The sequence below is a fragment of the Sus scrofa genome, chromosome X (assembly GCF_054392235.1).
Source record: "Sus scrofa isolate SSC_HxYL_T2T_F1_AM1 chromosome X, Sscrofa_HxYL_maternal_Yorkshire_Landrace_v2.0, whole genome shotgun sequence".
In the NCBI taxonomy this organism is placed as follows: domain Eukaryota; kingdom Metazoa; phylum Chordata; class Mammalia; order Artiodactyla; family Suidae; genus Sus; species Sus scrofa.
This window is the reverse complement of record NC_139401.1, coordinates 113,546,956-113,619,044: the sequence shown is the minus strand read 5'-3', so window position 1 is coordinate 113,619,044 and position 72,089 is coordinate 113,546,956. Positions and strand designations below refer to the sequence as shown.

Genomic DNA, 72,089 nt, shown 5'->3' with positions numbered 1-72,089 from the left:
ACAGGGAAAGTAAATATTTAGCTTGGTCATGTGAAATATCCTATGTCCATTACACTTTCAAGTATACATGTGTGGGCAAAAAATACGTAAATTCAGGGAAGAAATATGCATGTAGATATAAATTTAGAAATCATCCACATACATATGGTGTTTAAATCCTTGGAACTGGATTAAGTCATCTAAGGAATGAATTTAGCAAGAGAAGAGTACAGAGGTTTAAACCCTGAGATAATCCCAATATCAAAGGTTAGGAAGAGGGTGAGACAGAGAAGTAACCAATAAAGTAAGTTAAAATGCAGAAAACAGTATTTTCTCAGAAGCTAAGTCTGAGAAAAATAAAGTCTTTTAAGAAAACTAATTTATTCCCTTCCTTCATCTCCACTCTCTCTCCCTCTCTCTCTTTGTCTAAGATATACTTTCCATGTTTCTTAAGTTTCTCATTAAAAAGACAACTTTTAATCATCTTTTTGCAATTCACTCCAGGAAGATCCTCTGGTCCAGTCTTTCTATATCATAAATTCAGTAGTCATGTTTCCCAATTCTGCCATTTCAGCCCTTCTTCTGATTTGTAAAATATCCATTTTAATGTTTTTAATTTTCCATAATTATGAAGTGTTTTCTGCTTGTTTCATTATCATATATTCCCATTTTAGAACTCAATACTCCCCTGATTTTATGGGCACATAAAGTGGTTCTAAAAGTCCTCATCTGTTTTATCTATTCAATAACTTGGTTTGCTTAGGCATTGGTTTCTCTGATCAATATGTGCCTTCTATTATTTCTGCTGTATTCCTTCAAAAGTGTGATGAATCTTGATTTTTCTGCTCATTTTTGCAAATGAAGGTCTTATTTGACCACCTTTAGTCACTAGAATAGGTTTTCCAAGCACTTGTGATATTAACTTTTTCACAAGAGGTGAATTTGAGCAAGACTTGCTGGAGCTATGACTCAAATGAGTGAGTGAGGCATACTTTTGCACCGGCCTCCCTTTACTATGCCCAAGATATTGATATTGCCTTCTGAAGGTAAGGAACCTTCCTCCCAACCTCTAGCACTTTTAAAACTAATCATCCTCTTGATCATCCTCATAATCTATCCATGACCTCATGCCAAATCATTTGTCTCTAACTTGGAGGTTAGTTCAGATTCTCTTATGAAAACTCATCTTCCCAGAGTTCCCATCGTTGTGCAACAGAAATGAATCCGACTAGGAACCATGAGGTTGTGGGTTCGATCCCTGCCCTTGCTCAGTGGGTTAAGGATCTAGAGTTGCCGTGAGCTGTGGTGTAGGTCACAGATATGGCTCGGATCTGGCATTGCTGTGGCTGTGGCGTAGACTGGCAGCTGTAGCTCCAATTAGACCCCTAGTCTGGGAACCTCCATGTGCCGTGGGTGTGGCCCTAAAAAAAAAAAAAAAAAAAAAAAAAAGAAAGAAAGAAAACTCATTTTCCCTCAGTCTCTGTTTCAAGTGCATTGTGTTGTAGTTCCTAGGCCCTGTTTTTACTGTCAACCTGGTCTCATCTAATTCATAATACATAAACATATATCAGAGCTTCTAGTTCATTAATGCCACCTACCCAGTTTTCCAGCATTGTTATTGATTTAACCTTAAATTATACTTTTGCTGTCATTTTCATAAGATTTGGGGATATAAACTGTTTAGAAGTTGTTTCAGTGATAATATTGACTACCACTCTCCTCTTATTCTTGGTAGCTGGGCTCACCAAACCTCCTACAACTGAACACTATAATAATAATAGCTAATTCTTATATATAATACTTACTATTTTCTAGGCACTCTTATAAGTGTGTAGCATGCATTAACTCATTTGATCTTGATACAATCCTATGAATTAGGTACTACTATTTTCCACATTTTACAAATGAACTTATAACTCAATATGTGGATTTTGTTCATTCATAAGTTATATGCATGCACTAAGTGTACTAATTATTAAGTACATTATAAAATTCCACAAAAATAAGATTTTTTAAAAAGATTAACATTAAATATAAATTCCAGTATTTTCTTCTTACATTCCAACTGATCTTCTTCATCAGGACCTGAAATGCCTGCAAACCACTGTAGAGACACAGGCTGGTATCTGTATGTGTGTGTGTTCTCCTCCCTATCCCCAGCTGCTTGCAACTCCCTCTCCTCCACCTTGCCCCCCACCTGGTGGAAGCATTTCTCCCAAACTCTGGCTTCTCTTCTCTCCTCCAACCCTTCTGCTTGCAGTCTATTTCCTCCTACCCTATTGATAACATACACTTCCCATCCCAATGCTACAAACTCAGCCTCTACATTCTTTCAAGCCAAGTGTGCAACCTTACTTCCTCAGAGCCCAGAGCTCAGAAGTAAGCCTCCCTTCCAAGTTCCTGAGGCCCCTAAGGTTGAGGTTCAAGTCCAGGCTCCTTCCAGGCCTCCCCAGGCCACATCCCCACAGGGGGAAGAGGGAAGGTGCCTCTGCGTTTACTTGAGGCCTGGACTGATGCCTTGTTGACATTATTCAGCATGGGAGACTTGAGGAAGAAGCTGTAGGGCATGCTCTGCTGGGACAAAGTGACAATCAAGGCTAACCCCTCTGTCCCCTTGAGCAATTAGAGAGAGTCACCGCTTCTCAATTCTTTGTAAATCTCTCAGTTTATTCCCAGACAGTGGGCCCAGAAGGACAAAACAACTGACAATTGTGCCTCTCATGATTTTCAGACTAATTTCTATACTGGAATGGCTCTTCATAGGATTTATTTCCTTTCAGCATACTGTGAAAATCTCCAAAAATGTATGCATTTTTAAAAATATGCAGCATCCAGATTAGCCTTCCAAGACAACCATTTTAAATGGGCTAACAATCACTTGTCTTTGAATTCTGGAATGTTCTTTAAGAAAACCACACTCATTACTTTATCTCTATCCACTCTACCTCCAGATCCATAGGCCCTATATATTCTCACAGGAATCAATAGTTGATTTGGTATATTAATTAGTCAAGGACTAATGGCTTAGTGGCTACCAATGGTATTTCATTCATTGGTAACATCAAAAGAATACCTGTCAATCAGAAACTACTCTCAGAAGACAAGCACAGCACCAGAATGACTGCCAAGATGAACAAATATTTCATGGATGTCACTAGCTTGCTGACTGGCTGCCTGCCTGCTTTTCCCTGGATTCCTTATTCACCTAAGAAATTTTTTAAAAGTGCATCAGCCAGAGCTACACAGACTCAAATTGTAACTACCTAAATGTGTGGAACTGCTGAACATGTTTAATGCTGCCACAGCTTACAGCTATGTACAGAGCATTCTTTATTTGCACTCTTTCCCTTAAAACCAGAACTGTGTTAATATAATTATTATTTTTATTATAGAAGTAGTAAATACCTCTAACTCTGGGAAAGAATAATAAATATTTTTAAAAATATTCTGGTGAATATATACACCAATATGAACATGTCAATGGCAAAAACATAGGATGTACAATAACAGCAACAGTACATAGAAAAGAGGGTGAAGATTAAAAACCAAATCAAACCAAATCAATCAATAATTCCCTGTGCTTACTGGCAATCAGTCCTTGAATTCTACTCTTCTTGCATCCTTAAGCCAAAAATAACTCCCAGTGCAGAAAACTAAAGGTTCTACTTTTTTTCTTTATTTTCTAAAGTTGTAATTTTCTTTTTCTGAGCCAGAACTGCTACTAAGAATCATTGACTAAAAACACCGAAGAACAGCTGTCGCAATCCTACTATCCACTAAGCTGCTCTTCCTGCAGATCCCCAACTGTTCTTCAGCGGTTTATTAGTTTCTCGAGGCTGCCATAACAAAGTACCACAAACTGAGTGACTTATACAAACAGAAATTTATTGCCTCACACTCTTGGATGCTAGATGTCTGAAATCAAAGTGTTGACAGGGCCATGCTCCTTCTGAAACCTATAGGTAAAGGATCCCCCCTTTCTTCATAAAGCTTCTCTAAACCCCAGAAGCCTCTTAGCTTTAGAAGCATAATCCAAATCTCTGCCTCCATCTTCACAAGATGACTTCTTCGCATGGTTTTCCCTCTATGTGTGTCTAATTTCCCCTTATTATAAGGACACCAATCACACTGGATTAGGGCCCACCCCAATGACCTCATTTTAACTTTATTACCTCTGAGGTTTGGCTAGACCAAGAAGACTTCAATACAGGCAAACTTCACTTTATTGAGACTCACAGACAATGTATTTTTTTTACAAACTGAAGGTTTGTGGCAACCCTGTGGTCTAGCAAGGCTAACAGCACCATTTTTCCAGTAGCACTTGTTCACTTCGTGTCTGTGTGTCACATTTTGGGAATTCTCACAATATTGTAAACTTTTTCATTATCACCATATTTGCTATGGTGATCTGTGATCAGTGATCTTTGATGTTACTACTACAACTTGCTGAATACTCAGCTTATGTTTAGTATTTTTAAATAGCAAAGTAATTTTTTAATTAAGCTATGTACATTGATTTTTTTTAGACATAATGCTATCTTAATAGACTACAGTACAGTGTAAACATAACTTTTATATGCATTGGGAAACCAAAAAATTCATGTGACTCATTTTATTGTGAAATTTGCTTTATTATAGTGGTATGGAACTGAACCCACAATATATCCAAGGAAAGCCTGTATATCTTTTTTGAAGGGAGACACAGTTCAACAAGAAGTACTACCAGGTTCTCTTCACCATCCTCACTGCCTTTGTTAAATGTCCCTTCCAGTGCATAGGGTCCATGATTGAGTACTTCATTACAGAGAGGTCTAACCCATTCAGTGGACTGATGTTCAACTTCCTTTTGTCTGGAAACTACATATTTATCAGTACAATAAAAAATGGCACTGGCTTATCTTTTTTACTTTAATTTATTTTTTATTGTTATATCCCCCAACACACTTTTTTTTCTACTGTACAGCATGGAGACCCAGTTACACTTACATGTATACACAATTTTTACTCCCATTGTCGTGCTGTACTGTAAGAATGTAGACATACTTCTCAGTGCTACACAGAAGGATCTCATTGCTGCTAATCCATTCCAAAGGCGATAGTTTGCATCCGTTAACCACAAGCTCCCAATCCATCCCACTCCCTCCCCCTCCACCCAAGCAACCAATAAGTCTATTCTCCAAGTCCGTGATTTTCTTTTTTGTGGAATGATTCATTTGTGCCATATATTAGATTCCAGATATAAGTGATATCATATGGTATTTGTCTTTCTCTTTCTGACTTACTTCACTCAGGATGAGAGTCTCTAGTTCCATCCATGTTGCTGCAAATGGCATTACTTTGTTGTTTTTTTATGACTGAGTAGTATTCCATTGAGTATATATACCACATCTTCCTAATTCAATTGTCTGTTGTTGGACATTTAGGTTGTTTCCATGTCTTGGCTATTGTGAATAGTGCTGCAATGAACATGCAGGTGCATGTGTCTTTTTTAAGGAAAGTTTCATCTGGATATATGCCTAATAGTGGGATTGCTGGGTCATATAGTAGTTCTGTGTATAGATTTCTTTGGGAGACTGACCTGAGAAAATATTCATAAGGTTGATATCAGAGAATGTTTTGCCTATGCTCTCTTCCAGGAGTTTGGCATATCTTGTCTTATACGTAGGTTTTTCAGCCATTTTGAGGTTATTTTCATGCATGGTGTGAGGGAGTGTTCTAGTTTCATTGATTTGCATGCAGCTGTCCAGGTTTCCCAGCAATACTTCCTGAAAAGACTGTCTTTTTCCCACTTAATGTTCTTACCTCCTTTTTCAAAGATAAATTGACCATAGGTGTCTGGGTTAATTTCTGGGTTCTCTATTCTGTTCCATTGGTCTGTCTGTCTGTTTTGGTACCCATCCCACACTGTCTTGATGACTGTGGCTTTGCAATATTGTTTGAGGTCTGGGAGTGTTATGCCTCCTGCTTGGTTTTTGTTCCTCAGGATTGCTTTGGCAATTCTGGGTCTTTTGTGGTTGCATATAAATTTTTGGATTGTTTGTCCTAGTACTGTGAAAAATGTCATGGGTAGTTTGAGAGGGACAGCACTGAATCTATAGATTGCTTTGGGTAGTATGGCCATTTTTACAGTATTGATTTTTCCAACCCAGGAGCATGGAATATCTTTCCATTTCTGTACATCTTCTTTAATTTCCTTGATTAATGTTTTATAGTTCTCAGCATATAAGTCTTTAACCTTATTGGTCAAGTGTATTCCTAGGTATTTGATTTTTGGGGTGCAATTTTAAAAGGTATTGTGTTTTTGTATTCCTTTTCTAAAGTTTCATTGTTAGTATGCAGAAGCGTGACTGATTTCTGAATGTTCATCTTATATCCTGCTACTTTGCTGAATTTGTTCACTAGTTCAAGTAGTTTTGGGGTTGAGTCCGTAGGGTTTTCTATATATAGTATCATGTCATCTGCATACAGTGACAGTCTTACCTCTTCTCTTCCTATTTGGATGTCTTTTATTTCTTTTGTTTGTCTGATTGCTGTGGCTAGGACTTCCAATACTATGTTGAATAACAGTGGTGAGAGTGGGCATCCTTGTCTTGTCCCAGATGTTAGTGGGGGGGGGGCTTTCAGCTTTTCTCCACTGAGTATTATATTTGTTGTGGGTTTGTCATAAATGACTTTGATTATGTTCAGGAATGTTCCCTCTATACCTACTTTGGTGAGAGTTTTGATCATGAATGGATGTTGGACTTTGTCAAATGCTTCTGCATCTGTTGAGATGATCATGTGTTTTTTGATTTTTCTTTTGTAAAGATCAAAGGGGAAATTAATAAAATAGAAATTTAAAAAAACAATAGAAAAAAAATCAATAAAACCAAGAGCTGGTTCTTTGAAAAGGTAAACAAAATTGACAAACCTCTGGCTAGACTCCCTAATAAGAGGAGAGGAAGAACCCTAATAAGCAAAATTAGAAATGAAAAAGGAAAAGTCACAACGGATACTGCAGAAATACAAAAAAACCATGCGAGAATACTATCAACAATTATATGCCAACAAATTTGACAATCTGGAAGAAATGGAAAACTTTCTAGAGGCTTACAGCCTGCCAAAACTGAATCAAGAAGAAATAGGCCAAATGAACAGACTGATAACTAGAAATGAAATGGAATATGGCATTAAAACCATTCTCTACAAATAAATGTCCAGGACCAGATGGCTTCACAGGAACCAGCGCCCATCCTCCTTAATCTTTTTCAAAAGGTTGGTGAATAAGGAACACTCCCAAAGACATTCTATGATGTCCCATCACTCTAATTCCAAAATCAGACAAAGTTACCACCAAAAAAGAAAACTATAGTCCAATATCTTTGATGAATATAGACACAAAAATTCTCAACAAAATTTTAGCCAACTGAATCCAACAACATATCAAAAAGATCGTACACCATGACCAGGTGGGATTTAACCCAGGTTCACAAGGATGGTTCAACATATGCATATCAATCAACATCATACACTGCACTGGCTTATCTTTATCAGTTTGTGTTTTTAAACCCTAGGTCTTTTGCAAGACAGGCATCCTCAACCAAAATACACGATATTGATTTTTTTCATCTTATTCATTATTTTTATGTTTTCCTTTGAAATTATCCTTTATTACTATTTTTGTCTTTAATTTTTAGTTCTTTACTCTGGCCCCTGAAGTTACATGCAAATATTATATGTTATAAATGTATCTCTTTTCATCACCGAATCAAAGGTTATTGAGAGTGTCTGAATCCTTGGTCTATCATCTAACATTTAGTTACCACTCTAGGTTTATGTTACCTGCAGATTAGATATTCTGGATTCAGTCTGCTCATTGAAATTATGGATTTAAATGTTGACCAAGGTAAGACCAAATTCAGAACCAGGAAATATGTGAGGAGACTTCCTCATAAAATGACATTGATCAATTTGTCAGTACATATGAAGAGAAGTACAAATTTACCTGTTTCTACTATGATACATCCATCACTCTACCCATTCCCAAAACACATATAAAGCATCCACATGTTCTGGTTGCTGTGTATTAGCTATTCATAAGCAATATTTTATTCTGAAAAAAATAGCTTGGTAAGTATGAAAAAACAGGCAAATACAGTAACATGCAAGCAAGACAACTGATTTTAAGAGGTGGCATAAGAGTAAAAAGAAATGAAAATTAATATTGGGGAGATGATCAAGAGCCATCTTTTAGTACTATAGACACCAATATTAGCAAAAATAATTTACATTTCTTTCCTCATTCTCTTCACCAAATTATCACTTTTTCATTGCTTACAACCAGTCTCCTACCCTTTATAATTCTGATGGGAGTGAGATGTCTTATAAAAGAACTTGAAGTATCTTATCTATCATTGAGACATTTCCAACTAACTTAGCCTTCTTTATCAACTCCCTCCTTCTTTCACCTCTTAAACCTTTGGTTCTATTCCCACTCCTATGACCACATCTTACATGTTTGCTTTATAGCCTGATCTTTCTCTTTAACATGGGCATTGACATATTCCAGCCTCAATTTTTTCTAAAGCTCATAATATTATAAAAGAAAATATGGCAGAAAACCTATAGATAATCTTGTTCAATCTCTTCATGAAGAAGAAATAACTTCCCTAGGCAATATTTCCATTTTTCCAAATGGAAAAATCTGTTTCCTCTCTGGCATATCTTAAACTATTACATGCTACACAACTCTATTCTCCCTTCTTCAAATGAATATTCACACACACACACACACACACATATGGAAATTACTTTCTGATATTTATCTTCAGTCTACGTCTTACCACTCTCCAGTCTCATTTCTGTCCATTGGAACTTCTTATGTGTCATCTCTTAATCTTCAATGTCTTAGTATTTTCAGGCTGCTTTGACAGCACATAAACAACAGAAATGTATTTCCTGTAGTTCTGGAGGCTGGGAGTCTAAGATCAGGGTGCCAGCATGGTCAAGTTCCGGTAAAAGCCCTCTCCTGGTTTCCAGATTGCCAACCTATCTCTGTGTTCTCACAATGGAAGGAGCAAGGGATCTCTCTAGGGTCTCATTTTTAAGGGAACTTATTCCATTCATGAGCGTCCTGCCCTCATGACCTAATCACCTCCCCAAAGTCCACCTCCCAATACCATTATTTAGAGTATCAGAATTTTAACATATGGATTTTGAGGGACACAAACATTCAGACCACAGCACTAAGTTTAGTAGTCCTTTTAAAGAACCTATCTCTGTCTACAGAAAACCAACTAAACAAAGCTTGAAATTATTTTGAATTATTTATTCAATCTCCCTTATCTCCTATATTTAGTCATCATTGTTCCTTTTCTTAACTTGATGATTCTTAGCCTGAATTCAAAGAGCTCATGGATATAGAAAGGGAAATAAAGAAATTATTTTCACTAACTTCCAATTGAGCATTTTTTTTCCCAATAATGAATGTAAGAAGCTTCTCTTTAGTACTTCCAATATCCAGTTACTCAACAAAATCTGCCAATGTTTTCCTCGGGCTATTGGAAGAAGACAACATAGGGTCTTCAGGATATATTGACTAAAAGTCTCTTTAATGCTCCTAACATTGAATAATATTATCCATTTCCCTTGAGATCATCTTAGGAAAGTGTATGTATGTCAGCCCCCAATAACAGCACCAAAAGAAACGACAAGAGAAAAAAATAAATTATCAAATATTCATGTAACAAACATTGTCAATGTGCTAGACATTTTTCTTTCACCCATTTAATACTCAAAAGAGGAAAGTGCTATGATTCTAATTGCACAAATAAATTAATTCAGATAAATAAAGTACCTTGTGCAAGCCAATTGCCTAATAACACATAATTTAACAGGTGACAAAGCCGGGAACTGACCCCTATGCCATTCTGTACCTGTCTGCAGATAATTTTTAAATTTTATTTTTATTGTGGTAAAGTATATATAACATAAAATTTAAAATTTAACCATTTTTAAGTGTACAGTTTTATGGCATTAAGTATATTCATATTGTTGTGCAAATATCTCTACCATCCATCTCCAGAACTTTTCATCTTCTTCAACTGGAACTCCATTAACTATTAAACGCAAACTCCCCATTCTTCCCTACTCCCAGCCCCTGGCAAGCACTATTACACTTTCAGTTTCTATGAATATGAATAATCTAGGTACTCCACATAAATGGAACCATAATACTTGGCCTTGGCGACTGACTTATTTCACTTAACATGTCTTCAATACTTACCCATATTTTAGCATGTGTCAAAATTTCAATACTGAATAATATTCCATTGTATGCATATACAATACTTAGTGTATCTATTCATCAGTTAATGGGCTCTTCAGCTGCTTTCACCATTTGACTGGTGTGAATAATGCTGCCATGAACATGGGTTTACAAATATCTGTTCAAGCCTCTGTTTTCATTTCTTTTGGGTATATATGCAATAGTAGAATTGCAGGATCATATGGTAATCCTATGTTTAATTTTTTAAGGAATAGCCATGTTTTCCACAGGAGCTGCACTATTTTATATTCCCATCAGCCATGTAAAAGAGTTCCAACTTTTCCACATTCCCACAACTATTTGTTATTTTCTGTTTTTGTTCGATTCTTTTAATTTTTTATTATTTATTTATTTATTGCTTTTTTTTTTTTTTTAGGGTCTCACCCACAGCATATGGAGGTTCCCAGGATAGGAGTCAAATCAGAGCTACAGCTGCTGGCCTATGCCACAGCCACAGCCACAGCAACGCAGGACTCTAGCCGAGTCTGTGACCTACACCACAGCTCACGACAACGCCAGATCGTTAACCCACTGAGCAAGGCCAGGGATTGAACCTGTAACCTCATGGTTACTAGAGGGATTCGTTTCCACTGCACCACAATGGGAACTCCGATTTTTTTTTTTTAATAACAGCATTACAATGGGTATAAAGTGGTATCACAATGTGGTTTTGATCTGCTTTTCCCTAATGATTAGTGCTATTGAGTATATTTTCACATGTTTATTAGCCATTTGAATGTCTTCTTTGGAGAAATGTTTATTCAAATCATTTGTTTACTTTTAATATGATTATTTGCAGTGGATTTTTTATTTCTGAATTATAGGACTTTATATATTCTGGATATCAGCCCCTTTTCAGACATATGATTTGCAAATTTTTTTCTCATTTCATGGATTAACTTTTAACTCTGTTGATAGTGTTCCTTGATGCAGAGAAGTTTTTGATGAATTCCAACTTATTTACTTTTTCTTTTGTTGGCTATGCTTTTGGTGTCCTATCTATGAAATCATTGCCAAATCTAATGGCTGAAGCTTTTCTGCTGTTTTCTTCTAAGAGCAATATAGTTCAAGCTCTTACATACATGTCTTTTATCTATTTTCAGTCAATTTTTGTATATGGTGTAAGTGTTCAATTTCACTCTTTTACATGTGGATATCCATTTTCCCAACATCATTTGAAGAAGAGATCATCTTTCCCCACTGAATGGTCATCACTCTTGTTGAAAATAATACTATTAATGAGAGCCATTCTTATTGGTGTGAGGTAGTACATCATTGTAGTTTTAATGTGCATTTCTCTAGTAATCAGTGATGTTGACATGGAAACAACCTAAATTTCTGTCAACAGATGAATGGATTAAGAGATGCACATATACATAATGGAATCCTACTCAGCCATAAAAAAAGAACTAAATAATGCCATTTGTAGCAACATGGATGCAACTAGAAATTCTCATACTATGTGAAGTAAGTCAGAAAGAGAAAGACAAATACCACATGATATCAATTATATGTGGAATCTAAAATATGGCACAAATGAACCTATCTACAGAACAGAAATGGTCTCACAGACATGGAGAACAGACTTGTGGTTGCCAAAGGGGAGGGGGAAGGAGTGGGATGGACTGGGAGTTTGGGGTTAGTAGATGCAAACTAGTACATTTAGAATGGATGAATGAAGTCATACTGTATAACACAGGGAACTATATCCAATCTCTTGAAATAGAACATGGAAGATAGTATGAGAAAAAGAATGTGCATATATATACAACTAGGTCACTTTGCTGTACAACAAAAATTGACAGAACATTGTAAATCGACTATACTTTAATTTAAAAAATTTTAAAAATAAATTAAAAATCATTTCAGCATATATGCAAGAGTTTATTTCTGGGCTCTGTACTCTATTCCATTGGTTCAAATGTTTATTTTTATGACAGTACCACTGTTTTAATTATGGTAGCTCTGTAGAAAATTCTGAAATCATGATGTGAGAGAGCTCCAACTTTGTTCTTCATTTTTAAGATTGATTTGGATATTTGGGGTCCCTCGAGATTACATCTGAGATTTAGGATGGATTTTCCTATTTCTACAGAAACTGTCATTGGGATCTTGAGAGGGATTGCATTAAATCTGTAAATCACTTTAGGTAGTGTTGACATCTTAACAATATTTATCTTCCATGCACACAGGTGTCTTTCCATTTATTTGTGTCATTTACATTTTTTGTCAATATTTTGTAGTTTTAGTTTATAACTCTAGCCTCCTTGGTTAAGTTTATTCTTAAGTACTTTATTCTTTTTGATGCCATTGTAAATGGAATTGTTTCTTGATTTCATTTTTGGATTATTTTTTGTTAGTGTGTAGTAATGGAACATGATTTTTTTGGTGTTGACTTTATATTATGCTACTTTGCTGAATTCATGTATTAGTTCTGGCATTTTTATGGAATTTTTAGAGTTTTCTACATATAAGATCATGTCATCTGTAAACAGAGATAATTTCTCTCTTCAAATTTGGATGCCTTTACAGTAACTTTTAGGGAAAACCTTCATAATTAATCTCTGGATTTCATTCTCAAATACCTTGGATATCTCTCTGTGGGTAATGTGTCTACATTTGTTTCCACACTCTTTTCCACATTTATTTTTGTTATCAATATCTCACTCCATTCATTTATCTAAGAAATATTTGGATTTTAAAGCCTACTATGTGCTGGACACTGAGGCTCTTGGAATACATTAGTGTCCTCTCTACTCTCAGGAATTGTACTCCATAGTTCTTTCTCTAGAGGATAGCAGCACAAAATATGAACAACACTATCTTATGGAACCTCAGGATACTTAAAGCTTTTGATGATTATTGTGTGATTCACTGACACCTGAATGACAAACATTCAATTTTATTTATTAGTTAGAATGGCTTCCTGATTGTATCTAATTTTGGTTCTATTAGCAATAATTTCATTTGTTAAAACACTAACTATACACTTAAAATGGATGCATTTTATTGTATACAATTATGCCTCAATAAAATTGAAGAAAAATTATTCTCAATAAAGAAAAAGACCCCTTTAAGTCAAGGACATACTTGAATTGCACTTAGATTGAATAATTCAAGGTAAAGCTTATTTACATTAGTAAGCAAAACTGAATTATAGCAACTTGAAATGAAGTATATGCACATATAGTCATATGGAGATAGACGTAGTTAGGTACGTAGAGCTTTCAGGTACGTATATCAAAGTGTTTGGATTAAAAAGTTTTACAGGAGTCCTGTTGTGGCTCAGTGGAAACAAATCTGATTGGTATCCATGAGGACTCAGGTCTGATCCCTGGCCTCGCTCAGTGGATTAAGGATCCAGCGTTGCCATGATCTGTGGTGTTGGTCACAGATGCAGCTCGGATCTGGTGTTGCTGTGGCTGTGGTGTAGGCCAGCGGCTACAGCTCTGATTCGACCCCTAGCCTGGGAGCCTCCATATGCCTTAGGCGTGGTCCTAAAAAGACAAAAAATTAAATTTTACATATAAGCCCTATAAAATCTTAGTTCAAGAAACAAGACTCGCTATAATTGACCTATTTACTTACACATTAATAATATGTTTAAAACAACTTACTTTCAGTTCAAGTCAGATGAATATTTTTTATACTTTTATTTCAGGATCTTCATTATTGAAACACAATGGTAAGTTTCAGCTCAAACTGATCTAATAAAACTAAAAGTTCAAGTGTTAATTTTTCCACTTACTAGCTATTTGATCTTGGACAAATTATTTACCTTGCTGTGCCTCCACTGCCTTACTTCTAAAATCAGGATAATGATAGAATCCACTTCACTGAGCCTTTGAGATAATCAAAGGAGGGGACCCATTTGAACCACTTAAAACAATGACCAATACAGTAAAGACTCAATAAATATGAACTGTTATTTGTGATGATTTCCCAGCTTTTTTGAGACTAAATTAAGTCAAATTATTTGAGACAATTTTATTTCTGTCCAGAAAGAGGATACTGAATACAGTTTAAATAATTTGTTGTACAAATAACTTCAAATTTATTTTAGATACTTTTTCAGTCCACGTAATGATGAAAGATGCAAACTACCAACTTTTATCTCTTTTTCCTAAGTGTCTTTTGTCAATATGTGGTACACTAGTTTAGGAAATTAAGATTGTCTTATCTCTTTAATCATTTGAATAATGCCATTAAGACATTCAACCAAATTTCTCCATTTTATTGGCCATCACGTGAATTTTTTTTAACTGATGATCAATCTGGACCAAGTTTTTCATTAGCTCAATTAAAAGACTTAAGTAACTAGACACAAACAGTATACTTAATATCTTTGGCTGTTGGAAAGAACTAAGGTGATGGACAAGTTTCTTTGATAGTTTAATTAATTAAGCCCCAGTTTCTCAAAGATCATATTTACTCCTAGTAAATTTTTAGTCACCTAAATTAGCAAAGTTCAAATCAAAACATCAAATCATATTTCAAAAAGTGTTTCTGCCTTAGGGATTGGGCATTTCTATAAATCTTCAGAATGTTAGAGCTGGAATCAACTTAGAATGATTCTTGGAATGTTAGAGCTGGAAGCAACTGCAGCTCATCAGGACTAACTCTCTCATTTATGTTTTGAAACATCAAGATCTACAGGGAACAAGAGCAAGTTCTAGAGAAAATTTATATCGCCTAAGAGTAAGTTTTTAAAATCTCTACCTTTACAGACCTTTGATTAGAAAGCTGAAAAATATATATGTGTTTGCACGTGTGCCTGTTTTGTCTTCATAATCATTTTTACGTGTTTGTCAAAGGCTTATGACTCTGTGTAGTACCTAGATCAGTTGGCTCCTAAATTGTATTAAATTCCATATTAGGTCCCACATTACAGGCTTCACATTTTTAATCATGATATCACTAGTGGGGGTAGAATATCAAAAAACCAGTGATATAACCTCCAGAATACCACAGGAACACTGAAGCCACACTATGAACCCATTCACTCTAGGTGTGGGTCCGTTGATACACATGAGCTACTATGATTCTTGTGCTTTACATATAACCAAGTCCTGCTGGCCCTTACTTAGACCATATTTACTTTTACTTTAGATACGAGTCTAGTGAATTTTGTTTGGCATTCTTCAGTCATCAGTAGATTGCAAGAACGCTATAACAATTCAGCAATAAGTAACAGTTGACACCTTGCTAGGAAAGGAGGCAAAAAAAAAAAAAAAAACCCAAAACTAAATCAAATGAATCACTTGAAAATTCTTGTCCATTAAGTGAAGGTCAACTCCAACAAACATCTTACATTTTTCAAAATCCTCTTTAGTTCTCATAAATACTGTAACAACTGATGCTAAAGCAGATGACTAAGGAAAGTGTTGACTTTATGTGCATTGTCTCCTCTGTAAAGCAAGCTCAAGAGCATAAAACAAGAGTTTAGGAAGACTCCTGACCAAAATGGTTAAAATAAATTGAAACAAAATATGCTTCAGCTATGATGAAATTCAACTAAGTATAATATTTTAATCTACAGATATTTGTCTGTCTCTAAATCAATCAAGGAAGAGATTGTATATACTATTTCACCACTTTTTTTCTATTTTTAAGTCATCTTTCAAAAGAAGCACACATAAACATAAGGAAAAAATACGGATTATGTATCGCAGCCAGCTTTTTTGAGTCATAGGTTAAGTAATTATGAATCTCAGTCAAAACAAGCAAAATTGAAGTTTAATTCCACTGACTACAGAACTATAGCATAATCAAATGTGTATTTGCTTAAAGCCAACATACCTGGTTCTGTGACAGTAAATCAAAAAGAAAAATAAGAAAAAAGGTTTTGTATTTATGGACGTGTCTTAATGAATCCTAAGTAAATTATAATTCTGTTACACTTATGCACAAGTGGACAAGAACTATGATGAGGAATGATTTTAGATCTAATGTAGCATTTGTTTAGTAAGAGAGATTGATTCATGTCAACTGATTGTCCAGTGTACTACGTAACCAACACTGAAGATATATAGAGATAAGGAATTTCAATATAGTTTAAGAATGTGGCTATAAACTGTATGGGTATGGTTTCCTACCACATCAAAGCAATCAACTCTTGCCAATCCTGCCTTCATAATGTATTTTAAATCTGTTCCTTATTTCTATTACTTGTACCAGTACCTTAGTGTAAGACTTTCACCATTTTAATTTGGAATTTTGCAGCTGCCTCCTAACTGTCCCCTCCATCTACAGGCTTTCCCCATTAAAATTAATCCTGTACTTCTCCACTAAATTAATTTTCTTAAAGCACAAATACAATCAAATCACCCTTGTACCCATAAACCTTCACTAGTTCCCCACCGACTACTAAATAAATCCAAAGTTCTTATTTTGGTGTCCAAGAATGTGGATAATCTAGCCAAACTACATTTGCACTCTTACCTCTTACATTTTCCCCATTTGATATAGCAAAAACTTGTAATACTTTCACACACATTATACTGTTTATGCCTTCACACCTTTGATCTTGCTGTTCCTTTTACTTCAAATACTGCCCTTCCACTTGGTGAATATTTTCTTATCTTTTAAAACTCAAATAAAGAGTAGCTTTTTTTTTTTTCAGACCGAGTCCCTGACCCTCTTAAGATGTATCAGGTGCCCCATATATATGATGATATTAATTCAAACCTTGATGACTGAGCTTTCTGTATTTAATCATAATTTTCTATTACTGCGACTTTCTCTCTTATTAGACAATTAGCTCCCTGGGGCAGAAGACTGTGTAGTATTTATGTTTTTACCTCTAATGTCTGGTATATCTTAGGTGCTTATTAAATGTTAATTGAATGAATGAATGCAGATGCTTCCCATATCTATTTATGCAAACCAGAATTCTCTGGACACCAGTTATACTTTTCCATATGCCTGAAGGGCCATCTCCTGCCAGCACTACAAATTTAAAATAAAACAAATTTGCTTCCTATCCTCTTCTTTAACACCTACTAGTTAATTCTCTACATTTTCCATCACTGTTAATGGTACCACCATCCTCCCAGTTCCCCAGGCTCAACATTTCGGAAACATACAGTTAGTTATTATGTACCTAGAAAAGCATTTTTCACATCTGTGTCATCTTTTTAATTTTCATCACTTCTGTCCTAATTCACGTCCTTAATATCTCTCATATGGGCTATCACAATAGCTTCCTAATGGCCTCCACACCTATCATCTGTTTTCAACTTTAAAATTCATTATTCACGCTTCTTCCAGATTAATCTTTGTAAAACAAAATCCTATCACATCATTCTCTTGCTTGAGAAAAACTTCAATGAGTCTCATTGCTTAGGGAAACAAATTCCATTTCTTTAGGCTTATACTTAAGTCTCTCCATTGTCTGATAATCATCTATCCTTCAGGCCTTACTTCTACTACTTCAATCCAAGTTCTATGTACTTTGGCTAAATAACGTTGCCCACTAGTTTCCAAATCTACCCCACACTTTCCCGTTATAGTCTTATCACAGTTTTCTCTCTCAAATGTTTCATTTGATCTCTAATTGCCCAAATCAATTAAAGACCTGCAGATATGCCACATACACCACAAAATCTTCCTTGATCCTCACAGTTGGAAGCAAACGTTCGTCCTCTGAACTACTGTAGTTTCTTCACTTACTATGTTCTTTTGTGAAAGTCATAATCTTCTTTTTAGTAATGAGTTGTCATCTCCCTTACTAAACTACAAAGTACCTGAAGTCAGAGTTCGTGACTAATACATCTTTTTATTTTATTTCATTTTATTTTGAATGATATTTAATGGAATATTTGAGTAACCAATAAATATTTGTTGTAAGAATGGATTTGAATGTTTATCAAAATGCAAAATACTGTTGGGCTATTAAGACAGTATATTAGAGACAGCAGTCAGAAGCAGAGGAGAATTGCAATCCTGTTGACAATCTTTGGGATACATCCTCTTATCAGCATATGACAGAATAAATACAGTAAGCTAGCAAGTTATAATTGACAGAATACACCTGAAAAATGTGTGACCTTTTAAATGCCAATAGTACAGGCTTTGGATATATCTGCTCTAAGATTTACCAAGCAAATCGGCCATTTGAAATCAATAAGACAAGGGGAAGTAAAGAATATTTTAGATATTTATACTATTTATAATTTTTCATTGTTTACATTTACTACCAAATAATAAAAAGTGACCCATAAAAGTGGAACATGCATTTCTTTATAGAAATAGTATAGGAATATAGTACATCACATATACACACTCATCTTTTTCTAATTTATTTTTAAATTTTTTTTATTATAGTTGATTTACAATGTTCTGTCAATTACTGCTGCACTGCTGCACAGGGAAGTGACCCAGTTTTACATATGTGTTTGTGTGTGTGTGTGTGTGTGTATGTATATATATATATACACACACATACATACTTATACTTTTGTCTTTTGTCTTTTTAGGGCCACACCTGCAGCATATAGAGGTTATCAGGCTAGGGGTAGATGGGAGCTGTAGCTGCCAGCCAACACCACAGCCACAGCAACACAGGATCCTAGTCACATCTGCTACCTACACCATAGCTCATGGCAACACCAGATCCTTAACCCACAGAGCAAGGCCAAGGATTGAATCCAAGTCCTCATGGATACTAGTCGGGTTTGTTAATCAGTGAGCCACAAAGGGAACTCCCATTCTTTTTTCATAATATCTTCCATCATGTTCCATCACAAATGATTGGGTCATTTCCCTGTGCTCTACAGCAGGATCTCACTGCTTATCCACTCCAAATGTAATAGTTTGCATCTACTAACCCCAAACTGCCAGTCCATCCCACTCCCTTCCCCTCCCCCTTGGTAACCACAAGTCTGTTCTCTATGTCCATGAGTTTATCTCTGTTCTGTAGATAGGTTCATTTGTGCCATATTTTAGATTACACAAATAAGTGATATCATATGGTAATTATCTTTCTCTTTCTGACTGGCTTCACTCAGGATGAGAATTTCTAGTTGCATCCATGTTGCTACAAATGGCATTATTTTGTTCTTTTTATGGCTGAGTAGTATTCCATTGTGTCTATGTGCCACATTTTCTTAATCCATTCATCTACACACTCATTGTAATACTTATAAAATAGAGAAACACAGCGTTCCATTGTGGCTGAGTGGATTAAGAACCCAACTAGTATCCATGAAGATGCAGGTTTGATCCCTGGCCTCGATCACTGGGTGAAGGATCCAGTGCTGCTGTGAGCTGCAGTGTAGGTCATAGATGTAGCTTGGATCCAGCATTGCTGTGGCTATGGTGTAGGCTGGCAGCTGTAGCTCCAATTTGATCTCTAGCCTGGGAACTTCCATATGCCACAGGTATGCCCCTAAAAAAGTAAAAAATAAAATAAAGACATTCTTTACAAAAATAAACTCCTACCCCCAAAACAGCTCACTGAAAGCAATTAAAAATGGACTAGTATGCTATTTTAATGGTAAATCATTGCCTTAGGATCATTACCCCCAATATTTATGGATTTATCTGTAGTTGTAACATTCACAGTTGGTTCCCCCAACTAGATTCAAACTCTTCAGTATAAACTATTTTTACATTAACTCTCAAGCAAAAGTGAGTCTAGAGTTTCTCAATAATTGTTAGTTGACCAAATAAATAATGAAGTGTCTTTTATCATCCACATTTTTATCTCTATAATGTGCTTTAGCCATATACCTGGTATGACCCATCACTCACTAGATTGTTCTTAGGATTTTCTTTAATGGGGACATTTGTAGTTAATGTCTTTGCAAGTCTCCAGAGAAATCACATTTCATTCTAAACTTTCAGCTACGTGGCAGCTTGAGTTGTTTAACATTGTGCCACGGTTTTTCTTGGATCATAATGAAATACTTCTGTAGTACTTCCATGATTGCATTAAGTAATGAATGTACTGTAACACTGTAAGGAAACATGAGGATTAATGTTGACATAAAATGCTAATGTTTGTAAAAGGGAAATTGTTATGTATTTCTTATTTATTCCTTGATACTTAGAACTTTGAATGGGCTAGAATTTCATTACATAACCTTAATGTGGCATGGCTAGAGAATTTTAGATTTCACTAGTATGTCTATAAGAATCTTATAGGAAAAATAATGAAGCCTTCTTATAACATATATCAACATAGTGTCTTCTGGGAAATGCATTTTATTAATGACTTAATTTCTTATTTTTCCACAGGATTTGAGGTTCCAATTAAAACCCTGTTTGGGCCATTGCGTTACGGCCTGCTAGTGCTTAATCTTCACCGAAAGCCTCATCACTTATTTTAAAACAAAAGAAGAACGAGGTAAGGAGAAACGTAATGAAATGCAGCATAACACATCTTTCAAAGTAAGGCGAAGTAGCTTTTTAAAAATGATCTAGGATCAGTGACATTCAGAAATTATTTGCTGAACACTAAATGTGCTCAAGTGTGGCACCTCAACTCCAAGGACTCCATCTTCTATTATGAAATGAACCACACAGAGTTATTTTTTTCTCTTTGCTGTTGCAGTAGCCTAAGGTAATAGTTATTAATGTCACTGATATACCACAAATGGTAATGTGGATTGCAGCAAGAATCTTTTACTTTGTCTAATAAAGATTCTATGATGCTCTGAGCTAAGATGATGAGTATAATTGACAATCTTAAATGTTGTTTTTTTTAATATTCACAATTCTAGTATTATTCTCATAACATATCGTGCCCATATTTGCTTGTATCATGAGGTCATACTTAACAGCTTTCTGTCCAATCCATCATGATGTCCTTTAATTCTCATGTTATTAATTCACCATTTAAAAAATACTTATTCTGACAGTTCTTTGCAGTGTTATATTGCACTGAGTAACACTGCCTATATCAATGGAATATATAATAATATAATCAGAGGTGTCATTTAAAAATGCATTATCAGTCTCTAAATCCAAATCTACTGAAACATATAGATATGAAAATAAAGTTGAAAAGTATTAATATTTTCCCCCTGTAATCTCCAATAATGGGACTTTTTTTCATTTAATTAAAAACTCCCTGCTGTGTAGCACAGAGAACTCTACCAAATATTCTGTGATAATCTATGTGGGAAAAGAATCTGAAAGAGAACGGAATCTGAAAGAGAACGGAAGTGTATAAATGAATCACTTTGTTGTACAGAAAAAAATATCACAACCTTATAAATCAACTCTACTTCAATAAAACTTAAAAAACTCAGGTAAACAATTATTTGCCATGAAAACAAATTGATATTTAATGTTTATATTCATACTAATTGGGGTTGATATATTAGAAATGGCAATTATTAGTTCTGGATTCTCAAAGTATAAACAGGCAAGAAAGTATAAAACAGGTGAAACTATGTCTATAGTAATGTCTATAGTAATGGCAAAGTTATTAATTTTATTGGACATTTTGCCTTAGAGTGAACTACATTTTTGAGTGTCTCTAGAAGTTTCATCATGTTTGGGAAGATTCAGGGACAAGATATTTACCTCTGAATCTCAACTCTCCCTTTAGGGTCTTTCAAGGTGCCTGTGTTTGTTGAATGATGGAAGGTAGAGAGCAAGGGAGATAGGGAGAGAAAAGTTATGCTTCAGGGCAGCCAAGAAATTTGTCTACTGCTCTGTGTAAACAATGTTTGCTACATGTCACTAAGGATTTTGATTTTAAAAAAACTTCAAGTTTGGATTCTTTCCCCCCTCCCCCCCTTTTTTTTCCTGCCACGCCAGCAGCACATCAAAGTTTGGGAGCCAGGTTTCGAATCTGAGCCACAGCTGCGACCTATGCCATAGCTGCAGCAATGCCAGATCCTTAACCCATTGTGCCTGGCAGGGGATTGAACCCATGCTGCCACAGAGACAATGCCAAATCTTTAACCTGCTGTGCCACAGCAGTAACTCCCCAAGTTTGGATTCTCTTTCTGTTGCTAGTCTCTGCTTTAGATTTTATTAATGAGCTATGTCCACGTTCCTCATTAATTCATCAGCAACCTCTTTAATGTATTTAACTTTCATTTAAGCCCCATATCAAAGCTGCTGAGAGCACCAACGGGGAAAGTATAATAGCCAGCATACTACACTAATTAATTTCAATAAAATTTTATTTTATTTCATTTTATTTTAATTGTTGACTTATGTATGAGGTTCACCCTGTAAGTTCACTATAACCCTACATATATTTTAGTATTCTAAAAAATAAAAATCCATTTGTGAGATATAATTTATTGTTATCAGTGCTCATATGTTAGGTAAAACGACAGCTGGTTTATGTGCTGCACTTTTGTATATCATCTAGTCTTAAGACCTCAAACTAGTAGTTTGACTCACTAATTCTCATATTTTTGTATAATGTAAAAATAAGTAAGATGTGACTGCCCTCCCTCTAGGATGTGGTTAAGGAATACCCTGAGGCTACCTCTGCATTGAATCCCCATTTGAGTTCAATTTATCAAATATGTATTGATCACATTCCATTCCAGGCAATGTTTCCACGTTTTTAAAAATTAATAAAACATGGCCCTTGTCATCTCAGATCATATAATGATTGAGGAAGCCAAGTATATACAACATTTTAATACAATCTGTTGAGCATTCTGCAAGAGATATATGTAGGCCAATGAAGAAATGCTTGAAGAGATAATGCCTAAGCTATAAGAAGATGAGTAGAAGGAAGTCAGGCCAAAACAAGACAAAACAAAACAAAAAGGTGTGGAGCTACACAGAGAACTGTGTAAAGGCACAAATACGATTAAAATGAGGGTCACCTCTCCTAGTGTATGATAGGGCGGTGAAAAAAGAATGCTTCCTGAAGAAAAGAGAAGCCTTCCCGAATGAGGTAAAAGTTGACAGACGTCTGGAAGCATAAGTATGAGTAAGCCAAATAAAGAATCAAGAAGGAATGTTTTCTAAGCAGAAAGAATAACATTCAAAGATTGTGTTCATAAGCTTGCTTGATGTCCATTTGCATGGCATCAGTCAAAATATATTTAAGAATCAGTGGTCCTTTTTTCTCATTCTCAACAGTGTACATAGTCAATGCATTGATTTTTACCTCTTTGAACTCTGAGTAAAATTATATAAACATAAATTTGCAAAACTGAAGGAAATGCAGTTTCTACTTCATACAGAGTCTCGTCTCCTAGATGAAGAAATTGAGGAAGCTCAGAGGAATGATACGACTTGTTCAGGGTGAGCTATTGGTTATTTTCAGAGCCTCAGTAAGACCCAATACTCCCATATCTGCAGAAAAGCTTAAAAACTGAAGTATTTTAGTATTGCTTCCCTCAATTCCAGCAGATTGCCATTAGAGGCAGTAAAGTCTAGAGGTTAAAGGGTTGACTTTAGAGTTAAAATACCTTTGTTTTCATCAAGTACATTCAAGTGACTTTAGGCAAGTGATATAACCTCTTTTTGCTTCAGATCTATCAGCTATAAAATGGAGAATAATAATGTAAAATGCTTAGATTGGTGCCTAAGACATAATAAATACTCCATAAATGTGCTATTATTAACCGTCTTTAGGCAATCAAGTATTACTATACATGTATAGATTGTGGTACGGGCACTCTTGAAATCAATTTGACTCTCCAAATCATTTTAAACTTTCTTCTGTAATGACTACTACATTACCAATTTCCCCCAAATCTTTCTAATTTATAATGTTTTAGAACTGCCATGTACACAAAATCCAAATTGATTTTTAAGTATTACTATTAATGCAAAATATTAATTTTTTTAAAAAGTGGAATAGACTGGGAATTTGGGGGAAATCAGATGCAAAATATTGCATTTGGAGTGGATAAGCAATGACAGCCTGCTGTATAGCACAGGGTACTATGTCTAGTCACTTGTGATGGAACATGATGGAGGATAATGTGAGAAAAAGAATGTATATATATGTGTGTGTGTGTGTGTGTATGACTGGGTCACTTTGCTGTACAGCAGAAATTGACAGAACATTGTAAATCAGCTATAGGAAGCTGAGGTACATATACATAATGGAATACTACTCAGCCATTAGAAAGAACAAAATAATGCCATTTGCAGCAACATGGATGGAACTAGAGACTCTCATCCTGAGTGAAGTAAGTCAGAAAGAGAAAGACAATTACCATATGATATCACTTATTTGTGGAATCTAAAATACAGCACAAATGAACCTTTCCACAGAAAAGAAAATCATGGACTTGGAGAATACACTTGTGGTTGCCAAAGGGGAGGAGGAGGGAGTGGGATGGATGAGGTTCTGGGGGTTAATAGATGCAGACTATTGCCTTTGGAATGAATTAGCAATGAGATCCTGCTGTGTAGCATTGGAAACTATGTCTAGTGACTTATGATGGAGCCTGATAATGGGAGAAAAAAGAATGTATACATGTATGTGTAACTGGGTCACCATGCTGTACAGTGGAAAACTTACAGAACACTGTAAACAGGCTATAATGGAAAAAAAATAAAAATCACTATATAAAAAAATTAAAATCTTACTAAAAATAAGTAATATGAAATACTGGCTAAGGGATATTCAAGTAGGAATTGGAAATCTGCCTATTAATTTGAAATGTGAAAACCATTTCTACCCTAAGCAAAATTGTCCATGAATCTGTTTCTCGTATAGCTATATGACCTTGCATCTGATCCCAATCTTGTGTTCCAGCACCTCTACTATATAAACAATAGATTAAACAAAAAGTGAAGTGGTATAAATTTAATACTTTAGGGGGAAAAAAAAAGATCAGATCTACCCTGCACGTCAGAAAGATGATGGCCTTTATTAATTTTGCAAAATCGCTTTAAGGGCATTTTTATTCTTAAAAAAGTTTTGGTCTTATATAAATTTCCTACCCAGTAGATATTAGACTTTTACTACAGGGCTTTTGAAGAGTAGATAGCTACATATGACATGAGACACCTCAGTGCTTCCAGTCATTATATTCACTGCTAATGAATTGAAACCTTTAGATTTATAATGTAGTCCATAAATCAAAGCAACATTTTATACACATTTATGTGATCTATAGTTGTGCACACAAATTAACTAATAAAACTATTACCACCTTGGGAAAAATATGAATTTGTTTTGCAGTTTAAATTATGAAGATTTAAAAAAATAATTTGCTGTTTGGAAGTACAAGTAAATAATTTATAAAATGCAAAGGACAAGATTTTAAAAACAGAGGTTAACAGGAGTTCCCACTGTGGCACGGTGGGTTGATTATTCAGCTTGTCTCTGTGGAGGCACTGGTTCCATTCCCCAGCCCAGTGCAGTGGATTAAGGATCCTGTGATGCCTCAGCTGCAGCACAGGTCACAGCGCTCAGGCTCAGATTTGATCCTTGGCTGGGGAACTTCCATATGTTGCAGGTGCGGCCAAAAAAAAAAAAAAAAAAAAAGGGAAAAAAAATAGAGGTTAACAGTATATGGCTTATAAATAAAACTATTATGTAAAATATCCAGCGAGCAGATATCACAAATCACTGATTACTGGGTTTTCTTAACATAATAATATCTTCAGTGTTCATATATTATGGTATAAGTTTCTATAAACTATTATGAGAAACTGTTGTTTTATTTATTTGTTTTCTACTATTTCAAAAATATATAGTAGTAATAAATATTCAAACCTTACAAGTTTAGATTATATTCCTTAGGGAGCAGAATTTGACAACTCCCTTTTCTTCTGGAGGAAGAAATGTAAAGGAAACCAGATACCAGGAATCTGTTTTAAAAAACTACTTTAAGGTAATAGCTAGAGTATATTTTCTCTCTCCACACTGTTCTACTATGAGGCACTCCATAGTTTACATTTATGACCCGATTATTTTATGCCTACAATAACTTATCAAGAAAGTCACATAGACTATATAATTTAGAAAGGTCTTCATTAAATGTAGGGTAGAATCCATCAGTGAAACCATCCCTGGGCTTATTTTGCTGGGAAGCTTATGGCTGCTCACTTAATCTCTTTACTCATCTGTTCATATTTTCTGTTTCTTCATGATTCAGTCTTGGTAGGTTGTAGGTTTCTGGGAATTTGTCCATTTATTCTAGGCTATCCAGTTCTAGACTATCCAATTTGTATGTAATGGTTTATAGTAGTTTCTTTTAATTCTTAGTATTTATATGGTATCACTGTAATGTATCATCTTTTATTTCTGATTTTATTTGTTTTAGTCTTCTCTGTTTCTTTGTCTAGCTAAAGGTTTGTCAATTTTTTCTTTTCAAAAAACTAGCTTTTAGTTTCCATGATCTTTTCTATTGTCTTTCTAATTTTTGGTTCATTTGTTTCCACTCTTCAATTCTACTAACTTTGGGCTTAGTTTATTCTTTTCTAGTTCCTTGCAGTGTTTATCTGAAATCTTTTTTTCTTAATGTAGGCTATTGTCCCTCTCAGAACTGGGCTTTTGCTGCAGTCCACAAGTCTATGTATATTTTGTTTCCATTTTCATTAGTCTCAAGATCTACTTCTTCTTTGATCAATTTAAAGAGCATGTTGTTTAATCTTCACATATTTGTGAATTTTCCAGTTTTCCTCATTGTTGATTTCTTTCACAATGTGTGTGATATTCTGTATATGTATATATGTGTATATAGATATATATGTATATAATCATCATGTTGTACACTTTAAATCTCATATTTTTCTTTGTCAATTATACCTCATTAAAGCTGGAAAAAATCAACTTCACCTTCTCAGATTAAAAATGAAAATAAAATAAAATAAAATAAAATTTTAATAAGGTCTTCAACATCTGACATCAAAACAAGAGATTTCAAGTCTTAAGACTTGGTCAATCAAAACAAAAATTAAAAAATTAAAAAACAGCAATAAACAACAACTTAAACCTGAATTCCTCAACCATTCTTATTAATTCTTATTATTAACTGAGTTCTACTAAATTCAGGATGTTTTAAGATGTTTTGAATGTGCACTTTCATATCAGAAGTCAGTCATCAATTAAAAAGTATGTTGACAGTCAATTTTCTATTTTTATCATTTATGATGATTTTACTTTCTTTTGTATTATTTTATAATATCCTCCTAAACTTATTCTGTCACAAATTTTTAAGTTTTCATATGAAATTTTTTTGTTTTGACCCAAAATTACTATATAATTTGCAATCTTTGTTATGTAGATTTTAACAGAGTTTGTAAACATTGCCCTCACAGAGACTGGCTTCCTCGAAAAAATGGTATGTGTGAGCATGTATGTGTGTATGTGTCTCTATATGTCTGTGCCTGCATCCATGTGTACGTGTGTATGTGTGTGTGTCTACAAATATGATAGAGGGAGGGAGAGATGGGGGGAGAAAAGGGGAGAGGAAACACACTTTCAGTGAGAAGTCAAGTCAGTCAAGTAAATGAGGTATACAAAAACGCAAGGAAGTGAAGTGTACATTAACTCTTCATTCCTAGCCTAACCACCAATATATTAATTAATGAAATTGTTACATTTTAATATAAGGTTAGATTTGGGAAAAACTTCTGTAATTTTTCTTTCATGCCCACTAAACAATAAATATATTGACCCATGAAAAGTGTAATTTATTTCAATCATAACTGATTTCCTCAAATATGGAATAACTTTTGGCAAACAGCTTTTAATTTTGCTTGATATAATTTAAATAAAAGTTAATCAGTTCTTGAGGAGTGCAAGTCCTTTTTTTTTTTTTCTATCCTGATCTTTTTTTCCATTTCGAAACCCCTTTTTTGGCTTCATTATTATTGTTGTTGTTTTGGGTTGGTTAAAGATTCTTTTGCAGCATCTTATTAAAGAGAAAGGAACATCAACTTCCTTTCACTGGAAAACTAGTTAAGTCTGCATTCAAAATTGTGTCATGTGAGCATTCTCTTACTTTGGCAAACATGTTTTTGTTTGTACCATTAACTGTGAGTCATTTGGATCTACAGAAAATAAAATGAATGCCTGTGAGTTACATGTTTATTTTCACTAAGGCCGAATCAGTAAGATGGAAAAATAATAAAGAAAAAAATTCTAGCTCCTGGATTTCTTCTCTTTCTCAGTAAATACAGCCATCTTTCAGTAATATTTTCCATTTTGAATGTACATCACCAAGAAAGCAATTTGTGAAAGGTAATTTGTCAGACTTTGTGATTACCTATTTCTTGGACCCATTTGATTCCCTCCAGAGTCTTTCTCCCTGATTTTCTGGCTTTAAGATTTATTTTCAAATTCCTATTATTTACAAAGGATGTGCTTGACAGATATGTTACAAAGATTGTTATACATGCAACAGAATGTTTAAAAAAATTACTCACTTTGCTTATAAGCCAGTTTATTGTCCTCTGTGCAAAGTAACAAGCCATTCTGTCATGGATGAAAGATCTTGATTTGAATGTTTACAGTGCACAACTCCTTTATGGCTGAAAGCTTCTAGTGATTTCAATCTTTCTGTCACCCATACAAACCCTGTATCTACATACAAAGATATCTGATTACAATAGATAAAGATTTATTTTTCGATGATTAGCTGCAATCATTTCTTGATTAAATGTCTCTATTAAGAACAGTGTTCCATCCTTTCATGGCATCTACCACTCCCTCCACCACTTTTCAGTCAGCTGCAATCAGAAAAGTCATTAATTGACAATAAAACATCATTTCAGATTTTTGTGTGGATTATGACTGACAACTTATTTTAAATGAATTGATATTTTTGATTTTTTGATTTTTAATGTATCACATTTAAAGATATTATATATGACAATTCTTAATGTCAATTATAAATGTAAATAGTTATACATTTGGAGATTTTTAAGGTTCTTACTAGGGGTGTTCTTACCATGAATGAGTAAGCCAGATTCTTAACAGTGGAAAAGCTACTGCCTGGGAGTGATCTACTTATATTGACATTTTGGAACTAGTACAGTTCCATTTAGTAAAATGTTAACATAGTAGTTTAACGGCAGAGGAAAACTTGATTCAATGCCTTTCTTAGCCAAAAGAACAGACTGGATAACGAAAAATCCTTATTGACAATAGGAAACATCCTGATACATTTGTAATTACAGTGTTCCTCTTAATCCAATATTTCACTATGTGTTATGGCCCTTGCAGTCTTCATATTTAATCTACACGAATTGGAGTAATTCTTGTTCCCATTTTGAGAACTGGGAAATGCAAAAGTAATTTATTTTTTTCAAGGTCACATATCACATCTATGATAGAGACTGAAATAATTTATCATTGCACATATGTGTGGTGTCTTTTTTAGGCAATTTCTGTCATTATTTTCAGTCAATTCTCTTAACTGCTAAATAACCACTTCTGACAAATCAATGAAGATAACTACCAAGTCAAATCTAATATACAGAAAGCAATGATAAATACTTAGCAGATTCATGGGGCTTGGACACTTACAAAGTATTTTCACATCCATTATCTAATTTTTTTTTCATCTGAACAACCTTAGAAGCAGGAAAGGTAAGTATTTTTATCCTCATTTTAGAGGTATGGAATATAAAATTCAGAGAAGTTAAATCACATGGCCCAAATCTCAGACCTAGGAAGTGGGAGAGCCAGGATTCTAATGTAGATCTTTTGCCTCTAAACACAGCAATGTTAATACTAAAACAGTGTCATCCAAAAACTTATAATTTGTCCCTAGACAAACATCTAAGCATTCTTGTTAAACATCAAGCATCATTTATAAGATAATTTCATTTTAGTTAAGTATACCTCACTCACAAAACTATGCATGGTAAGAAACAAAATATTCCAAAAACAGATTTGAAAAACTGTTGTATACGAGTATCTGTTCTATCCAATTATTTATACCCCAATGAACTTTCATATCTGTTGTTTAGTTATCTAAGATGATCATTAACCATATTTTACATGTGAAGAAATATACTCTGAAAGGTTTTATAACATACCACAGATTGCACAGTTTGTAATTTGGTGGAGCCAATATTCAAACAAATATCTGTCTGGTTATCTAAGTCTTTGCTTTTTCTAAAGTCAAGAGTTATTTTCTTGATGGTGGGAATCATTTTTCAATGTATACATATATTAGATCATTGTGTTGTACACTTTAAACATATTATAATTTTATTTATCAATTAGACCTCAATAAAGCTGAAAAAAGTTAGATATCGTAGACTTCCTTGTATAGGCAATATTTGTATATTTCACATAAAAGACTTCTTGTTAAATATACAGCTAATTCTGAATGGGATTCCTCAAATACTTAAGAATTCAAGATTAGAGGTATCTTGCAGAGCTTAAGTGCTATAGGGAGGGACTTGATGATAAACTTGAGATGTATTTATACTTTTTTCTATATTTTGTAGTAAATGTGGAATAAACCTTTGCTGAGCATTTGTGTCAAACACTCTCTTGGGCTCTGAGGATATAAAGATGTTTAAATCATGGATCCTTCCCTTAAGAAGCTAATGGGAAATTCATTGATTCATTCATTTAAAAAGTATTTACTGAGAATCTATTAGAAAGGCCCCAAACGAAAAAAGTGTGTATCTACTTCAATAATTCAAGGACTCATAAAATAGAAGGGACTTACTTTCTGAAAGTTTCTAGTCATTCTAGCGGTTCACCTTTATAAAGTTCCATGTCAACTTAAAAATATTAGTTAAAAGAATCACTTTCAAATGCTCCCAAAGAGCAACATTATTTACACTCATTCATGCTGCATAATGAATATATATTGAAAGTCACCATCTGCCCGTTTTTCTTAGTGACAAAGTATTGTCAAGACTGTTAATTACCAAAGTCAGAAGAATTTTTGTATAGTTGAACTTCAATGTGACATCTTGGACCAATTTACACATTACAGGAAATAAAAGTGAGTCAATGATAATATATGTATGTGGTGGTTTTAACTTATCCCAATAATCTCTGTTTATCTGGTCAAGCAAACAAAACACCCTGTGAAACTGCATACCTTCATGTCCTGAGTTTTCTAAGTCAATTAGTCAATAGCTCAGAGGGGATGAGATTAATCCATAATAAAATCACAAGCCTAGAAAAGACCAATAAATGCCTCACATCCCTCTCTCTGTGTAATATTTTAATCTTAGTTCTCTGTTTTGTTGGCAGAGATTGTGAAATTAGATAATTCTTATCTTTATATGTTTCCAGTAATAATACTTTTATTAGTATGAGAATTTCAAGATGCAATAAATAAACAATGACATTCTGTCTGTCCTCTTTTTTTTTTACCATTGCTAGTGTCAATGTGTCAATAAAAGTTAGAATGTCTGATTCCTCCTAATCTTCAAATGCTTATAAAGTGACACATTTTATTTACACTTTTAAAATGCATATTTAATTCTTTTCTTCTGTGAACATCAATATTTTTCTGCTCAGTGGATGAATATTGAGTAGGGCAACTTGCCAGCTCTCCACTGGAGAATTGGGATCTGGCACTCCCTCCACTTTGAAAACACGCTCAAGCAAGGCTTCTTGTTCACATAGGGCTCACATTAAAAAGCAAACTCAAAATATCTTCAAACAACACGAGACACCCTGCTTTATGTACTTAAAGAAGGTCAGTAGTCTTTCTCATGCCAAGGAAAGCATATGATTTAAATTTCAGAACATGATTTCATCTAAAACTTGCAAAAATGTTTTTATTTGACTGGAAAGTTAAAGAAGAAAAGAAAGTTGTTGCTGTTTGCATGTATTAACTCAATACTTTCAGTGACATTTCTCTAACAACCACAAATTGCTGCATTCTCTATGGTGGGCAATGTAATTTTTGAAAAGTTATTAGGCTTTCAAAATGACATTTTCTACTTTTGTAATAAAATACCTTGTCTATCAACCAAATAAAGAGTTTCTGACACTCCATGGCAAATAGCAGTAGGTGGGGTGGGGGTGGGGGGCAATTTTATGAACATATACAAGAACAGCATGTTTAAGCTCTTAATTTTATTACTGTAAATTTATTTCGATTTGTCTCTGGAACACAGCAGGAACAGAGGAGACTGTGTGCAAGAGAGCAAAAATAGCTCATTTAAAGCGCATAAGTTCTGTAGATGTAAATTAAGCTCTCCTTAGTTTCAAAGCTTATAAAGTTTTAAAGTAAATCATTAGATCTTTCTTGTTACCGATAGCATGTTTCCATCTATTACCTTATTTTCATTATTTCTATTTTTGATCATGCCAATTTGCACAAAGAGAAAAGAGATTGAACCAGACTTTAAAATCTCCAAAGTTCTTGTCCAGTTCCCTTTGTGTGAACCAGGACTCTATACACGGTGCAAGGGGGAGGTAGGACATCCCAGCTTTTTTATTTTATAAAAAAATCTTTAACATTTTCTGTTATTTTTAAATAAAAATTGTATACGTTGAAGGTGTGCAACATGATAATTAGCTATACGTATACAAAGTCAAAGGATTACTACTATAGTCATTGCAGCATTATTCACAATAGCCAATATACAAAAACCACCTAAGTGTCTGTAAATGAATGAATAGATAGAGAAATTGTGGTGTATATATATGAAATGGAATATTATTCAGCCTTAAGAAAGAGGGTGATCTTGTCATTTCTGACAACACGGATAACTTAGAGGACATTACACTAAGTTCAATAAGCCAAACACAGAAAGAGAAAAACCGCATGATCTCACTTACACATGGAATCTAAAAGAGTTAAATGCATAGTAGCAGAGGGTAGAATGGTGGATACTAGGATAAGGATGTGGTGGAATTGAAATGTTGGTCAAAGGGTAACAAAAAAAGGGTTTTGAGGTGACCAGCATAATCAAGCAGATCTGTCAATCTAGTTGCCTAGTGGTTTGTTTTGTTTTGTTTTAACAACAGTAAGGCTTTAGCAACTTACCTACTCAATGAGTTAGAAAGTTAAAATTTTATTAAATCATTAGTACCATTATTAATATTTATTGACTAGCTACTGTGTAACAGTGCATTAGAATCCATTCTAGTCAAATATAACATCAAATTGGTCTGAATGCAATTTTCTTGAAATTTTAAAATAGGTATTTTTGACATAAGATAGAAATGAACCAAGTTCTAGAAGTTCAAATTTCTTCAGTTTTTTTCTTATTTATTCTTTATGTTTTCTTGTTCCATCAGCAATTTCCTATAACACTTGCATATAAAAGAATATGGTATTTGCCTTCAAGTTGCCCACATGTATATAAGCTTTCCCCAAATCATGTCAACTCCCTATGTTTCCATCATCACTTGGGCACAAGCAATATCTGTGGAGATAATTCATATATATATATATATATGCCTTCAAAAAGCAATGATACCGAAGGCAACTGTTTTTATAAGCAGAACAGTTTTCTTTCCCTAGATAAGAAATGGTTAATGAGATAATCTAGATGAGATGAAATTACAACCAGTACACAATCCCCTACCTTTCTCAATGCTCTGTCCTCCATTCATCTATATTATCTTTTACTAATTTTCTAAGAAATCGAAGCTATGATGGTGCTATAGTAGTTTCTGCTTTCCCTAACACCTACTACCATACTTTGTTTAAGAATTCTTAACATGACTTTTAGCATTGTTAAGTAACAAATTCTAAAGTCTACCTTATTTTGTACATCTTCCAGTATAAGAAACCAAAGAATACTAAAGTTCTGTACCTTGACTGCTATCAATGAGGAACCCAGAAGACAGATACATCTCAAAGGAACTTTGCAGGTTGGGAGGATGTGCTTCTTTCATTGTTCTTTTATTGAGCCATCTTAAATTCATTTGTTCAATATTAAATCAACTTAGGAATCCACGTCCTCACTTTCTTTGTCTTCTCCTTTTTAATTTTCTCTGTCAATTCTTTTTTAAGCTGATCTTTTAATTTTCTCCTCTTCCAATTTAAAAAAATTATTGGCATAGATTTGACATACAATATTGTATTAATTTCTGCTTTATAGCAAAGTGATTCAGTCATACATATCCTTTCTTTTCAGATTATTTTCCCATACAGGTTATTACAGAATAATGAGTAGATTTCCCCATGCTATACAGTAGATTCTTGTTACTTATCTATTTTATATATAGTACTATGCATATGTTATTCCCAACCTCCTAATTTACTCCCCCCCCTCCGCACATTTCCCCTTTGGTAACCATAATTTTGATTTTGAAATCTGTATGTTTCTATTTTGTAAATAAGTTATTTTGTATCATTTTTATTGGATTCCACATATAAGTGACCTCATATAATATTTTCTCTCTCAATTCTTCAGCTCAGAATTTTGTACCCACTTGACTGTTTTTTTTCCTCTGTGACTGGATTATTACAGCCTACTTGTCTCTACAGTCTTTTTTTTTTCTCCCTGATTAAGCCCACTCAGTAAACCATGGCTAATCTAATTTCCTTTAAATCTTACACCCATCATATCATTCATCTTCTCAAATACCTATGGTATTTCCCTATTTACCAGTACTACTCTGCATGACTTCCAAAGCCTTCTATAATTGGATGACCCTTAGTGTAATGTTCAAGTTAATTTCACACTTTTCCATAACACAATTACTCTGCTTTCATCAGGCTATTTTCTACACTGTGCTGCTCATGTTATCCAAATAACCTTCAAGGTTCAAGAAGGACCAGCTCCTCCATGAATCCTTCCCTCCGTGCCACACCCTGTACCGAGCAACTTCCTTCACAACTCTCCTATAAGACATTTTATGACTCCTTTATGACTCCTTATGTTATCACTTAATTTTATAGTTGTGAATTTTAAAAATTATTATAAATGTTATATTACTTTCATCCTATCTTCATAACCAAAGTAGAAGCTCTTTGATGGCATGGGCCATTATTTGTTATTTCTTGCAGATGTCCTAGAGAACCTAGCACATCATTATACACTTAATAGATCCTCAATGAGTATCTGTTGATAAAGAGACTGTCAATATTTATTGATAAGGAGAATTTAGTTAAATGTCATTTCTGAATTTTTGACTTACTGCCACCAGACTATTCACCCAGTAAATGAGAACACTTGCTATGTACACCTTCTTCCATCATTTAATTTAGCAGGAGAACAAAAGTGTCTCCTTGTTTAATATAGCCTGTCAATTTATAAAACTACCAAAATTGAGCTAATAATTTACACTTTAAAATAGACTTTGGCAATTTTGTGATTCTGTATATTGTGTAGATTGACAGTCATAATCTATTTTGTACCATGGTAGTCGACATTTCAATAACACAGATCAGACATGCTATTATTTTTCTTCTCTCATTGTCACATGTGTAGCCTCCACATTCTGAAATTTATGGTTTACAAAGATATATATTTTTCACCTACAGTCTTAATCACAGACTTTCAGAGTAGGACAGAACTTTACAGTTGATCTAATTCAAATGACAAATCTAAAGTTTGAATCTCTTAAATGAAATGTATTAATTTATTCAACACATAGTCATTGAATACCTCACATGTACTAGCCACTCAAGCAGATAGTACTTGACTATATGTGGTAACTTGCAACTCTCAACAGTGTGTCTCAACAGTGTGAAGTCGCCAATTCTATCAGATAATGTCCTTTGGTTGGAGACGTCTCTCCTTTATTTCATTGAATCTGCTCTCTGGAATTTCCTTTATCTCATTTTATTTTTATTTATTTATTTATTTTTTGTCTTTTTAGGGCTGCACCCACTGCATACGGAGGCTCCCAGGCTAGGGGTCAAACTGGAGCTATAGCCACCGGCCTACACCACAGCCACAGCAATGCCACATCCAAGCCACACCTGTGACCTACACCACAGCTCATAGCAACTCCGGATCCTCAACCCACTGAGCGAGGCCAAGGATCGAATCTGCCTCCTCATTGATCCTAGTCAGATTAGTTTCTGCTGAGCCATGACGGGAACTCCTTATCTCATTTTGGTTATTAGAACAATATAAAACAACTCTAGCATCTGTTCTTCAGGACAATCCATCAGTATTTAAAATGTCTCATGCTCCCCTATAGTAATATTTCTCTTCTCTCTGTCACACCACTTCAACTCTTCCCAGGTTTCCAAACGGTATGGTTCACGGCTCCTAACCACCCTGATTGTTCTACCGTCAGTAAGTTCCAGTGCTGTTCTTATCAAGCTTATCAGATTTAATAACCATATTTTGCAATAACCACCTTTACTGAAATTAAATGTATATATAATATAGCCTACATTATCTATACAAATCCATGTTTTCACCTATAAAATCTATAAAAGTATCTATAAAAATACATAACTCATCTATAAAATCTATATAATTCTTGAACCTCAGTATAAATGGGAAATGCAATGAAATAATTTTATAATAAAATAAAATGTTTTGCAATGTGTCAGTAACAACTAAACTTTGAAGCCAAAAAAATACCCACTCAAGTTTTCAAAGTGTCCCCTGGTGGGGAGGAGCCACCCCCGCAATACCCTGATAATGCACTTTTCTAATGGGTCTAAAGTTCTTTAAAATAAGGTGACCAACTTTGAATGTAGCCCTTCACATGTACTCTAACTACTTATAAAAAGTGAAATTATCTCTTGCTTCATTTTATGTACTATACTTCTATCATGACAACCTAAAATCAGAGAACCTTTCTTATTCACCCTTTGGGCTTACTATTAAGTAAAATTCCAAAGCCCTTTAACATAGGTTTCTAAGTGTGAGGCCAGGTCACTTCCCTTTTATTCTTAAATATTTTAAATATGCAAATACAGCACATTAAATGCAACCATGCTAGATTTGGAACATTTCCCTGATCTATTGATATTTTTGAATCATGTTTCATGTTTCTCATGTATTATATTCATTCTGCTTCACAGTTTAATTTCATCTATAAATTTGATAAATATTCCTTTTATGTCCTTATCAAAAGAAAGAAAAAAAGAAAGAAAGAAGGAAGGAAGGAAGGAAAGGAAGAAAGAAGGAAAGAAAGAAAGAAAGAAAGAAAGAAAGAAAGAAAGAAAGAAAGAAAGAAAGAAAGAAAGAAAGAAAGAAAGAAAGAAAGAAAGAAAATAGATTGGGAGAGAGAACCACCTAGTTAACCTCTTGGAAATATAGTGAGAATATATAGTATAGTTGAGACAACATGATTATCTGCTTAAGAATGCTTACTCTATTACTTAATTTTAAGTAAATAATAGAGTAGTCTATTTTGTTGATTAGACCCACTTTTAGAAAACGTAATTTTTTTCTTATTTTTAGGCCTGAGCCTGTGGCATGTGGAAGCTCCCTGGCTAGGGATCAAATCAAAGCTGCAGCTGAGGCCTACGCCACAGCCACAGCAACACCAGATCTGAGCCACATCTGCGACCTATGCCTCAACTTAACCTATTGAGCCACAATGGGAATTACTAGAAAATGTATATATGTATTTAAACCTGAGTATAGATACTAGTATTTACTAAGGCACAGGTTTGATGGGTTTTATTACATATATATTTGCCAAAGCACATTACATTACAATCAACAAATTGTAAGATTAAACAAATGTCTGTCTTTCACACCATATGTGATTTGGACAACACACTCTGGAATAGATGGCTTTATTCTATTTTAACCTCCTTTCCCAGATAAAAACCAGCCCTGTTTTATAAATGAAAAGGAAAAAAAAATAAAAAATGAACACTTACTCTGGAGTTACAGTATTGGCTTAAAATTAAAATTTTACTACTTTACAGCTGTACAGACTTGGAAAACTCTATGCCTCAGTTTCCTTAACAGCCAAATGGGGTTGAATAGAGTATTTTCATAGAGTTTTTTTTAAAAACTAAGATAATCCCCTTTGGGTCTGGTGCTTATTAAATGCTCAGTAAATGTTTTAAAGTTTCAAGAGCTCAAGTCACATATTTGTTGCCATGTTGAGTTACTAGTCCAGCCACTGTTCTGGTTGAATTAACTATTCACAAATCTGGCCAACATCTTTACCCAGTGAATTATTTATTGCTATGGAAAAAACTACCCCAAAATATAGTAGCTTAAAACAATAAACATTTATTATCTCACAGTTTTTGTAGATTAGAAAAATCTGGGCACAGCTTATGTGGGTTTCTATGGCTCAGAGTATGCATTCAGGCTGCAGTGAAGATGTCAGCCTGGGCTATGGGCTCATCCCGGAGCTCGTGTGGGAGCAGGGGTTGGGGAATCCACTCTCACTCATGTGGCTGTAGGCAAGCTGGCATCAGCTCCTTACCAAGCAAGTCTCTTCAATAAGGCAACCCACAGCATGGCAGCTGCTTCTCTCAGAGTGAGCCAGTGAGAGAATAAAGGGGGGAATTGATGTCACAGTCTTTTATAAATATTCGTAGAAGTGACATCCCATCATCTTTGTCATATTAAGTTGATAGAATCAAGCCACAAGGCCAGTCCAATGCCAAAGGAGGGGATTACATAAGTGTATGGAAACTAGGAGGCAGAGCTCATTGGGGACCATCTTAGAGGCTACATACCACAACTAGCAAGATGCTGGCAGGGCAAGACAGGAAGACTGGGGATCATCCAGGTTTGAGTAGCTCTTCAAATCACTCAGTGGCCAGCATCAGGACTGTAGCATATTGACTTACCTCATGTCATACTCACTCCTTTCTTGGTATTGGCAAAGGTTGGAAAAGAATATTGTAACAAACACAGTGTAATGGGGGAAAGGGCACTAGCCTGGGTTGGAATCTCACATATGTCACTTACTACCAATTTCACTTCACTAAGCCTCAGTGTTTTCATCTGTGAAATTGAAAGAATGCCCTCTGTTGTGCAAATTTGTTATGAAGAATAGAGAAAATTCATGTAAAACCTGTAGGGCAACATGGGTTATCAAAAACTGGAAGCTATTAGAATTAAATATATAAAATGTACATATATTTAAATAGATGCAAATATATGTAAATACTAATTTTTAATTTAAAAAGTATACGTGATATACCCACAGGTCCTGGCAAAGTTCCCAATCCATAGTAGTTATGTTTGGTGAATGAGTTTGGCCTCCTCTCCTGATCCTCCATTATGTCTCTTTGTCACAACAGAATGACAATTCATTGAAGGGAAAGACTTGATGTCTCATTCATCTTTGTATTTCCTAATATCTAATGCCTTCATAGCATACCATAGGCATGCAAAAAATCCTTGTTGAATAAATATAACTATTAATCACAAATCATGAATCATTCACTTTACTATCTCCCTTATTGCCCTAACATCTTGTCCACTTATTTCCATTTTTTTTCACAAGAATATTGGTGATCAGTTCAAATGCATGTTTCATAATAGATGTTATTTTTAGATAGAGGACATACTGTAATTATTTCTAATTTATATCCTGAAGAACAGTATGATATGACCCACCTGAAACAAATTAGGATACGAGCAGAGACAGTATTCTACGTTCTTCCCACGTTTTCTGTTTTTCTTTTGAAAATACTTTAACCATTTTCTGCCATTCTATTCTCTTCATGTCCTTTTCCTCTAAGCAATCCTTCTTTAATCCTATTAATTCCGATGACAGCAAGTCAATAATACTTTAATGTATATTTGTGTATTTACATTTCAAGAGTCCTGTTGGGAGAGGAAACTCTAATGATGGTATTTATGATATTGTGGAACCTAAAGGGGGAGACTTGTAGACATATTGGGATTTTTCTTCTCTGTCCATTAAATCTCAACGTTTCCTACCCTATATTAGTCTATGATAATTATAACTTTAGGGTTTCTAACTAATGAAGTTTTTTCATTATAGTTCAGAGTTCACAGGTAATAATCCTTTATATATTTTATATGCCTTTTTTCCCATAATCAATTGAAGTAGCTTTTAAGAATAAAATTAAAAATAAAAATAAAAATCGAGTCAAGAAAGAGAAAAAGTGGAAAAGTTGTTATAGTTGCTATAGAAGAGCATCACATTTGTCACCATGCTTCCTAGCAGCCAAGGGAAAAAAGTGAATGATTTTTACCATATACTGAACACACATTGTGTGTCAGGAACTTTGCTAGATGCATTGACATTATATCTGTCTTCACTACAACCATGGAGAGCAGGTGTTAAATCCTACTACTTAACAGATGAAGTTAAACTGAAGTTGGAAAACCTATCTTGCCCAGTGTCACAAAATGAAACTCTTAAGTGGAGCCAAGATTCAAATCCAAGGACTCTCTGACTTCATAGTCTGCAGTCTTATATAGTTTTCATGGTCAAAAAGGAGGAAATATAATAATTCCAGAGATAAAGGCTTTTTGCCATTATATTATAAAATTAATTTTCTGTGTGACATTGTATAAAAGGGACATTGAACAATATGATGAACATTGCCCTTCATAACAGATTTACAATAAATGCAGAAGGAATATCCATATAGCCGTTTGGCTATTTTTTAATGATCTTTGCTAACTGTCTAAAGCATAACATCGAAGTGCAAGTGAGTGAAACTGATTCAGCAAACACTAAGCTAATATGATCCTAGGATACAGTCTCCTGGTGCCCTAAGGTGATTCAAGAATAAAAATGAAAGTACATGTCAGCCTTCAGAATGCTATTATATTTTATTAGCAAGGGTTTATTTAGAAGCTGAAGTCATTCATTAAACAAAAGTGTATGGACCATTGATACGCCAGGCACTGTGCTAGGCTCTCGGGATCCAAATATAATTTATAAAATACTTCTATTTCAAAAGTGCTTGCACTTCTTTTAGAATTAGATGAGCCATTGCCTACAATGAGGTAAGTTAATTGCTATAGTGGAAGTATGTACATATTGTACAAAAAAGGTGCTCTTAAACCTATCTGGCAGAGTCAAAGAAATATTCATAGTGGAGGTAATATTTGAGATGAGATTTGAAAGTAGCAAAAGTTCTTCCCTCCAAGCTGTGTTCAATTAGAGGCGGCTGATCAAATAGCATGAAGTTCTATGTTCTGTTCTACCAGTTACACAGAGACACAGGGTCTCTAAAATTTCAGTCAGCATTATTCAACAAATATTGATTGACTATTTCCATGATATGCTAAACACTGGAGATACAGTAGTGAGTACAATGGATACTGCCTCTGTCCTCATGATGTTTTTGTTCAATCTTTCTGGTAGATATAGACATTAAACAGAGTCACAGAAATAACCATGCCGTTTCACCTGTGGTAAATGCCATGAAGGAAAGGGGATCTCTATGTAATAGATGTAACCTAGTCTGGGTAGTCGAGGAGAGTCTCTATAAAGAAAGTGATACATTACCTAAAACCTGAAGGAAAGGAGTTAACAAGGCCAAGTACCTTGAGGGGGTAAAAGGTGGAAGACTCACAGGTAGAAAGCATTCCAGGCAGAGAGAACAGCATGCAAAAAAGGATCTGAGGCATGACGTTATATAATATCATTGAGAAAACTTAAAAGGGCCAGTGTGTCTGGAACAGGAAAAAAAAAATGAAAAAAAAAAAAGGTAGAAATGTAGCTGGAGAACATAAGTCAGATCATGTTGTGTCTTGTAGGTTGTGTTAAAGATTTTGGTATTTATCCTAAGATAGTAGGAAAACATTGGTTTGTTTAAGTAAATTCAGGGACATGGCCATATCTGCATTTTGAAAATATCACTCTGGCTGCAATGTTTAATGGAGGAGAGTAAAAACAGTTGCAGGAAAATCAGTTAAGAGGCTATTGTAGTTGTCTAGTTAAGATGTAATTGTGGCTTAGGAAAGGGTGGTAGCAGTGGAGAGAGGGTGAGAACTGAGTGGATCTGAGAAATGTTAGAAGCTGGATATTGGATCTGAAGATAAGGGAATATTGTATGTCAAGGATAATTCTTAGGACTCTATACAGTTGGATGGATGGTGGTTTATTAACACAGGAAACAGTAAAATAGCATGTGTATGGGAGTCAAAATCAAGATCTTGAGCTTATGCATGCTGAGTTGGAAGATCTGTTTTGATATCCACAATGTCAAATAGAAAGTTGCCCATGTTGTGCTGGGACAAAGTTTAAAAATTAGGAAGCATTGGTGTATACGGTGTAGTTAAAGCTAGGTGTAAGCAGGTATCTACATTAGGGAAACTAATAAACTGAATATTACTATCCAGTTAGGATGATACAGAACATGAAATTAAACTGTTTATCAATCAATTTCACAGGCTTTCTTTATGTACCTATCTGATATTAGAGCATGATCTACATACATTTTTACAGTAGTTTCTGTCCAACTACTATCATCAGGTGGGCAATGCCCTTAATCAGAGAGGTTTATTTTTCGTACAGGGATTCATATTTATTTTGACATCTATTAGCAGTAAGAACTCCAATATGGTAGGTTCACAGAATTAAACCTTCCAAGCTATCACTTGATAATCTACTAGCATACTACAAAGTTTTTTCTACAATATATTCTTCCCATATGAATATTTATCTATAGATTGGACAGACAATGGAGATTGATGAGCTGTATGTGAGTAGACAAGTAGCCAGCTCTGCAAATATTTCATCCCTCTGTGTACTGGTTTTTAGTAATGGTAAGTGCACACTGCACAGCAGTGCACACTCAAAAACCCCCATTCCTATGGCTTCCAAGTTATCTTTGTAAAGTTAAATGAGGGAAAGGAGGGAAAGCCATTAGGGTTTAAAAGAAATTTATTAAGAGTTTATAATCTTCCAGACACTATTCTTAGTGCTTTTTATGTATTAACTCATTTAATCAACAAAACAATCCCAGGGCATAGGTGTTATTACTATCCCATGTTTATAGATAAGGGAATAAATCCAAATAAAGTATACTAACTGACCCAGTTCCAAAAACAGAAAACCACAGAAACGGAATTAAAACATGTTAAGTGGCTCCCAGGTCCACTCTCTTAACCACTACACTGTTGTGCCTCTACCACAGAATCTACCTTCTCAATAAACAAAGCCTGAGCTTGGGCTCTGGCATATTCTTTCCTCTTAGAGAAAGGAGATAGGGAAAGGGCAAGGAAGAGGTCACAGAATCAAAATTGCCTCTTTCCCTACAATTCTGTTTCTAGTAAATGAAATAATGTGATGGAGCTTTCCTTTATTCTCCCATCTGACAGTGTACACCTTTAGCAGTGCCTTTGCAGGGGGAAACACAGCCTGCTGCATCATTTCTATATCACGAGGTTTGGAGGAAGCCTTCCATCTGACTACAAACCAGGTTCACAGCTGCTTATCTTAGGAGACTTGACAAGGTCACAGATTGAAATGCTATGGCTATATTATAATTAGAGATTAAGTGAAAATTTATTCAATTTAATAATTCAAGAATAGTTTGCCTTGTGTCTGTTATAAATAACAGGGTATCATTATCATATATTATTTTAAAACAAGCCTAATTAACTATATTTCTTTTTTTTAGGTCTTATACTTGTTGAGGAAGATAATGCAAAGGCTAAACATACAAATACAGACAAAAAGTGAAAAATATTCTTGAGGATAGCCTTGCTTTACATCTATGTACAATGCATCTGAAATGATTATATGACCCCATTTCTGAAGACAGATGCCCTTATACCTAAAAATTTGCTTCAATCCCTAACACGTGCATATGTAAAATCTATTTTTGTATAGCAGAATGTGTAAAAGAAAGTTTCAAAGTTGAACACTTCTTCAAAAAGACATGTTACTGACCTATTAGTTTTATTATTACCCTGCCTTTCTCATTCAGTGCCATTGTCTTGAGACTATTTTAATTTTGAATCCCAACATAGTAATATTTTTTAAAAATTTTGAATATTTATTATCAGAGTTTATGTTCATGATACCACAGTAAAATAATCAATCTTCTGCCATAACGAATTTTAAACTGGCAATGTAACTTGTTTATTAGCTAGACAGATCCTTTTCTTCATTCATAGATCAGTGAACACAGTTGATAAAATTATCCAGTAGGCTGAAAAGAACCATAAACAAATATAGATTGATAGATACAGATAATAATGTCACATAACTGGTCTGAAGTTATATAGATACATAGATCAATATCAATATCAATCTATATTGAAGTTTTATATACATACAAGCAAGTTATGTGGCATTATTACAAATCAATTCAAATCCTTCACTTTCTCCACTCAAGTAATTTGATTTCAAAATAATCTTACTTGTAATTTTTTGATATTTCATTTTGTTTTCTCTCCTTTGTTTTATTAGTTTATCAACAGGACAATCAAGTTTTACAAACCACTTAGGGTATATCTTTAAGGATGTGATGGTGTGAATGAAGTAGAAAACATTACCTAAGCCCTTGAGGAGTTTACAATCTGATTAAGAAGATAACATTTAAACGTATTAAGTGATTAGAGAACAGACTGAGACAGTGCCCTGAAACCACTAATATAAGCTCCTATCCAACGGAGGGGAATCTGGTATAGGGAAGATAGGTGAGGCTAATATAAACTTTTCCAGGGATATAGAAGTTGCAGAAAGCAGTAATAAATGTAGAAAAAGAATAGTAACAACTGACAAGATATTTACACTCATACACACAGTGGCCCTCATAGGTTACAAAAAGTAATGGAGACCCTGACACTCAGAAAGCTATGCAAAAATCTGAAATGTTATCATCAGGCCCTTACAACTACTGTTTTAACAATAAGTGTACTATGTATGTCTATATATTATTAGACCTTATGTTTTCCTAAAAATGGAATCTATCAAATGTAAATAAAGGTTAAAATTTGTAAGCTCTTATACAAAACTGTAAATCTCTCAACATAACTTGGCTCTGGTCTGGAAGTTTTACATCTTTAAGCAAAAAGCTCAGAGAAATTTGAAAGTGTAGACATAAATGAAATAAAATACATTTCATATATTGCATTCTAGATGAAATGAAAACACCTCATTTATCAATACAAAATAGTAATCTGAACACTGACTACAAACCCATTACTATACATATATATTGTATATTTATATTATCAAAGTAGAGAGACATGATACTAGGCCTATTTATATGGGCATTATTTTAACCAAAGAAAAACAAAACAAGTGAAGGCATATATTATTGCACTTCATAAATATTAATTTAAAAGAATTTTTTGTAAAAAACCAAACATGCCTCAGAGATCATATTTTTACCTTTAAATATCCTATGGAAAATGTTATACATAATTTGCATTCAGTATTTACTTGTGTATTTTAGAAATTGTGGCTAGCTTTCAAAAATGTACAAAATGCAACACCTGTAAAATTTCCATGATGGGGTAGTTTACATGGTTTTAAAGAGGTGGAAATAGCAAAATTGAATTTCTTGAATAATATGGAGTAGTTGTTAGTCTTAAGAGCTTTGGAGTCAGACAGGGATTCGCAACCTGACGTCACCACTTACTAGCTGTTTGACTATGGGGGAAGTCAACATTACTCTTTCTGGGCCTCAATTCTCTCATTTTAAATTATGGCTATATAAACAGAACCTACCTCATGATGTTATTGTGAGGCTGAATGTACATAAAGCATTCAGAGTGTTTAGCACAGTCCTCCAGCCAATGACACAAACATGCTCTCAATAAATATTAGCTGTTATAAAAATTATTTTTACAATTGAAATCAATCAATCTATCTCCCAAAATGTCCAGCCTGTATTTGTTCTACCACAACAGTAAAAAGTGTATCATGAAAGCTCCATTATAATATTCATTTTTCTGAGGTGGAATTAAAAAAAAAAAAAAGAAAACACTGTGGTAGGTTAAGTTAAAGGAACGTGTAGTCAGTTATTCTCTAGTAATGTAAGTACTAATTATGAAGTTGTCAGGACTCTTTTCATTGTCAGGTCACTCCCTATCCACCATCCTCCTCCTGATATAGCAATAAGCATGGGGAGGATTATGGGGGCAGAGTGGGCACTAGGACTTAGCAGCTGGACTGGGGTGGTGGGAAGGATCCACGGTTTATATGCTTAGTTTGTGCATCTGAGGTGAGCTTGCAAAAAAGCCTGGGAGAAGGGGGATAAAAGCAGCAACACACTTACTATCATGCTTCCCCCTGATTGCTCAGAAAAGTTATTCACCTCCCCTCCCCACATGCACCCACTCAGCAAACTAGGTTTTCTATCAGAAAAGTGGGGTGTGTGCAGAGTTGGTAGGAGACACCAGCCACTTGTATTACTGTCTAATTGAGTGAGCATGCCTGGACAAGGGCTAACCACCACACTGGCTGTTTGGAAGTTGCAGAGCAACAGGTGGACCATCCAAATCCTGAGACTACTAAACCCATGCTCTGAATTCCTACTCTCAATCATTGTGTCTACGTGGTTACATCCTGTGGAAAGTTCTTCACTATCTGTGCTTATGGAAATCGTGTGCATCCCTCAGGGCCCTGTACCAACTTCTCAGGGGGCTTCTCAGAAGTGTCAGGGTTCTGCCCAGGCTCCTGGGGCTCCTCCAGGGACCGACAGTGAGGACAGAACCTTCCCTCCCCAGAGCAGAGGAAAAGGTATCCATCTCCTACAACTTCCAGTCAGCAACACCGCCTGAGAGCTCTGAGGTTCAAGAGAATTCAACGCCCTGAACACCCTTCTTGAACCTCTCAGCCCCCACCACCAGCCCCAATGCAGTCCTCTCAGATCCTGAGGCCTCAGCAGGAAATGGAGCCTGGGGAACTACTTGCAAAGAAGAACCTCTCAAGTTCTGGTGCAGGAGTTCAGGGAACTCAATTTGAGACGTACAAGGAAAAACTGGTTTAAAAATTGTTTGAAAATTTATAACAAATACCAGTAAAGGGGCTGAGAAGGGAGGGGCTGTGGAACAAACCTAATGCGGAGGGTCTCTATGCCTCTGCCAAACACTCCCATCCACCTTCAAGTTCACTGACTGCTAAGTCTCCCGAGACTGCACCAAGTGCACATTTGTTTCTTCGACAGATAATCGACAGAGCTCCTTCTAGCCTCATGCTTGACTGTATTTTAGCTTTCAGAAGTAAGGATTTTAAGAAGGCTAGTTGGTTGCTGTCCTTAGGGTAGTGAAACTCCCCAACTAGGATAATAGGGGGCTTGGGCAGGCACACTAAATATGCCCCCAAGGAAACAGCTTGGGGATCCCAGAGAGCTGGTCCTGGGTGAACCTCACCCCCACGGGCTCCATCCCCCCCTTTGCCCCCGCCCCCGCCCCCCTCCGACCCCTCCCAGCCCAGCGTGTGCTACCCGGCACCCCACGCCCGCTCCCCGCCGGCTCCTCCCGCCGCCTCCGCCCCCTCAAACTCGGCCCCCTGCGTTGTCCTCGTCCCACACTGACTTCGCTCCCGCCGCGCCGCCGGCCGCACTTCCCGCCTTCGCCTCGATCCGCGCCGCCGCCGCTCGCGCCACCGCGCGCCGCCCGCGCTCCGCTGCCGCCGGCCACCTTTCGTCGCCCGGCCCCGCAGCCCTCGCCTCCGTCGCCGCGGCCGCGCCCCAGACTCGATCGGCTCTGCGCTCCGCGGCCGCCCCGGCCCCCGGCCGACGCCGCTGTCTCCGCTGCTACCACGGCCAACACGGGGGCCACGCGCCGCCGCTGCCGCCGCGCCGCCGCGACTCGCCCGCCGCCCACCATGGCCCCGCAGCAAACAGGTAGCAGGAAGCGGAAAGCGCCCGCGCTCGAGGCGGCCGCCGCGGGCTCGTCGTCGCAGGGCTCGGCGGCGGCGGCGGACGGAGACGGGCCGCTGCTGCCCAAGAAGCCGAAGCGGCCGGCGGCAAGACGCTCGCTGCTGCACTACCTGAAGGGCCGCGAGGTGGGCGCGCGGGGCCGCGCCGGGCTCCCAGGCTTCGAGGGCGAGCTGCGCGGCTACGCGGTGCAGAAGCTGCCTGAGCTGCTGAGGGAGCGCGAGCTGGCGCTGGGCACCCTCAACAAGGTGTTCGCGTCGCAGTGGCTGAACGCCAGGCAGGTGGTGTGCGGCACCAAGTGTAACACGCTCTTCGTGGTGGACGTGCAGTCGGGTCAGATCACGCGCATACCTCTGATGCGGGATCGGGCGCCCGGGCCGGCCCGGGCCCAGCCGAGCTGCGGCATCCATGCCATCCAGCTAAACCCCTCCAAGACGCTTCTGGCCACCGGGGGGGAGAACCCCAACAGCCTGGCCGTCTACCAGTTGCCCACGCTGGATCCCGTGTGCCTAGGAGACCGCCATGGCCACAAGGACTGGATCTTCGCCATTGCCTGGATGAGCGACACGGTGGCCGTGAGCGGCTCCCGCGACGGCACCGTGGCGCTGTGGAGGATGGACCCCGACGTGTTCCAGGGCAGCATCGCCTGGCACAACAACGCTGGGCTCCCCGTCTACGCCCACATCCGTCCGCGGGACGTGGAGACCATCCCCAGGGCCAGCACCAACCCCAGTAACCGCAAGGTGCGGGCCCTGGCCTTCAGCGGCAAGAACCAGGAGCTGGGAGCCGTGTCCCTGGACGGCTACTTCCACCTGTGGAAAGCGCGGAGCACCCTGACCAGGCTGCTGTCCATCAGGCTGCCCTACTGCAGAGAGAACGTGTGCCTGACCTACTGCGACGAGTTGTCCTTGTACGCGGTGGGCTCCCAGTCCCACGTGTCCTTCCTGGATCCGAGGCAACGCCAGCAGAACATCCGGCCCCTGTGCTCCCGAGAGGGCGGCACGGGTGTGCGCTCCCTGAGCTTCTACCAGCACATCGTCACGGTGGGCACGGGCCACGGCTCTCTGCTCTTCTATGACATCCGCGCGCAGAAGTTCCTGGAGGAGAAGGCCTGGGCCACCCCGCACTCCTCCCCGGGGCCCGCAGGGAGGAAGCTCAAGCTCACCTGCGGCAGAGGCTGGCTCAACCACGACGACCTGTGGGTGAACTACTTCGGTGGCATTGGCGAATTCCCCAACGCGCTCTACACCCACTGCTACAACTGGCCTGAGATGAAGCTCTTCGTCGCTGGGGGGCCTCTCCCTTCAGGCCTCCATGGGAACTACGCTGGCCTCTGGAGCTAAGGATGGCTGTCCTGTCCTCAGAGTGCCCAGATTTACCTTCCAGTCCCCTCTCATGTTCCTTCTTCAGGCTGTGTTTGTGCTTTTGACTGTGGCTTTTATCTTCCAGGTGGAAAGTGCCCATCTTACCTCTGCTTAGTGTATGAGGCAGAGAGAGAGAAGGCAGAAGTGGTCTCTTGGGCAATCAAAACTCGGTGTTAAGATTTTTCTGCACCTCCTCCAACACCACCATCTTTTTTGCCTCTCTTACAAAGAATTTTCGCTAATCCTTAACTGTGGTCTCTCTTTTTGAGTGATTCACCTATGCTCTTTCTCTGGGCTGATGCAGCCATGGTTCCAACTACAATTCAATACTTTAGTTTTTATCGCTATTTCAACAGTATGTTCACATCTTTTACTCATTTCAGATGTATTTCTGGAAAATGTGTGCTAAAAAGTGTCTTTTGGGCTTGTCTGAGGAACTACCCATCATATAACAGAGCAGGTTTATAGTCCTGCTCCAATTAGAAAATGCATTTCAAGTTCTAGATTGCCACCATTTGGGGTATGTTTCATTTGGATGTGGAAACTCAGTGTTTGTTGTTTGTATATTGTTGGTGTATAAAATACTTTAAAATATGTTCTCTTAGTTAAGAAATCTTACAATGATGTTCATCCTATTAATCACATTTTTGATTATTTAGTAAACATTTAGTATCAATACCCCCCAGACCCTCAGCCTTCTTGTTTAAATCTGCTATATTATGGCCTGTTTCCTTGGGTAGCATTTATGCTACAGATTTTCAGAACTAATCAAAACTGGCCTATATGTGGCAGGACAATCGGGGAGGTACTTCAGGGGTAAACATTTCTTTACATTTCAGGTAACACTATCCAGGCAGCCATTTACAGAGAAAGGCCGGCTGTTGTGCTCAATGTAGGCGATGTTGACAATTTTTTATTGTATACATGGATAAGTCTTTTATCTGGATTGAGTATGTGATGTATTGTAGGAAAAAAATAAAACATGTTGAGCATTTTAGCAATTAAGCGCTAGGCTAAAGTTTTTGAATGCTTAAATATGTACTTTGTTTTTTCTTAATTGTCCTTCCAGGAATATATTTGTCAAAGCCAAAAATCTTCCAGGAGAGAAACTGAAGGTGAAATATCACCTATGCACACATTACTCTGTACGTTTGTTTTTGAAAAGCAAACTTATGCCATTATCATGGGTTAAAAAATTCAATATCATCTTGAATACCCTATCTAACTATACTTGCTATAGGTTAGGACAGTGTCTTGTGTCTTTAAGATGATTTAACAAACTGTTTTTCATTTATACAAACATACATATTGTGGTTATAACTACCTACATATATACTGTGGTTATAACTGCCTACTCACGTATACTGTGTAGTTGCGTATGTGTATGTATTACTTCCCATGTGAGGAAAAGGCCTAGATGTATGCCACTTTATATGTGCAGATATTTCATATATTGTAAACTACATCTATGAACATGTCCCACTTGGCATTTTTGTTTTAAGTACTACATGCACATGACCAAAAAAAGAATCATACTTTATGAAAGATGTAGAGTGAAAAGTGAGTCTCATACCCCAAGTTCCCTAATCTCCTGCCCATAGGTCACAAGCAGTACATCTTGTGTGTGTACATCCATTTAGAGATAGTCTATACATATATAAGCATATATGTATGTGTGTATGCAACTTTTATATAAATGACAGCACATGCTTTACATATCTGTGCCTTTTTATCATAAAATCTTAAAGATTGTCTCTCATACACATCTACCTAATTCATTTTAATTGTATGGTATTCCCTAAAATATGGTTGGAACATATTTTATTCCTTTATTACACTTTTGATGAGCATTTATATTGGTTCTTATTTTCTGTTACTATGAACTATTCTGGAGCAATTACTTAGGTCCATACATCTTTGTGTACATGTGTATGTATACCTGCAGGATAAATTCCTAGAAATGGAATTGCTGGGTCAATTTTACATATACTAGCCATTGCCAAATTACCCTCCAAAGAGGTCCTACCAACTTAACCTTCTATAATGGATGCACACCTGCTTCACCACACTCTTGCCAACAGTGTGTCATCAAATTCTGTGCTCTTAACCAATCAGATAGCCGCTTGATCTTAATCCTTTCTTCCTAAGCTACTGTGGCTGAGTTAATTAGATTTGCGGTCAGAGTACCAAGTAGGTTCTGAAACAAAGATCAAGAATATGAGGAAATGAAGGCAAGCAATAAAAATACTGTCAAAGCAAAGGCAGAAAACACCTGCAGTTCAGGTTCACGTATCTGCAGATGGATTACAAAAGACTACATTTCTTAGATGCTTAGCTGGACCTAGTAAAGCTTCCTGGCTTATTGCACCCCAGTTTCACTTGTACTCAGTGCATCACATGTCATTGAAGAAAATCCAAAAAGGAGATGATGAGCGCCTGCACTAGGATATTTGAGGTAAGTGTGGAGATGGAGGAAGTTATTAGAAAAACGAGGGGAAAATACAATGAAGAAGCAGCATTTGATGTGAAGGGTGAAGAAAGCCAAGGAACTGAGGTGGACTCTAAGGCTCTGGACTGAATGTAAATGAACAGTGGCAACAAATGAATATAGAAAATATAGCTACAGAGGATACACATGGAGGGTGATTAACTCAACTGAGGACATGTTGAACTTGTGGTGCCTATGTAGCATCAGGAGAACATACCCAGTGAAGAAGTGGCTATATGTTCTAGAATGAGATTATTCACTGCTGGGAAGCTGAGTGCTATGAAATTCTGGGGAACTCTCCCTTTTAGGGGCAGTCAGAATAGAAAAGGTTTTAAAAAGTGGGGAGCAGAATATAAAATAGAAGAGGCTTATTTTACCCAGAAGCCATGACCTCACCAGCATGAGACAACAAAATATTTCCAATTATATTATAATAACTTTTGAACTCCACCTCAGTCACAAAGGGCAGTTTTTCTTTCAGAGGTCCTCCCTAAATATTTATCTAGGATTTCACATTAGCCCATTAATTCACCTTTTTTACTGGTTCTTATTGGTACCTTCTTGGAGAATGAAAAGTCAGAGTTTGGTCACAAAGCTGGACCTCACAGTGACTGCTGGACCACTTAACCTTGGTCTGAAATGTCACCAGCACTTCCAACAGCCTGCTGGCACCTGTATACCTGGCAGTCATGCCAAAGCCCTGGCAGCTCACAGAGCTGAAATAATACCTCATCACCAGATGCTACTAGCCCATGTTTGAGTTCCCGCCTCAATGCCACAGGTGCCACTTTGCCCAGGCTACCAGAAGACACAATCATAAAAGTACAAATATAGATAATTAGAAATGAAAAAGAAGGAATAATTACAGGCATAGGTTTATTTATGTCAGGTAATTTTAAAATCTGAATGAAAAAATTATCAGAAGATAGAAATAATGAAACTCCAAGAACAAATAAGAAACAAGAACAGACCAATAACCCCAGAAAATTGTATTATTTTGTTCAATCTTACTTTTCACACACATAAACATATAATTATAAGCATGTAGTAGGCATGCTAAGCCTCATGGTCTCACAAATAAATTATTTAACATTATCAAGGAATATTTCATTCTGAGCCACTTCAGAGCACAAAGAGAAAAATGTACTCTTTTCTATATGAGGCCAGTATAGTATTAATAAAAAAAAAAACCTGACTAAAATTGCACAAAATGAAAAGAGACCAGGTTTACATATATAGATAAATAAATGCAATGCCTCCTTTAAAAACACAGAATATAATCAATCAGTGTATTGAAAGGCCAAAGTGAAGCTAGTTCCTTAAATGCAAAGAGTGTTCACTATTGAGAAATCTATTATCTCAGTGTATCTTATTAACAGGTCAAATAAGAAGACACATGCTCATGTTAATAAATTCTAGTAAATAATTTAATAAAACCCTACCACAGTTCTGATAAAATCCTTAGTAAAGTATGAGAAAATATAGTCTTTACATGGTGGGTTTGTGTTGTGTTTCAAACCTGAACCACAATCTTCTTCAATGGTACAATATTTAATAGAATTAAATAGAAAAATAAAAATTCCTCACAGAGGAATTCCTATGAAAGTAAGGAACAAATGCAAGGATTCTAAAATCACTACTAGTATTAGTATTATTACAGAACTTCTAGATAGAGCAGTTTTAAAAGACAGGAAAATAAAAGGTATAAATATTAAAAGATGAAATAAGTTATAATTATTTGTACATGACTGTAAAAAATACAAAAGAGCAAATTGAAAAATTTGTTATGAACAAAGAAATTATTTAAGATGTTCTGTTTTGAAATTAATATATAAAATTAATATTTTCTTATTTTCACTTATTTACTCAAGCAGCAAATATTTCTTGAGTGCTTACCATATACAGGTATTATACCAGGTGGTAGAGACACTATGGTGAACAAGACAAGCAAGCCATGTCCTCATAAGGCTTGCGATCCATTGAAAAGGAAATAGTCAATAAACATGTAAACTAGTAAATGTATAGTATGACAGATGGTTGTCAATACTAATAGATAAATCAGAGTAAAAGAGAATAGGGGTTAGGAACTCCACGGGAGATGCAATTTTATTTTTCATTGAGATATAATTGACATATAACATTATATTAGTTTCAGGTGTAAAACATAATAATTTGGTATATTATATACTGCAAAGTGATCACCACAAAAAGTCTGGTTAATGTGCATCACCATATATAGTTACAATATTTTTTCTTATGATGAGAACTTTTAAGATTTACTGTCTTAGCACATTTCAAATATGCAATACAATATTACTAACTACAGTCACCATGCTATCCATTACATTGCCAGCACTTATTTATTTTATAACTGGAAGTTTGTACCTCTTGATCTCCTTCACCCATTATGCCCAACCCCCACCCTTGGCAACCATCAATCTGTTCTCTGTATCTGTGAGTTTATGAGTTTATTTTTTAAATATAGCTTTTTTTCACATATAAGTGAGGTCATATGGTATTTTTCTTTCTCTATTTGACTTATTTCACTTAGCATAATGCCCTCAAGGTCCATCCTGGTCACAAAAGACAGAATTTCCTTCTTTTTATGGTTGAATAATATTCCATGTGTATGTGTGTGTGAGAGAAAGAGAGAGAGCAGAAAAGAGATCAGTGTGGTTGAAGCAGTGTGTGTGAAAAAAGGAGTAGGGTCAGAGAGGTCATGGGGAACAACATCATGCAGAAATCTGTAAACAACTATAAGAACCTTGGACTTTAAATGAGGTGAAAAGCCAGAGTTTTGAACAGGAAATTTATGTTTTAAAAGAAAATCTGGATGCTGTGTAGATAACATACTGTAGACCATAGTGGGTAAAAGACAAGATGGGAAACCATTGGTTTACTACAGTAATCTGGATCAAAGGTGATGTGTGCTATATGCCAAACTAATCAGTTTGAAAATCAGTGGAGCTTCTAGTTCAAAAATGACAGACAACTCCTTCTAAGGCTCTTATATAAGTGACAGTAAAAAATATTTATATTGAGCAACTCCGTATTAGTGCTATAAAGCAGAAAGAGTACCACTATCAGATCAGGTATTTTTACAATGTTCTGGAAAACAGAAAATAGATAGGGTCACTTTGACAAATAAAGCTGAACGGTGTCCCCAAGCCTAAGATACTACTATGAGAATGCTGCCATTTTGATGGGAGCCAATGTTCACAGAGAATCTCTCCCAAAGGTTCCAGGCTATACTTTGGCATACATTGATAGCAGGAGTGATTTTCAAAATGGCAAGCACATTTGGAGGACTGTTCATGGATGGGTTAGCTAGTTGGATCCTTCTCCAAATGATGGAATACTAGACAGTTGTTAAAATTCTAGACTTGATTCTTAATTTAATGATGTGGAGAAGTAGCTTTGATAATGTTATGTGAAATAAGCAAACTGCAAACCAGAGACATAGTATAATTCATTTTTGTTTAAAAATAGGAGAAAGAAGATGAGAAGAATAAGAAAACAGTATATGTAAGAATATATACAAAAAGGTTAACTGTGTGTCTCTAGGAGATAGTCTAATAGGGGACTTTTTTCTTATTATATACATTTATGTAATATTTGAACAGGCTGTACTGATATGTATTTCTTTAGTAAAGATAAGGGGAAAAACCAATGAAGACACATTTTAAAAAGCCTCGTTGGAGAGGGGAGAAAAAGAAGAAGAAAGAAACAATCAGTGGCTCAATATGGCAAGAAACTAAAATGAGCTAAAGATGAGACAAATTCATTTTTATGTAGTATAGAAGTCCACGGAGGCCTCTTGCCAGAACAATTGCAATAGTGATCAACTGCATTCTCTCCAAGAAGGAAAAAAAAATTCAGTGTGTCTCAAAATTGACCATTGGACCCTTTGTCCCATTAACACCTGACAGACTGTGGTTTTCTATTTATTTCTTCTTACCTCCTCAAACTGATAGATTTTGGACAAGTAGTGTGAGAGTTACCTAGACACTACCTCACAATACCTGCTGAACAATGATGTAAATGTTCCTGACCCAGATATGGAACAAAAAGGAGATATGAACTAGAATCTACCAATTTCAAGAATCTATGTTTTACTTTAGTCTTTCTTGGTTAAAATCATAATATAATAATAATTATAATACAATATATATGTGAATTATATATACATGAATATATAAAATTCATAGCCAGAGGTTAATTTGAAAAAGTTGTAATACTAGAGAGTTCCAATTTTTTGAATATTCATTTTTCCCCAAAACATCTCTGCTTACTATATGACCATAATTTCAGTTTTGAGTCTTGACACCTAAATGTCCATTAATCTTTTCTAGTTCTACATTCCCAACTATAATTATGGGTGGGGGTAAATTTTAACTTTGGAACAGACCAAGGTATATTCTCAGTAATTGCTATAATAATTAAATCCATTCCTATCTCTGATATCCTTTACTGATAATAAGGCCAGTCCTACATTATATTAATCTAAACTCTGACCAACAAAAAAAGGGACTTAGGGAGTTCCCGTGATGGCTCAGTGGTTAACGAATCTGACTAGGAACCATGAGGTTGCGGGTTCCGTCCCTGGCCTTGCTCAGTGGGTTAAGGATCTGGCGTTGCCATGAGCTGTGGTATAGGTTGCAGACGTGGCTTGGATCTGGCATTGCTGTGGCTGTGGTGTAGGCCAGCAGCTGCAGCTCCGATGAGACCCCTAGCCTGGGAACTTCCATATGCCGTAGGATCGGCCCTAGAAAAGGCAAAAAGACAAATAAAAAGAAAAAAGAAAAAAAAAAGGGGGGACTTAGTTTTATTATTTATAGAGGGCTAGGAGAAAAATAACCACTAAGAACTTTAATAAGATGTATTGAGTCTATAGTTACAGATGGGGAAGAAACATAACTCATAAAGTCTTACTGTCAATATTAAGACTTGAGCACTATTAACACGTGGGAACATATTTGCTGCACATACTTCCCTATGGTTAATCAGAGGTCTTCTGAAAGCTAGACACTTTCCCTTTCAAAGGATTAAATACCATAAATATTTAGCATTGGGAATATAAAGCAAATTGGAGATATATAAATTTGTTCCTTTGTCCTCCTTTTCACTAGGTTATTACCCAATAATTAGTTATAACATTAACACACATCATAATAGCTGGTTGATATAGCTATATATAGATGAGTCAATCCATTGAGAATAATTCAAAGCAGTTATTTAGACTAATGTGGACCAAACCACCAAGTGAATAACAGTAATAATCTTCCTCACCCAGCTTATCTAGCTGTTTTGAATTTTGCAACCTGAGGATATAATATCATTCTAAGAAAACCAAATAAATATTCTCTATAGAATAAAGTAAAAGACTAAGATCATGGATTAAACAACTCCCTTTTAAAAAGACAACTTCTCATAAGCAAAGGAGCAGAGACATCATAGTAGGATCAGAACCTTCTGCTGAGACGGAACATTAGATAGAGACATATATTTGACCTTTAAGATCTCAATGGAGTAATGATCCTTATGTTACAGCTATATACATAAGTAGTAGCCAGTATTTTGTCTTCACCTGCAAAGTGCTTTTATTACTAGGCATGTTTATCAGGGTCTCTATCTTTGTGTGAGTGTTCACATATATAAAACTTGCATACAGATGGAGATAAACTATCTTCAACATGAAGAGCTCAAGGTAATGTCTTATTAAAATCTTGAATCTTCTTTGTTTTACTTTATAACTCTCTGTGGGTGACTCACCCAGTCTCAAAATGAAAAACACAAGTCAAATTAATGGCAGAGCACTGCAGTCACCCACAGCATCTGTTATTGTTATTGTATTTTTTCCAATTTGCTGGTATGAATATTGAGTAATGAATGATAACTTGGCACTACCATTCTTGGAGAATATGTAAACATTTTAAAAAATCTCAAAACTTCAAATCTATGTAACAACCAAGCCTTCATTTTACCTCAGTATTCTGAGTTGCTGCTCAGATAATAGCAATTAGTTCTGGCATTGTAAATGTCAAATATCAAAGTACAAAGTATATACTGTACATTATGCAGTGTTTATGGGAAATCAGATGACAGAAGTGACTACCTTTCAGAATCTATACTACTAATTAAGTTTTTCCTAAGGTCACTTCTTAAAAAGAAAAAGAAAAGAAAATGGTAAATAAATACGACAATTTAGTCATCTCATTATTATCATGCACCTATAGAATATATGGCCAAGAACAAGATTAATGAATGATAAAATTGTGTAGATCTACACATTAAAGATCGTATAGTATAATACTCTCATTTTTAAGGATCTATATATTTTTATAATGGTTGTTTTAAATGTATTTCCTGACTTTTAATTTTCAAATAACAAAATATACACATAATGTAACAAAAACTCATGTTTCTACCATCTAGAATTAACTGCGAGTAAAACTTGGTGAAGTGGAAGCCCTCCTTAAACATTATAAATTCCCTACTTGCCTCCCCAGAGGTAATCTCTTACTATAATGGTTCAGCACTTTTATACTGCTATCTATTTATATTTATTTAACAAATATTTAAGTACTTAGCGTGTGCTAGACTGTTAACACTTTCCAAAGGTTTATTTATTTAATCCTCATAGTAATCCACATTTTATAGATGATCATTTTACAAAGGGGTAATTACATAACTTGCTCAAAGTCATAAGAGATGATAAGATTCTGAGTCATATCCAGACTCAGTCCATACATATACATATTTCCATGTATAACATACAGGATGACTTTTATTAATTTTGTGTACCTTACAAAATTTACATAAACTACTTACTGAATTTATTCAGCAATTTGTTCTTTTTCACTCAACATTATGTATTTCAGATCTTGTAATGGTATGTGTATGTGTCTATACAGTTTATTTTAAATTGGATCATCCATTATATGAATATACCACAACAGATGATTATATCACTGGATAATTAGGTTCTTACCAAATTTTCTATATTTCTAACTATATTGCAATATACACATTTTAAAAAATATTGTGATGCACACGTGTTAACTGCTTTAGATTTTTTTTTAATGAAGAAGAGGACTTGCAATTTTATACAATATCTGCATTTTCAATTTGCTTCATGCTGCCAAAACAGAACTCTAAGCTTGCTGGGGTAAGAGTAATTCTGATGATCCCAAAGATGGCATACACTTTCTCCCAGGAATATGAGAAATAATCTGAATGATGTTGTTAAGGGATTTTGCAAATGTAATTAAAGTCCCAAATCAGTGAATTTTAAAATAGGGAGATTATCTGGAGTGGATTTAATGAGGTGGACTCTTAAAAGGGACTGGGCTCTTCCTGCAGAGAAAACGATTGAAGCAAGAGAGGTTTTTGACGCAAGAGATGTTGTCTGTTGCTTGCTTTGAAGATGAGTGACATTGACAGGATTTGTGGGTGGCCTATAGGAGCTGATAATGACCCCAACCAACAGTCAGGAAGAAAATGGGAACCTCAGTCCTTCAACCACAAAAACAAACAAACAAAAACAAACAAACAAACAAACAAAATGAATTCTGCCAACCATACAAACAAGCTTAGAAGCAGATTCTTCCCCAGAATCTCCAGACGAAAATAGAAGCAGGCCAAGATTGTGAAAGACACTAAGCAGATACTCAGTTATGTTGTGCCTGGATTTCTAACCTACAGAAGTGTGAGATAATAAATGGAGATTGTTTTAGGCTGCTCAGTTTGTGGTAATTTGTTAGGCAGCAACAGAAAACTAAGACTGGTTGTGTCAATTTTTACTCTCATAAGTGGTGTAAAAAATTTCTCTTTCCCTCCTATCTTCACCAACACTTGATATTTTTCCATATTTTAACTTTTTCAGTCTGATGGATAAAATATAACATTTTATTGTTGTTTTAATTTGAATATTCTTGTTTACTAGCAACTAGATGGTTTTATAGCTGATGAAAGTTAAACCATAGTGAATGTGTTTATTTCTGTCATACAGCTAACTAAGAAGCAGAACAAGGATTGAAAGTTTGAGTTAATGAAATGAAATATGTCACTCTTCTGAAAACCCACAAAATCCCCTTTTATCTCAGTAATTCAATATATATCTAAAAGAAATGTATGTCATATCACTCTACATCATTTATCACTATAGTATAAATTCTACAGCTGAAATACAATCTGAGGTGAAACATGGTTGAGATGAGGAAAGGGATAATTATGTACTTCATTGCTTTTTCATAAAATATGGCTTGTTGATACACTTTTACTAATCATTAAAGCTGCCACTATCAAAACAAGCATGCCCTGGTCCCTAATTCTCTTTCTATGAACAAATAGCAGAATGATAGAACCTGAAAGAATAAACGTGCTCTGCAAATTCAATACAGTGTTATAGCTACTATGTAACTGCTACCTGAGTTCCAATATGCTCTGCAAATATAATATAGAAGAATATTCATCTTTGGACCACAGTGATAGAAAGACCTTTGTGGATTATAAATTTACTTCTGAAGGAAAAGCCACAGGTTTTCCTTGGTTATTTCTTCAATATCATAATAACACAAGCAGTGCATGTTAAGAGTATTTTTCTATGTTAAAATAAATATTGAAACTTCTAATTAAATAAAAATTAGGCATGGTAATCACTGAAATTGTACTGGTGGCTGTTAATGTGTTCAGATCTATAGTGAGTACACTTTTTCTACCAATGAGTTCCAGATTTTAATTGATTAAATATTGGCAGAGTTTGGAGGAAATGTCTATATGTTGCTAAATATTAACAAACAAGTGTAAACATATGTACACATCTCAACTAAGGCCTAGACATATAGCAGGGCTTATGTCCTCCTAGACTCCTCTCTCTCCATTCCCCTAAATCATCAACCTATTCATATCTAGTCTAAATGTCTCTTAGACTTTGCTCCTCAGGTTGTCTCAACTACTATTGTCCTGGTTCTGATCCTCATCTTCTGAAAGCAGAATTTTCAAATAATTTCCTATCTTGTCCTCAACCGACATCCTCATTCTTTACCAATCCATATTTTACTGTCATTCATTAAACCCAGATCTTCTTCTATGCTGTCCAATATGGTAGCCACTAGTGATATGTGGCTAATAAAATTAAAATCAATTAAAATGAAATAAAATTAAGGTTCCACAGTTTTTACAAGTGTGTAATATAGTAACATCTGGCCAGCAGCTACTGCTGTGGACATTGTCAATATACACTATTTCCAGTATTGCAGATTATAATACATAGTGCTGCTCTAGATTATTGGTTCACAGTTTTAGTAGGCTATCAGAATCAAACTTCAGAGCCACACAAAATTTGTACGAGAATGTTTATAGCAATATTATTCGTAACAGCCATTAGGTAAAAATAACCCAAATGTCCATCAGCTTAAAAGTAGATTAGCAACTTATGGTCTATCCATACAACGGTATATCATTCAACAATAAATGGGACTAAAGTGTAATACATGCTATGACATGGATGAACCTTGAAAAGATGCTAAGTGAAAGAAGGCAATCACAAAAGACCACATTATTTTATTATTTTATTGATATGAAAGGTCCAGATTAAGAAAATCCATAAAGGTAAAAAGGAGATAGTTTTGATAGTTGCAAAACACTTTAAATATACTATTAAACCAATGAATTGTACACTTTAAACTTGTTAATTTTGTGATATGTGAATTATATCTCAATATAGCTGTTATAAAAAAGAACAACAACAAAAGGAATTAAATTGTGGAGATTTTAAACATCAGATCCCAGATGCTAACTCAGTCCCACAAAATCAGAATCCCTACATAGACTATAGGATGATAGATAAAGCTAGAGGTAAAATGTATAATATCTATATAACATCCATCATATATATATATATATATGAGAGGGACCACACAGTTCAAATTCATATTGTTCAAGGGTCAACTATACATTGAAATGAATGAAAATTAAAGTATAAAATATCAAAATTGTAGGAAGTAGCTAAAGCAGTACTGAGATGGAAGTTTATAGCACTAATTATGTACATTAGAAAAAAAGAAATGTCTCAAATCAATAATCTAAGCTCCCATCTCAAAAACATAGGAAAAGAAGAACAAAATAGGCCCAAAGAAAACATAAGCAAGAAGACAATAAGGATTTTAAAAATCAATGGATTGAAAAATAGGAAAACAATAAAGAAAATAAATTAAGCTAAAGATTTGATTCTTTGAAAAGTTCAATAAGATTGACAAACCTCTAGCAAGACTGACAAAGAGCAAAGATACAAGCAATCAATACCAGGAATAAAACAAAGGATAGACCCAAAAGACATCAAAGAATAATAAGGGAAAACTACAAACATCTCTTCACAGATAAATCTGACAAGTTAGGTGAAAAGTATTTATCCTTGAAAAACAAAAACTACCTCAAGTTACTTAATATTTAATATATAATTTAATTAATATTGTGATTATTAATAAACTTTAATTGGTAATTTAAAAATTTTCCCCCCAAACCTCCAGGTCCAAGTGGTTTTACTGGAGAAATCTATCAAATGTTTAAAGAAGAATTAATACCAACTCCCAATTCATTTTATGAAGTTAGTAATACCCTGATACCAAAACCAGACAAAGAGAATATAAGAAAACTACAAACCACTATCCCTCACGAATCTGGATGCATAAATCCTTAACAAATATCGGCAAACAAAATATATAAAGGAAGAAATAAAATTGTCCTCATTTGGAGATGATATCTGATTGTCTATATAGAAAATCCCAGAGAACCTACAAGAATAAATTATAGAGCTCATGATTTCATCAAGATCATAGGATATATGAAAATGTGCAAAAGTTAATTGCATTTCTACATGCTAGCAATCAACATGGAGACACCAAAATTTAAAATGCAATGGTACTTACGATTTCTCAGAAAAGTGAAATACTTAAGTGTAACTCTAATAAAACATGCATATAACGTGTATATGAAAAATGACACATGTTGATGAAAGAAATCAAATAAGATCTAAATAAATGGAAAGACATACTATGCTCGGTTATTGTAAGATTCAACATAATAAAAATGTCAAGATGATATGCAGGTTTAATACAATTCCTAACAAAATCCCAGCACACTTTTTTTTTCCTCTAAAATGTGTATGGAAAGGTAAAAGATTTAGAATAGTTAAAATTATTTTGAAAAAGATGAATATGGTGGGTGGAATCAATGTTCCTGATTTCAGTGCTTATTATAGAGATACAGTGATAAAGTCTGAGGTATCAGTGGAGGGCTAGACATATATATCAATGGAAATGAATAAAGCACCATAAAATAGGTGTGCAGAAATATGCCCTTCTGATTTTTGACAGAGGTGCAAAAAGCAGTTAAATGGAGGAAAGATATTTTCAACCTATGATGCTGAAGAAATTAGATATTCACAGGTCCCAAAAAATAAATCTCAACTTAAGTTTCACACTTTACATAAAAATTAGCACAAAATGAATCATGGATTTAAGTGTACAATGAAAAGCCAGAAAACACTTGGCAAAACACTGAGGAAGAAACCTTGAATATAAGGTTAGGCAAAGGGTTCTTCAATTTGATATCAATATTCATACTCCAGAAATTTAAAAATTTGATAAATTAGTCTTCATCATAATTCTTGAAAATTGCTCTGTTAAGAGGCTGAAGAGACAAGCTAAAATACTGGGAGAAAATATTTGTAAACCTCATATCTGACAGAGGACAGAGAACTAGTACCTATAATATTCAAAGAACTCTCAAAACTGAAAGGTAAAAAAATAAACAGGCCACTTAGAATATAGGCAAAAGACAGGAAGAGATATTTCACTGAATATATACAGTTGTTAAATAGCCACATGAAAAGCTGCTCAATATCATTAACCAGCAGGGAAATGGAAATTAAAAACACAATGAGTATCAAGACACACTTCACATAATAGCTAAAAATAAAAAACAGTGACAACATCAAATGCTGGCAAGGATGCACCAACTGGATAACTCTGCTGGTGGGAATATAAAATGGTACAGTCAATTTGGAAATCAATTTGGCAGTTTTTATAAAACTAAACATGCACCACCACATGGCCCAGCAACTGCACTACTAGACATTCATCCCAGAAAAATGAAGACTTAATGTTGATACAAAAACCTGCACAAGAATGCTTATAGCAGCTTTATTCATAATAGTCAAAATTTGAAAAAGTAAAAACAACCCAGGTGTCCTTCAGTGGGTGAATGGCTAAATAAATGGCAACGCATGGAATTTTCAACAATAAAAAATGAATGAACTATGAACTATGGATACAGAGAATTATGTGGACTGAAAAACCTATCCTAAAAAGGTTGTCTATTTCATGATTTCGTTTATGTAATATTTTTGAAATGGCAAAATTATAGAAATGAATTTAATAGTTTTCAGGAGTTAAGGAAAGGGGTAATATGAGTGATTCTTATTCTGTATATTGACTATTCCTGCCTATATCCCAGTTGTGACATTATAGTACAGATATGCAAGATGTTACCATTGGGACAAACTAGGATCTCTCCGAATTATCTATTAAAACTGCATGTGAACCTACACTCATCCTAAAATAAAATGTTTAAGACATATTTTAAAATAGTGCTTAACTTCAGGGTTACATGCTATGCAAACATCAGCTATTATTATTAAAGAGCTCAGTAAAAGGATTCAGTATAAGAAGTGAAACAAGAAAACAATTAGCAGAAAATATGGTAAATATTTTATCATTTTAAGGTTGGAAAATTATTTTGGAATATAATACCAAAGCGAAAAAAAACCAAAGAAAATGCTATACATAAACTAAATTGTAGGAAGAAAATGGTAATTTGTGAAAATGCAAATATAGCAGATATACGATTAGGTGATCTCCAATGAGTCATGTTCTTATATAATCCCCCCCTCGAAATAAAGACAGAACTTGTGATGTGTTTGTAACCAATAAATATGGCAAAGGTGAGGCAGGTCTCTCTCTTGATTAGGTTATACCTATATAGTAAATGTGATGGCTTGACACTGTCATCATTAATTCACATTATGCAAGTCTCCGTCTTTTTTGGGCGAGTGGGGGAGGGAGGGCTGCACCTGTGGCATATGAAAGTTCCCAGGCCAGAGACTGGATCCAAGCCACAACTGCAGCCTATGTCACAGCTGGAGCAATGTTGGATCCTTAACCCACTGTGCCAGGATGGGGATCAAACTCATGCCTCTGCAGTGTCCTGAGCCACTGCAGTTGGACTCTTAACCCACTGAGTCACAGCAGAATTCCAAGGCTCAGTCTTAAAACACTGTAGAGCAAACGACTCTGCTGGTCTTGAAAAAATGAGCTGCTGTGATATGAACTACCTATGGAGAGAATCAAGTGACAGGGAGCTGTGGACTGTCTCTAGGAACTAAAGGCTTCAGGCATGCAGCTGCAAAGAACTGAATCCAGCCAGCAATCAGGTGAGCTTTGAGAGGACCCCAAACTCCAGAAAGGAATGCAGACTTGACGATAAGTGGAATGCAGCTTTGTGAGACCCTTATCTGAGGTCCCAGGTAAGTTATGCCCAGACCTTTTGGAAGAGACTCCATGGAAACTGTGAGCTAATAAATGCGTGTTGTTTTAAGCTACTATTCTTGTGGTGAATTTTTGCAGAGGAATAGAAACTTAATACAGCAAAATATTCAACATTGAATATTATCAGTAGGTAAAAAAGTCTTACAAAACAAAAAACAAAGACTATAACAAAAAAAATTACCAGTGTATGTAACGACATTGGCCAAAGAAATATTTATAATTAGAATAAGAAAAAAATACCTATCCTCATTAATAAATCAGTAATGTGAAATAATGAGCTAGTGCTTTGTGCTAAACACATGAGTGAAATTTTTTTTCCTCTTTATAGCTGCATCCACAGCATATGGAAGCTCCCAGGCCTGGGGTCAAATCAGAGCAGCAACTGCAACCTCAGCCATAGCCAAGGCCCCACGGGATCCAAGCCGCATCTGCTTCCTATGCCGCAGCTTGTAGCAACACCAGATCCTTAACCCACTGAGGCAGGGATTGAATCCGCATACTCTGGAGACAATGCCAGGTCTTTAACCCACTGAACCATAGCGGGAACTCCTTGTTTTGTTTATCTTTACTTTTTTGATTTTTGAAACTTTTTTATATTTTTGTAGGTTTATTGAAACCATAATTGACATATAGCATTTTGGAAGTTAAGGTGTGAATGGGTGACTTGATATGTGTATGTATTGCAAAATGATTACCACAGTAAGCTTAGTTAACTCATCCACAATTACATATAGTTATTTTTTTTGTATGCTGAAAACTTTTTAAGATTCACTCTCCTAGCAACTTTAAAGTATACGATGTGGTATTGTTAACTATAATCACCATACTATATATCAGATCCTCAGAACTCATTCATCTTATAACTGGAAGTTTGTACTCTGTGACCAACATCCCTCTATTTTCCTCACTCCAGTTCCTGGTAATCACCATTCTACTATTTCCATGAGTTTCAGTTTTTTAGATACCGAATACAAATGAGATCATATACAATTTGTCTTTCTCTGACTTATTTCACACAGAATAATGCCTTCAAGTACATCTATGTTGTTGCAAATGTTAGGATTTTCTTTTTTTTTTTTAAATAAAGGCTGCATAGTATTCCATATGTATTCATCCACTGATGGACACTTGTTTCCATACCTAGGCCATTGTAAATAATGCTGCCATGAACATAGATGTACATATATCTTTTTGAGATCCTGTTTTCATGCCTTTTATATCTGTGTGTGTGTGTGTGTGTGTGTGTGTGTGTGTGTGTGTGTGTGTACTCAGAAGTGGGATCAAGGATCATAGTGGTTCTATTTTTAATTTTCTGAAAAACCTCCATACTGTTTTTCATAGTGACTGTACCAACTTACATTCCTACAAACAGTACACAAGAGTTCCTTTCCTCCACATCCTTGCCAACACATGTTATCTCTTTTCAGTTTTATTCTAGAAGGTGTGAGATATTCTTTCTCTGTTTTTTATTTTCAAAAACTAACTGTAACATTTCTCACTGGGTGCATCTATTTGGGGAGTTTTAGACCTCATGAGCATGGATTTCCATTTTTCTCCCCAAATTTGTGAAGTCTTCAGCCATTATTTCTTTAACTAGACTCTCTGCTCTTTTCTTCTCTGGGATTCCCATAATGTACATACTATTTCTTTTGATGTCATCCCATACATATTATTTCCTTTGATGGTATCCCATAAGTCTTTCTCATAACAGAATTGCTTCACTTTTTTCTCATTCTTTATTCTTTTGTTCCTCTGACTGGATAATTTCAAATGAATTGTCTATGACTTCATTGATTTGTTCTTAGGCTTGGTGGAACTGCTTTCAAAGCTATATATTGAGTGTTGTGTTCTTCAGCTCTATGATTTCTGTTTACGTGTTTTTTTTTTTGATGGTTTCTGTTTCTTTCCAAACAAATTGAACTTCTCAATTTGTTCATGCAATATTTCCTAATTTTGTTTATTTGGATGTCTGTTCTTGTGGGTCACTGAACTTCTTTGAGATGATTATTTTGAGTTCTTTATCAAATAGTTCATAGATACCTATTTTTTTAGGATCAGTTTTTTTGAGCCTTGTAAGTTTCCTTTGGTGGTGTTATGTGTACCTGATTCTTCATGATCCTTGTATTCATTCATTGATATCCACACATTTGAGTAATCAAGTCTCTTATAGGTTCCCCTCTGCAGGAAAAGACCTGCACCAGAGAGATCTGTTTGGGATTATGGTTAAAGCTCAAGGTCTTTAGTTGATCAGGGTGACTTCTCCCACTCTAAGTTTAGGAGAGTGGGTATTGTTGGCTGAGATCTGTAGTTGGGTAGACCTTTTGGCAGGGATCCATAATCAAGCAGGAACATTAGCTAGTCTCTATGGTTGGGTGGGGCTGCTGGCTATGCTCCATATTCAGATGAGGCCACTAGCTAGACTCCAAAATCACGTCAGATTGAACAGGATCACCAACTTTTTTCTGCGGCAAGGCATTGCTATTAGTTGAACTCTATGATTGGGCAGGGTGGTAGACTGGGTTTCCACAATTGCTTCTGGTAGGGTGGGGCTTTGGTCTATGCTTTTCTGCCAGTTAATGCCATTGGCTGTACACTGCTTTCAAGCAGGGCCACAAGCTGTGCCCAAAGTTGGGCAGAATTGAAGACTGGATTCCAAAATCTGGCAGGTGTCTGGTTGTGCTCTGTTGTTGGACAAGGTTGCTGGCAGGGCCTTCAGCTATACCATGCTGAAAGTATATCTATGGTCAAGTGGGGTCACTGTCTAGTTTCCCTGGTTGAATGGGCACAGGCTATAATGAGTGGACTGGGTCACTGGCTGAAATCCCTGTCTGGGCAAGTTCACAGATTTTGCTTCAGAAATTGGGCAAGGCCATAGGCTATCCTCTGTTGTAAGGCAGGGCTGTAGGATAAGCCCTAGAGCTGCCCTGGTACTCTGGCTAGGCTTCTTGGCTGAACAAACAGAACTTGAGGGTATACTCAACAGTTGGGAAGGGCTTCTAACTTGCTTCCCTGTCCAGATGGACCGCAGAATATGCTCCATGGCTGTCAGACATCTATTGATAGGCTTCCTGATGGGACAGACAAGAGGCTATGCTAAGCATTTGGGTGAGGCAGTAAACTTGCTTCCCTTCTTGAGGAAAACTATAAAATGAGCTCTACTGCCAGTATATTTTTTCTGAGGACCGAAACTAGGCAGAACCACCTACTGAGCTCCTGGCCAGAGGAGGCCACCAAGTAAGCCCTGCAAATGGGCCAAGCCACTGGCTGTGTTCTCTACTTGGGGGTCACCACCTAGCAGAACATTGTCTGCCAAGATCTATGCATGGTTCCTGTAAGTCCTGCCCCCTTTCTGTTTATATCTGATCCCCAGTGGGTCATCTCCACAGATTACCCCAGCAATCCCTGTAAGATGAAAATCAAGTTATTCTCCCAGGAAGTGTCCTGCGACACTGGGAAAGCTGGATGTCTACCTTGTGTTCTCTTTTTCTCACTAGAGAAGTCTTAGACCCAGGGTGGTGCTAGGTTAAATTTTTTCTACCTTTTTGTAGGACAATTTTGCAATATATCACACCACGTCTACTTCTATATCTTGAAGTAATTAAAAATTTGCAAAAATATGTACAAATATCAGCATTCATGAAGTGGAAAGAGCTATTGAATTTAATATTTAATTTTGGATGTAAAAGTCTGGAACTTTCTGGTCCTAGAAATGGACTATGTGCAATTATTTGAAGAATTCTGAGTGCTATTCCAAAATAGTTTATGAGTGACTTTGCATGGTGCTCGACATGACTTCAATATGTTCATTCAGTTGAAAGAGTCTCTAAAAGTTCTTGATTAAAAAAAAAAAAGATACTAGAAGGGATAAAACAGAAAACCATTCATGTTTAGAGTGAATGGATTCCTCATCTAAAATACAGAATATTAAAAAAAAAACTATTTGAGTGATTATTTTCTAAATTCCCCCAAAGATGGGATGGAACTAAAATTATTCTAGATGCACAAGTAGAGTTACTTCATTACATACAAGGAACACCTTAGGGCATTTGTGCTTAATGTTAATTCTGTCTCTCTAGAACTCAATTGAGAAAGGGTAGCAGCTATGGATATGGAAATCAGAGAATGGGTTTCTAATAACCAGAGCCTACCAGCAGGTAAATTTAGATAGGGTAAAAAGGAAGAGGGAGAGATCTAGCATATGAGGCATTACCTGAAGTAACTGGACCTACGTGGTTAGCTCTATCATGGGGCCCTAAGTGACAAGAGGAAATTGGGCACTGTCATTCATTTGTTTGACAAATATTCATTAAATACACAGACTCTAATAGGTATTGAGTAAACTAAAGAGAATAAAATATAGTCTCTGTCCTTAAGAATAACTCAGCAATTATTTTTTTTAAAACTACATAATTGCTAAATAAAAGTAAATATTAATCAATGTGTTAGATGATTGTATTTGTTTTATATTGCTACATAACAAATTACTACAAACCTAACAACTTATTACATATCCATTTCTTACTTCACAGTTATGTAAGTCAGAAGTCCAGGCACAGGTTAGCTGGGTCCTCCAAAAAGGGGTTCACCAGGCTGAAATCAAGGTGTTGACTGAACTATACTTTGATCTGGAGCTCAGGATCCTTTTCAAAAATCACTCAAATTGTTGCCAAGTGAAATTCATTGCAATTATAGGACTGAGATCTGTTTCCTAGCTGGCTGTCAGCTGGGTTCACTCTCAGCTACTAGAGGCTACTCTAGTGTCTCTGCAACATAGCATGACATCTTCTATAAGCCGTCTCACACTCTTATGCTTAAAATCTCTTTGGCTTCAGGAAGGGCTCGGTCCCTTTTAAAGTCTCTCCAGATTAGGTCAGGCCACACAGTATAATACTCTTTTTGATAAACTCAAATTTAGTGCCCTAATAATGGGACTAATATCCCATCATATCACAGGCCCTGTCTACACTCAAAAAAAGAGGATTATACAGGACATAAACACCAGCATGGAAATCTTGGGGTCCTGCTGAGAATTCTGCCTAGCACAGTATTATACAATACATAAATAAATCCAATGCCCCAAATCACAGAATAGGGGGCATCAAACACTGTTTAGGGCAGGAATTGTGAGTAAATAGCAGACCCACTTGCCATATTCTACTCCCTTGCCTGTGGCAGAACTCCTTTGCTAATGGCTCCAGGCAGTTTCTCACTGAACTGAAATAAGGTTTAACAATCCATTTGTAACAAAACAAGTTGAAACTGCTTTCTCATTCTTTGCCTAGGGTAATTAGGTAAGTTGTCCCAGAGGACTTGATTGTGCCTCTAAGAATGAATAAAAAATCATTATGTGAAAAAAGCAGAGAAAGTACAGTTCAGGCAGAAAGAGCAATTTGTTCAAGAATATAAAGGTATAGCAATGCATGGGGTTTTCAGGGTAAATAGTTTCAAGTGTCTGGGGGGTAAAGTGCAAGTAAGATAGAGTGGGAAGTACAGCCTGGGGCCAGGATATAAAGAAATTCATAAATTGTATTAGTGATTCTATGCTATGGACAGGTTGACCATATGATATATCAACTAAACTGGAACACTTTTGAGATAGAAAGGTGGAACTATTAATGATAATGCCAGCACTACAGGTATAAACTGGAATTGCCCCAAGCAAACCCTACTTATAGGCAATGACAAACCAAAGAAAGATTTTAATCTGGAAGGTGACCTTGAACAAGGGCACAGAATAGAAGGTGGTTGGAAAATCAAAGGCCTATTTTATTCAAATGCAGTTTCCCCCTTGGCTGCTCATGCTGATAATTGTACCAATTTTTTAGATGGTCCCGGCTTTTGTTAAAGGTTCTCTCTAAATTTTTGGCAATCACAGTCAGAGTTGTACTAGCTCTTTTAGATTATTGCTGAATTACTTCTGGATGATGTGAAAAAGTATGCCTACCCTCCTACAATATTTAAGGCATCATGAGGTTGTACTCAATGGAAAATTCAAGGTCAGGATGACCATAACTTAACACACATATATGTGAAAAAATTTTAAAACAATCCAAACTGTGTTTTTATAATTGGTGCAATAAATACAGCCTAAGAACCAACTTCAATCCTGTGATGCTGTTATTTTGTGTGTCATTTTGTGAAAACATAAGCTGAATAAATTGCTCAAGTCATATGAAAATACAGCAGGAAGAATGTTGTTCCTCTGAATAAATACCCTTTAATGAAGTGAAATCAGAGTTGTGGTGAAATAATTTTAGATTCAGCCATGTAAAATAGACACATGATTCTAAATTACTCTAAAGTTTTTGATCTGGATAACAAATACAAGTTTGTTTTTCCTATTTCTCATCATCTGGGATGACATGATGTGGTAAAATATGACTGAAATTTACCATGTAAATTGGGTAGAGACCATTTTATAATGCAAACCACTAAGAATGGAATAAATTCTAGCTATTTTCCCTAGGGTATGGTCTCTCAGTTTATGAATGCATTTGTACTTCATAAATCATTCTCAAGAGCAAAGAGAAAAAAATGAAAATCCATTTTCTTTAGACCCCATGGGTCTCCATTTAATTTTTAATGAAATAGAGAAGATACTTTATCAATGGCAACAATAAAATAGTTTCAACATTCAGCTTTGCAAAAAGACTTATTGAAAATGTCAAAGACCTTCCAAACATAATGGATTTGTAAAGGAGGATGTGGGGTGAGAGAAGAAGAAATATAGCAATAGTATTTAACTCTGAAAATGGAGAGTGACCAAAATGTAATATATGATAGCATCATACAGTTCTCCCCATT

General features: G+C 35.8%; 1 protein-coding gene across 1 annotated transcript; it reads left to right on the top strand.

Annotated features, from left to right (window-relative positions):
* The first annotated feature begins 47,450 nt into the window (after nt 1–47,450).
* DCAF12L2 (DDB1 and CUL4 associated factor 12 like 2) lies at nt 47,451–51,040 on the top strand. Its single transcript, XM_003135360.5, has one exon. It carries the CDS (start codon nt 47,775–47,777, stop codon nt 49,167–49,169), a length of 1,395 nt encoding a protein of 464 aa, XP_003135408.1. The 5' UTR covers nt 47,451–47,774; the 3' UTR covers nt 49,170–51,040.
* Nucleotides 51,041–72,089: the final 21,049 nt, after the last annotated feature.

Coding starts and splice junctions, on each gene's coding strand:
- DCAF12L2 (XM_003135360.5), top strand. CDS start 47,775: ATGGCCCCGCAGCAAACAGGTAGCAGGAAGCGGAAAGCGCCCGCGCTC.